Source organism: Cyclopterus lumpus, chromosome 12 (assembly GCF_009769545.1).
Source record: "Cyclopterus lumpus isolate fCycLum1 chromosome 12, fCycLum1.pri, whole genome shotgun sequence".
NCBI classification, from domain to species: domain Eukaryota; kingdom Metazoa; phylum Chordata; class Actinopteri; order Perciformes; family Cyclopteridae; genus Cyclopterus; species Cyclopterus lumpus.
Genome location: NC_046977.1, coordinates 14,669,291 through 14,741,379, shown reverse-complemented (window position 1 = coordinate 14,741,379; position 72,089 = coordinate 14,669,291). Strand labels below are relative to the sequence as shown.

Genomic DNA, 72,089 nt, shown 5'->3' with positions numbered 1-72,089 from the left:
GCACCATGAAATGTCACAGCGTGACTTTTCTTTAAATGTGTCTCCCTTTCTGTCTTTGCATGGGCATTTAGAGACAGACATGAACACACACACACACACACACACACACACACACAGACACACACAGACACACACACACACAAACATCCATACAGACGCAGACACACACATTTCACACACAGGAAGAAACGGTCTGCCGCAAGGCGGACTGTGCTGGAACACAGAGGCTGGTCCAAGGCTGCAGCTTCCACATTGACTCTGCTGAAATATACAACACACGCACATGCACACACACACACACACACACACACACACACACACACACATGCACACACACCCTGTATGTGCCACGGTTATAAAAACAGGAACAGTGGAAGGACTGCAAGACTGATGTAGTAAATAGACAAGTGGAAGACAGTGGTAGAAAGAAGAGTAAAGCCATGGGTGGGTGGGGGGGGGGGGGGGGGATGCGTCGTCAGGTGAGAGGTTTGCAAACAGAGCGAGAGGGTGAGTGAAGAAAAGAGCGACATGGAGGGAAGAGGAGAGGGAGGAGTGCACACGATGTACGGCGGGGTCTCCTCGCCAGTCATGACTGAGCAGCAGCCTCGCCATGACCGAGCTCCCCGTTCCCATGACAACCCAGCCTGTCAGATGATGGAGGGGAGAGAGAGGTGGAGGGATGCGGGCAAGGCGAGGAGAGAGAGATGGAGGCAGAGATAGATGGAAATACCCCCCCCCCCCCCCCCCCGCCCACAAAAAAAAAGGATGAGGAACGTCTGCTATACTTACGGGGCCGTTGCTGTGCCGTTCCTCTGCAAAGGTGTGTCTGACATGGCTGCAACACCCTCCGCTCTCCTTCCCTTCCCTTCTTCCTCCTCGCCTTCTCCTGTCCACCGCTGTCCTTTCTGACAGAGTTGTGTCCACCTCGTCTCTCTCTCTTCCTCCTCCTCCTCCTCCTCCTCCCCTCCTCCTTATCTTCTCCTCCTCCTTCGTTCCTTGTGCCTTTTGAGTGTGTTTGTCACGCCAGAATGTGTCAGAGCAGCTGCTGCTGCTGCTGCTGCCGCCGCCGCTGCCGCTCCTGCATCGACCTGCTCTGCCGGCAGCAGGGGATGGGTTGTGTTAGTGTGTGTGTGTGTGTGAGAGAGAGAGAGAGAGAGAGAGAGAGATGTATAAATGTCCAGGTGATGATGTCAATGAGAGAGAGGGATGAGGGATTTGTAGCTGAGGAAAATTAGGTAAGAAGATGCTGTAACTATGGGAGCAAGTGTGATGGAGACGAGAGCGAGGGAAGGAGCATGAGATGGCCGAGATGAGAGAGCGGGATAGAGATGCAGAGGACGGCAACGAAAAAAAGAGAGCCCTGGGGGAGTTACAGTATAATGAAAGGAGTGGCCAACGTGCCACGTCCCTGCTGCTACCCTGAGAACCTTTCCCCTCTGAGAGTGGAGAGGGATTCATTTAAAGAGCCAAATAGGATACTTCAAAGAAAACCTCCATTGTTAAAAGAAATGGGTGTCCTGCAACTTTAAACGGGATAGCAGAACATGGACGGAGGCATGATGATAGACTGAATGATACGGAGCAGGATTTGTCAAGACGCCTCACAGTGATTTGTGATTTCATTCTGAACAATTTGAAACGATCGTCATCATAAAAAAAAATAAACAAAGAAGCCTGGTTCGACCACGGCTACACGTCACCACGGACATACATGATCGGGTGGAGGGCTGCACTCTACGACTCAAATCCTCCAGACGGAGTTGGAGTTGTCGTGTCGATATCAAACACGCCTGATTTTCACAGCTGGATTCCTGGTCGAATCTGCGTATAATCTTCTAGACGAGAGATTTGCATTCTCAGTCGAAAGATAACACGTGCTGAATGGTAATCTGTCTTTTCACCGACGATAGCGGCACACCATCCGATAGCTCCAAAATATGTGACCGGATATGCTGTCACACTTACACGATAATCCACCTACAACAATATGTTTCCCGAGCTGCATTTTGAGCCGGCTGATGACATCATATCGTGGTGTCAAGTTGGGTGGGATTCGAGAAGGCCGCTGTTTGTACGCTAAGCGACACAATGAGAGAGCACAATCATCCAAGGGCCACCACAAAGTGCACAATGTCACGTGTGAAGACACCCACAGCCGAGGGTCAGCTGACGGTATGAGGTGTTTGGCATGCCGAACACGTCCCGAAATATAGACAAGACACAAAGCTGCAGTACAGTGAGAACAGTGTAGTGTAGTTACTTATCCAAACAAGGAGCTCAGCAGACTCTTTATTGGGTCTATAAACTGCTGGCGGAGTACTTAGCAGCAGTGGCTGCAGGGGAGAGGGGAACCAAGAGCCCTTCTTCCGGCCATCTTTCTGCCCTTCCTGTGCCTTTCTTCTGTCTTTATCTCTTCTTTCCCTCCCTCCCTCCCTTTTTTTTTTTACTTTCTCTATTTCTATTTCTCTATTCTCACTTTGCTTTCTCTTTCTATTTCTCCATCATTCTTTTTTTTAAATTTTTTTTATTTTTTTTTTTACTTCACCTCAATTCCTTTAACTCCTATCATCTGCCTTTGTTGTGAACTTTTAGTCCGACACATGTGCTCATGTTATTCTCTTCTTCGGACGGTAGATTAACCCGTACGTGTGCAGCCTGAGGATGAATCAGAGCAACCAGGTTGGGACATAACATACAGAAGGGAGAATAATAATAATACATAAAGCAGACTTTTAATTATTTTTATGTTCATTAGGCTCATCGGACATTTTTTAATGCAATTAGATTGAAAATGGATCAAAGAAAAAGAAGAAACTGAGCTGAAATTGTATTGAAAACAGCCCAATATTGCAAATAAAACCAGTTGAATTGATTGTTTTCTACGAGCAGTAGAGCAGAAAACATGCCGTTCCCAGGCTCAAAGGACAAAGTGAAGGTCACATCTCCCAAAGTGGCTCGGCATTTCACATTCCTGCCTGTAACACATTTAGATGTTTACACTTGTAGAGTCTGTTTCTTCCTGACTAATCTGCCTTCCCCCTGCTCCCTCTCCGTCTCTTCCCTGACAGCTCATGGTTATCATGTTGTTCGGTATGCCAGCTATTCAGCTGCTCTTCAGGTTGAGGTAGCGACCTTAAATGGGCATCACACATGCGTCCTCCACCCCTCCACTCACACTCACCCCGTGTCCGATACCAACCTGCCACATACACTTATGTGTGGAGATTCTATTATCATGTGTATGTTAATTAGTGCATCCTCATCCCATATGTGGGATATAAAGGATTCTTGCTCTAATAATGAAAAATAGAAAGATTGAGATGATGCCACGCTCATAACTGACTTGATCAGGATCCCCCTTAACTGAAAAAAAAAGAGTATTAAAAATATGGGTCACTTTTGACATTTTAATGTGCTCATTACAATTAAATAATGCTAACTCATTTAGTTATATATAGTGCCTCACTAGTTTGCAGGCAGAGTCTGTCATGACTTGGAAAAGTGTGTGATTTAGTATGGGGATGGTGGTCTGGCTAATGTCCCTTTTTTTTTTTAAAGTATGGGGTATACCGCCATCTTGTGGTTTTTAAACTCAATTGAAAAATATCTGGCTACTAGTATTGAAATAGACACATCAAATAGTGTCTTTGGTCTTTGGCGTGGAAGAAGCTTTATGTCCTGATTTATATTAAACTAAAAAATACTAAAAAGGTGGAAACATTGTGCGTGTAACTATTGTCACGACGGGGCTAAAAGGGGGCAACAAAAGGCCTCGTGACCCCAAAAGCAGAGAGACATGAGGGGACGGAGGGGTGATGCAAAGCTAATTTTAATAAACAACACAAATAGTCCAAGAGAAAAGTGGCAGAGAGGGGAAGTCAAAGAAAATTAGCAACGACAACAACAAAAATCAGAGGGAAACGCTGAAGGAACTTTATAAAAACCACAAAAACAGACAACAAACTAAACCAAAGCGGGACCGGGACCATTGTGAAGCGGCTGTAGCCGGCGTGGTAAACGAGAGGCTGTGCGGTATGTATTATATCGACTTACTTATTCATTATTTTGCTGGGATTCTTTGATGTTTGAAATAACGCAGGTCACATTCAACATGTTGTAACCTAAGCAGTCTGCAGCAAAATGTGATGATAAATAAGGAATTGCACAGTAACTGTACCGTCAGGGGACATCCAGTAGAGGGCACTGCTTGTCAAATTTAAAAGGGATGGTAATGTGTAAATAATACTTGTATCCTATACTAATGGTCCTGACTAAAGGTCACTCTCCACTTTTCGCCATGATCTCTTTTAAAATATTTTTGTTTTATTGATATAGGTGTTCAGTAAGGGGATCGTGAGGAGGGCGGAGTAAAGAGAGTAAGGACACAGTCCAGTACAGTTTTTTTTCTTCTTTTCTTACGGTGAATAAATTGATCTGAACTGTAAAACTAACAGTGGTTTAAACATGTTTATGAAAAAATATTGCCATGAAATGACCTGATCTCCAACTGCTGCTGTACACCTGGATAAACAGTGATGTGTCTCCATATAGTCCACGTGTCCTGTGTCTCACCTCCTTCATTAGTTTCAGACATAGCAGGCTGTGCACGTCTTTACAAGCAATACTACCAGCTCGGACTCCTAAACGTTCAGCCAGATCGGCAGGTACAGACAGACAAGCACATTCACACACTTTGGTAAATAGACAGAGTTCATGCTCCAGTGGGTTTCAGTCGTTGATCCAGAAAGTCTGTCAGCTCCGATAAACCAGCGATACCACCGGAGTCACAACTGGGATTTACTCTGACCCACTTCAAAAGGGCTCTACGTTGTTTTACCACAGCACATATCTGATATCTCCACACACGGGGGACACAATGGGCTTTAAATTAGGCAAAAAGTTTGGAACAAAATGCTGCACGGTTATTCATTTAAAAATTCATTTATTTATGTCATTCAGTTCAGAAAATCAGAATTCAATGTATTTTTTTCTTCTTTATTGCCATTAATAAAACATAGATAAATACATTAAATAAAGTGATATTTATAATTCATATAAAGGAAGAATAAGTTCACAGCCATACAGAGTTCAAATTTGTGTTATCCAAATTATACTATATCCAAGTTATTCTAAAAAAGTCTCAAAAGCACAGTTTTGAGAGCCAGAAATCTCAGCACCTTGCCCATTAACATTTGCATCACTAGTACCGATCAGCAACTCTATCGAGGTCTTTAAACATTCAGTATGGTGCATTCCTTTAATTAAAGGGATAAACTGTGCTCCAAACGGCTCAAATATCAATGAAACAGCCCAATATTGTATTTTATAGCAGAATTAATGAACACAACATTGCTTTTCTTTTTATTTCAATTAACTTGAGGAATCTCCATGTATCGTATATGGTCCTAAACATACTTATGCAAGAAGAAAGTAGTGTAATGTATAATAGATTCATGAGAAATTTATTTTAGAATTAGCATAATCAACATACCCCGAGGCTGGAGACCGCTCGATTTGACTTTCACAATAGAGGTCAGCTATAGGAAGGAGGAAAGGTAATACTCATTCTAATCATATCACTGTAATAATAGTTTCATATGTTGGTTTTACGTCGGATTTTCTCGTGAACAAAGTTATTTAGCATGACATGTACACTTTTAATACAGACGGCAAGGAGGACGGCTGTGTGACCCACTTCACTTGTGCAATTACGTGTGTTTGCAACAAACGTGGATGATAAACAATTCATTAACATCCTGGGCCGGATTTGGGTGATGATGAAGCATGATGACATCCTTGTTGTGAGTGCACCGTTATTTAAAACAAATGAAATATTAAACCAAAGAGCTTCACTCTCAGCGTGTCAGCAGGTGGTATATCTGCAAGTCTTGGTTTCAATATTAATAAACGCCTTGTTTTCAGTTCACTGCATTTCATACATGATCCAAGTCTTGAAAAGGTTTATTAATAAAGCACATGCAATTTATTTGACCCTAAAATGAACCATATCATCCTGCAGATAAAAGTCACACAAACGATGATGGAATGAAAACAGAAAAAGCAGAAGATTCTCATTCCTTCCTTCCTCTCGATAAACATATCGTATGCAAATGCCTTATGCCTGCAAAAGTCACGATGTTCACGTTGCCACGAGACGAGTGACAAGTGAGACATCAACATGAACCTGTTCGCTTCTCTCTGGCTGTCTTTGGTTTCCGCTTCCACTTTTCACTCTCTATATAACCATAACGGCTGTTTCTCATGAATGATCTGCCAAAACAAGGAATAGTCGTGTAGTCACTGCATCAGGCTTCGGTTAGGCCTTGGCGATATGGGCAACATCTAATATCACAATATCTTAGACCAAATACCTCAATATCGATATTGCGACACTGTAGGTTGGACCATTGGTGCTTTCACAAAATGTTTACATAATGAGATTTTTGATAACTGACTAGAACCAGGAAATACGACCATATTAGTCCAGTGCTCATCTTTGCACTGGCTTCCCGTTGCTCAGAGAATAGACTTTAAAACAGCTCTGCTTGTGTACAAATCTCTTCATGGTCTAGCACCAAAGTACATGTGTGACATGTTAGAGCCATATGAACCATCTCGGGCTCTGAGAAGCTCAGGGAGTGGTCTCCTGCTGGTCCAGAGTCAGGACTAAACACGGGGAGGCGGCGTTTCACTTTTATGCTAAAATATGGAACAGTCTTCCAGAAGATGAGAGACAGGCCTCAACTCTAACAATGTTTAAATCCAGGCTATTTGACAACTGAAAGTATTTTATATGCACTCTTCGCTTTTAATATAATTAATATATTATTATTTTTATGTTTTTATGGAATGATTTTATTTGCCTTTTTGTAATTTTATGTAGCTGTAAAGCACTTTGAATTGCCTTGTGTACGAATTGTGCTTTATAAATAAACTTGCCTTGATAAACAATCATGGGAACAGACAGTAAGTTCAGAAAATTACAAACTTTAATGCAGCCTTTGAAACCAACATAAGACCAAACTTATGCCAATATCGATACATTATCGATACGTTGCCCAGCCTTAGTTTAGATACAATGCCTATAGTAGTTGTACTAGTTGTTCCAGTGGTTCAGCCTCTGTCTGCTGCTCCCATTCGATCCTTCATCGTGCTTTGCAGGCTAGAGGCTTGAAGAAAAAGCTTGTGTGCTCTGCCTGGCTCTGCGGGGTGAGGTGCAGTGCTCGGTCCTCCGAGTCATCGTCAGCCGAGCTTCATTCAACATTTTTCCATTCATGAGCGTTGGAAATAAAACATCAGAGAGGAGAATGCTAATTCTTCATTCCAGTCCATTGACTGGCCAGCCAGCTTCTATAGATCCATACAAAGACCATGCTAATGGCTCAGTTCAGAGCTGTGTGTGTGTGTGTGTGTGTGTGCATGCGTGCGTTAGAGACCGAGAGAGAGATATTATAGCACTTCCTGTAATTGAACGGACGGTTGGGGAAAGCCTTTTTTGCATTTAACTGGGAAATCCCAAGCACTGGTTTGGAGGAGGGCGAGGCATGTGGGAGTGATTTTGGGGAGAACCCTGTGTTAAAAGGGTGGAGGGGCGGTGCTGAGTGTGTGTGTGCACACAGTATGTAGCAATGTGTGTGTGTGTGTGTGTGTGTGTGTGTGTGTGCATGGAGGAGTAAATGTTTGTATGGGTTTAATGTATTTCTAATAGTGATTTCTTGGGTGTGTATGTGTGTCTTGGTATGTGTGTGCACGTGTGTGTGTGTGTGTGTGTGTGTGTGCGCGCAGCTGTGGCACGCCAAAGAAGGCCAGGGCCCCTGAGACAAACGTGGCCGCTTACCCGCTTGGTTGCCATGGCGACGGGGAGATGGGAAAGGCTCTGTTGGAATTGCCATTAAAATGGAGAGCAGCACACCACTGCATGCCTGCACACATACACACAATGTATTCACATGAAGACAAAGCAAGCTTAAAATCTCACACACTCACTCACACAGTTGTAGAGTTCCTCTGCATTAGTACCGTTGTGTGTGTGTGTGTGTGTGTGTGTGTGTGTGTGTGTGTGTGTGCGTGCGTGTGTTTCTCTCCATGCGTGGCTGGCAGAACTGTAGCTGAGCTCAGTCGTTCAAGAAGACCTCGCAATTGACGTTAATTGCTAAGCCCCTCCCTCCCTGTTACTGTGTCCATGCTTTCCATACTCACACAGCACATATGCAGTTTAAAATGTTAACGCGGTTCATTTCATCAGCTAAAATGACAATTATCAGCTGTAGCAAGCTATATAATTAAGCTAGCATCATGATTTTAGTTGAAAACATTGGCTCCAGCTGATTTGTCCCCCTGGCACGTTTTAAAACAGGAACCTAAATAAAATTATCTTTAATAATATTGTGCTAGAAGACTGAAAGACCAAAAATGGTGCACCATGTTTATGATCCGTGTTCGAGGACATGGACATAAAGAATCAGGATTGTTTTGTTTCGTGATTATATCGCGATTCAGTCCAATTATTAGAAGTTTGGATTCAGTCCTGGGAACTGATGATAATACCTGCAGGTCATGTGGCACTTTGGGACTTCCATACCTATCCTATTAAAAAAATCATTAAAAAATCGGTGCAATTGCCCTGTGATGTCTTGAAATCATAAGCCAATGTTTAATCCATTCATACTGCACCGTCATGTGTATATGACAACAGTAAGATAAGCTGACGTTGCATTCACGCATTATCCTGCTGGTTTCCATTGGTGCTTTTGTGTGTCTGACAGCAGAGGAATGTTCCCGTGCTGGATTCCTCTCAGACATGAATACATTTGTTTGTGTGTTTACAGCCCCGGCAAGAGGTAATCAGTCCACACACCCACCACAGAGAAAGGTTAAACTAAATGTTATAGAAAAGCCTCCGGGCCAAACGCTTGAATCCCCGGTGACGCACATGTTAGTTTTGCTAAAAAAAAAAGGAAATGCATTCAAGCAAAGTGATTTGCAACAAAAGGTATGAGGATGACTGCAGCTTCGATGTATGCTTGTATGAGAGATTGCTCCCAATAAACATATATTTGAGTCGGTCTCTCTCGGTCTTTGTGCTCTTCAGTTGGCCGACCAAACTCTGTGTTAGACCTCATACATTCACGTCGTTGCCCAAGGACACAAGCTGCAAATACTGCTGCTTTGCTGCCTGCATAATCCTCTTTTTTTTTCTTTTTTCTTTTTCAGTCTCTGGATCACCCTGCCTTCATATCTGGTTTTTATTCATGCTCTCTCCTTTCTTCTTAGATTCTCTCTCTCTCTCTCCCTAATTTAGACCGCACCTCCCACTTCTTTTCTCTCTCTGTCATAAATCCTCAGACGAGGGAAATGTCTTTGTTGTTCTGCCTCCCTTCACTTCCAATGTCCATTTAAAATATCATGATTTATTTTCAACCTAAATATGTGGAATCCATTGTTGGTCATTTCAAAAACCGTTTCACCTGCGTTTTATTTTGTATTGGATCTCAAAAGGCTTTGATGCCACTCAGACACGCTAGTTTGCATAAGAGACAAAGACATGTAAGCTCAGATGTAATCAGATGTCTGCGTTATCAGCGTGACATCACCAGGAAACCCCTCATCTCATTTCACTTCACTAGTCATGGGCAAGAAGCACATGGAGCCGCGTGTTGCTGCCACATGATGCAGTCAGTGTGATGTCACATTATGTACTGACGATTAATTCAACCTCATGTCTCGGGCGGAAGGAAAAATCCAGGATCCAATGTTTTTAAAAGTATAACAATATTTAATGGCAAAGATGATAGTCAATTAATGTTCACGATCGTGGCGTCGGAATGAGAAGAAGGGCCACGGGTTGACTTGGCTCCGTGAGACGGGGTCTGTCTGCTTCACTCACTCCGGTAGAACTCTCTCCTCCAGTACAACGGTTACGGCTATTAGTCACATGCATATGGTTAGTTCGATTGGCGGGTTCAAATAATGCAGACAAATCTCGTTGGCTTAGCTACTCCTTCAAGACGAGGGATGCGAACTTGCTCGCTCCTTCAGAATAAAAGTCTTGTGTTACAACAACGGGCATCCATTTGAACTAAACCTCTCTCAACACTAAAATCCCATTCATTCTCATGCATTTTACATTTATAATCAACTAACAGTTATCATAATAAAACAGTGGCTTTCTCTAATGCTTTACAATACATTAGTCATAATATTCTTTGTAAATTATCATAACCTTCTAATGTATTGTGCTGTAAACATAGACTTCCTTTAAGTACATGTGCAAATCATCACAACTCTACGGTACACTGGTGGACAAAAAGTAGCCGACAAATCTATATGGTGTGTTTCCTGGAGTGTGGTTTATCATGACGTCTAAACCCCCCTGTGGTCGCTTTTGGGGAGAGTGGCACACAACAAAGTCTCGCAGGAGGCCGTAATTAACGCTGAACACCTTCCTTTCCGGTGTGCGACTCCTCTTCAAAGGATCGCGAAAACGGAGAGGTGAAAAACGGAGAGGCGATTCCAGAGAACGCTTGGCGGAACATCAGCTTGGCTCCAGGATTGCATGGTTTGTTTTCTCATTGGATAAAACGCTGTGCTATTTGGACAGATCATTATCTTATTAAGGCTTTTTCAATGCTTTAAAGTGTGTGTGTGTGTGTGTGTGTGTGTCACTAAAAATGAAGACTGACACTACAGCATGATGACTTCACGGGCACAGATGTCACGCTGGAGTCATCCCAAATTATTAATAAGACTAAGTGTGTTTTAAAGGACGCAGAGAAGGCAGTGTGATGTCACATGCAACTTGATGCATCGTGACACCGCATACACAATAAAGGTGCTTTCAGGCCGTGTCTGCTTGGGTTGGAACACAAAATAAAGTGAATCATCAGCAATATGACACAAACAATGAATCAGAAATAAATTCACTTGTTAATGTTCAGAAAAGACTTGTCACTCATCTGGTAATGTCTGTTCCTTCCCTGTGACGAGAGAATGTGGACGAAGCATTAAGTTGATACATTTTACTCATTTGTGTGCTTGCTAGCTAATTAGTGTCTCAATAATAGGCTAATAAGCAAATGGAATCCCCAAAACAGGAAAAGCAGCCTTTTTTTTTTTTCTCAAACATTTTATAATTGGTACGCTCTGATTGGTTCAAATCGTGTTTACATCAGAAATGAACCGCTCCAGAGTTCGCTAGACAGCGGTCCGTGACCTTTGACCCTTTGAGGCCAACCAATCTGCACCGGAGCTCAAGTCCGGCACACACACAAACCGAAATGACCGGCACACATGGGGGTCAACGTTCCAGGTATCGCATCAACTGGACTAAAAAAGCGTCTTTGAAGGTGCACTTAAACACTTTAAATAGTTGTTCACTGGGTCTCGAGAGACAGCGAGTCACAACATCATCCATAGTCTGCTGATCGGTCTTGTCCATATTTCTGAGTGGATGCTTCATCAACTTAAATCTTGAGAGATGTGGACTTAACAGAAGTCATTAACAGAACCGTGATGTCCAGCCATGCACATTATGTTACACCCTTCACACATACTGCTGATGTAAATACTGCGGCGTTGACATTCATAATGTCAGCAGCAGACATCAAAGTGACTGAAAACAAATACTTTACTGCTGCAATCAAGAATCCCGTTCATATCAGTTCACTGTATTTATGATGACAAAGTCAATTCAGTGAGACGTCGGTGACCTTTTGCGGGTGGGGGGTAGGGGGGGGGGGGGGGGGGGGGGTCACCATTTGGGGCTCCTGATAATCAAAGTTGACCAGATATCCCGCTCTCTTCTCTTCTATTGTGACGCATGAATGTAACGGCATGGAGGATGTGTATGTGTTACATTTGCATCACATTTTGTGCTTGTGTCTGTGTTCGCTGACCTGTGAGACCGTGTGAGGGGAGGAGAGGTGACAAAAACACAGGAGAAGAGGAAGGGAAGAAAAAGTTGTAGATGCGGTAAGAGGGAGGAAACAAAAAGATTGCTCGCTGTATTATTTATCTCCTGCAGATGTAAGTCTACATTATTCATCCTCATGGGGAACACATTTGTTCTCTGGCCGGCAATAAATGACATCCTCGGTGTGGAGGATCGTCTTTATCTCAGTCCAGATCCTCTGCGAGGGGCCGCATGCCCGTGACTTGCTCTTACAATGCGGACTTCTCCAAAAATATAAAGTATAAGTTTGATTTTTGGATATGCTCGTGTTTTAAAATTTCTCTTTTGGACACTTCAGTGCCCTGAGCAAACTCCATGACTAATGTGGTTGCGTGCGTGCGTGTGCGCGCGCGCATGTGTGTGTGTATGTGTGTGATGAGTCACAGTGAGCTATCAGCCCTCTGACTCTCTAATGGAGATGAATGCTGCCTCCTCCACCTCACAACACTGATTTAATCACACAAATAGGCAACCCAATTCACCTTTGTGTGTGTATATAGTTTGTATGCATGTGTGTAATCCCCCTGACATTCTTTAGGTCAGACCACATGGCACATATGAAATTGCAGCAAAGTGTGCGTATTCATGCACATTAGTGTACGACAAAATGTCTGTGAATATTAGAGAGAGAGAGAGAGAGAGAGAGAGAGAGAGAGAGGGGGAGAGAGAGAGAGACAGATCTGCGTTTCGAGGGCATCCTGCAGCTCCTCACGGAGTTCACGGATGAGATTAGAATTATGACTAATTTGCCCGAGGTGAGGTTAAGCATAGGATATGAGTTTGTTAAGAAGGGAAGGATACTGCAGATTTGAGATTTGAATTAAGATATGCATGATTGGGCCTTATAGATTACATTTCAGCCTGGAGTGCCGTAATGGAGTGCGACCGTTTAGGGAATGAATTCAGTCAAACAAAGATTGTTTTGTTTGCGCGTGTCGATGATGTTCATTATAACTCAAAGTGCACAGCTTAATTGGCATTGCCATGGCAACCATTTAAAGTCCTCTTCCATTGACATCACAACCCCATCCACGCTTCACAGGCTTCTCAGAGAACATCTGCTCCCAGTCAGTTCAAATTGTTCGCCTCGAGTGATGACGTCTGATCATCTTCACCGCACACAAGTACCCGAGTCAGGGAGGTTTACATCTGCGACTGGAAAAACGGGGCCGAGTGGACGACCTTCAAGGAGCTTTTTTTTGTTTGTGACGGTGGTAGAAAGTACAAAACATCCACATGAGGAGCATCAGCATTCGTTCATATCATTGGCTCTGAATGTGCGGCATCTTCATGTTGACGAGAGACGGAAACTGGGCCACTCGGTTTCGCCGAGCTTTACACTCATCGTGCAGAAATTGTATAACCAGCGAGAATGAGTGAGACTGGCCTCTCTGTTTCTTTTTCAATGTGAATTATTTATTATTCTCTCATTAAATGTGTTTAGTTTATGTGGCTTCAGCACTCAAAACTGGCATTCATGTGGCAACATGTGCGGTTTTCTTTAGTTTTGAAGGCCAGTGTGAAGTCTCAAATGTAGACCGTGAAGCTGTAATGTAGACTGCAAGATTCTTCCGGATCAAATCCATCCTATAGTTTGGGATGTAGACACTTGTTAAGTGTCAGGGTTGATAGCGATTGGCCCCCGATATAACTGTTTGAAAAGATATAGATACACTCTGGGGCATAACTCTTAGTGAGATTATATTTGTGGCATTGTGTTGCAAGAGAAGAAGATGGCTTCTCAACGGCAACACTCTGGAGGGCTTCACTTGCCCTGGGGAAATCCCCCCTCCACTGGCTTCAAATGGATAGAGGCAGAACGAGATGGAGAACCGGAAAGGGTTCAGGGGGCGAAGCGGCGAGGCATCGAACGAGCCGCAGAGACGGGAAAAAGACGCTTTTTCTACATCTCTCTTCATCCGTCGGAGGAAACAACGACAGCGAGGACATCTCCGCCGGCCACTGTGCTCATGATCAAACGGAGAAACGCAGAATAAAGCAGGGCAGAAAAAAACCCCACCACAGAATGGAATGGGTGTGATGATTTATGGCTGATGGAGATGAAAAAACTGCTGCTCCCTCCGCAGCTTTGGGCTTTTGTCTTGCCTCAATAATCCTGCCTGCACCCCCTTCTCTCTCTTCTTTAAGCCCACGTCCTCCCCAGCTCGTTTCCCCCTCATCCCTCTCTACCTCCTCACTTCTTTCTCCCATCGGATGCACCCTATTTCTGCCCTCCGCTCCCCTTTCCCCCGCCTCCCGTCTGATATTCTTTTGCCACTCATTTGAACATCTCCTTCTCCCCTATCCCCCCCCCCCCCTCCCCCTCCCCCCTTCCTCCTCTCGCACATCAATCCTGCCCTCTGCGCCCTTTCGCTTCCCAGCCACGACCCACCCCCCTCTTCTCCCTGTGATCCTGTTAAAGCCTCATGTCAGCATTAGTGTCGGTTCACACAGCGGCACGCCACATATTAAGGCAGACAGCAGTTGTGCGCTTCTGGGAATTGGAGGCAGAAAGAGTCGAGGTCAGCACCAGCATCTGTCCTGCAAGGCCGAAGGAGCCGAGGTCGCCGCGGGGGAATGGAAAGGGATAGTTTCTCTTTTTAGCCAAGCAGATGGGTTTCCAATATACATTGGAAGGAATATTCTGTTGTCCATAGATCTATAGGGACATTGAACGTGTTTTTACTTTACAACTTTTTGAAATAGATGCTTATTTCTTGCTGAGAGTTATATTATAAGAGGACTACATGGGACTAAACAAAATGCAACATGTTGAGCAGCCTTTACCACCCTATTTTTTTCACTGGTTATGCTAAGCTAACAACCCCGAGCCTCACAATGACCAGACAAATAAGAGAGGTATCAATCATCCCGTCTAAACCCATATAGAGCAAAAAAACATCAAACTGTTCCTTTAACTGGAACTAAGAGGCCCAACCAAAACCAGACGAAAAGCCCAAGACCATATAGGCCTTTTCTTTTTAGCTTTGAAGCTTTTGACCAAATTGTATGCGGTATATAAGATAATGGCCATAACATATTGTCAATCATACAGTAATAGATGAAGAAACTGTCCTCTTTTCCCTCTCTTCAACCACCAACTCCCTCCATCTTTCCTTCTCTTCTCCCTACTTATTTCCTTCTCCTCTCCACTTCTTCGTGCCCCACCCTCTCCTCTTCAGCCCTCTCCTCATACCGTCTTCTTGTTCTCATTCGTACTTGACCTTCCTCCAATCCTCTTTTTTCGCCCTGCTCCTTTCGTCACTCTCTTCATTTCTTTCTTTAATTTAAACTCTTTCTAAATGCGTTGTTCTTCTACATCCAGTCCAACCCTCTCCCCTCCACCTTGCTTCTGATTTACATCTTTCCTTTTCCTCCCATCCCTCACCTTTCTCCTGTATCCTCTCTCGTCTGACTCTCTTGTACATTGACCAGTTTATCCTTTCAGACGTCCCTCTCATGCTCGATATCCTTCCCCTCTCCTTTGTCGCCGTTTGTCCCTCCATTGAATGTGCTTTTCTCTTCAAGGAGCTCAGCGCTCTCACCCTGGCATCAGTTTGTTGGTTACTATGACAACTTCCTGAGCCAAGTTATTTATAGCAGCGGACCGGCATGCCTGCCACACAGTACATACAGGCTGCATGTAAACGTGTTTCTATTTATTTATTCGTATTGATTACATTTGTGTATAGCCTGTGTGTGAACTTTCCCTTCAGAGAAACAATTTGATTAAAATTTCAGCAGAGCAATATGCATAAAACTGCATACATATTTTGTATTGCGTTTCCTTTTCAAGTAAATACAACTGTCTTGTAGAAATATTGTTACATTTAGGAGGTATTTACCAACCGTCAATGGCTACTTATCTATGTTCATTATATTGAATCCATCAAGAACACATATGACCTGATCTTCATCATCACGGCAACAGCAAGGCGCAAAGATCCTTCTGACTTGTAATGTCATGAGAGGCATACGGACCATTATTGATTCATTGTTTGTCAATCCATTTAGTTTGCAATGGTCACAAACTGGCCATCTTGCTTGTGTGCATGCATCACTGTCGACTTCCTGTCACACGTCTCTCGCTTCAACTGAATGTCAAACTGATGACGGCGAAGCAGACGGAGTTGTCAATAACAGAAGATTGTGGCGAATCTAGCAGTCGATAAATATTCACAAACATAAAGTTGTACTTTGAACTGCTGACTGCTGATGATTAAAATGAACTCACACTCCCTCACAAAAGGATCTGAGGGCATGTATTCGCTGTCAAGAGAGCTACTGCGTTACAGTGTAGCACTTTCTGTCAAGTGCCATATTTATTATATATATATATATATATTATTCTAGCCATACTTGAATGAAATGGAGGGAGGCGACTGTAAAATGATACCCTGTTTCATAAATGTGCATTACTTCTAGTAGTGTCAAGGAAAAAGGGAATCTCAGGGTAGCACTGGAAACAGTCAGTATATAAAACCTCTCATTGTCTGGTCTTTAGTGTGTGTGTGTGTGTGTGTGAATGGCCGTTTGCAAATCTCTCCAGCAACATTGATCACAGCCAAGGCTGCTGCTTCGCGGCCAGCCTGTTAGGTTGCCACGGAAACGAGCCCACCGCTTAGGATCCGCCGAGTAACCAAACACCCTCCGATCAATAAGCTTCTTGAATAATGACCGCCGTGGACACACGCACAACACGGACACACACACACACACACACACACACACACACACACACACACACACACACACACACACACACACACACACACACACACACACACACACACACACACGCAGCAGTCTCAGTGTGACTCTGAAGCTCCATCAATAAGTAGATCGTAGCACTTATTCAGATAGAGTACAGTGAGGAGGGAAAAGTGAGGAAGACTCTTTTGCAACCCACTGAGACACTTAACCGAGTGCCAGAGAGAGGAGTCATGGCAGTTGGCAAACTGCTGAAGAGGGAGATCTGGAGTGTGACACATTTAAAGCGTATTGAAGTGTATATCCAATTGATATGAAATTCATAAATGTGTGGTTCAGAGTCAGCATGCGGACATTTTATTTAATTTTAATGTGCATATAATTGCACGCCTGTCCGTCAGAGATCTCTTCTAATTCTTTCTGCCCACCTGCCTTCATGCAACTTGAGGGGGGAATGCTCTCCGCCTTGTTGGCAAAAGACACGCCCCTTGGTAACCTGCCACGCCCCCTCTCCACCCCTAGTCGCTGAGAGTTTAGTTGAATATGTTAGTCTGACTCATTGATACTTTATCTGACTGAAGTTTGTACAAGTTAAACATATATGGCCCCCCCTCCATGGCTCTGATTTGTAATTGGGGGTGCGAGGTGAAAAAATAACACATGACAGATCGCCTCCTGCTTATGTCCTCTGCAATAGAGAGCTAGGTCATCTAAAGTTTGGATCAGCCTCATGCATATTTCACTTCAGACTCGGGCATTACTAGATTTGGGATATATCTTTATGCATCAACAGGCCGGTCATTAATAAAACACAATCTTGTTATGGTGTGCCCTTTACCAACATGCTTTATTGCACTCTCTATTGTCAGAGCGGTGAAACCCTGCACTGTATTGTTGAGTCTGTGTGAAGCTTCTTGGAGATAATAGCAGGCATAAAGTATATGAGATGACTAGCGCACACACTGTGATGTAGTGAAAGATGATATTCATCTGCGTGTGTGTGTGTGGTCTCAAGGGAAAACGTGTGTATGGCTCTATAACACAATCAATAGACTTCTACATACACTGTTCAATTTAATCTCATTTTGCATGATAGGAAAAGTAGATTCAAGGACATTTGGGGATGTAAATTGAGTTGGTGTAAACTCAGCTAATGTTTAATATGGTAGGATGAAGGTTATCTTTGTCAATTCAACAGCTTACAATAAGAAGGAACAAGAATATTTAGTTTTTTCTACCCTGTCTTTATGTTTCATACAGGCTAATTTTCAGTCTTCTATATCTTACCGCTATTTGATATTTCAGAGGATTAATAAACACCCACATTTCAGTATAAGCTTTACTTCAGTCATCTCTCTGAATGTAATTTGCAGTTGGCTATTCTGCCAGAGAAGCCAGGAACAAGTTTCTGCAGAGAGTGCCATCAAAGATGTTTGTAAATACAAACAACTTCATGAATCTTTTTTTACCCACAGAGAACCCACGTCAGCACCGTGGGAACGGCAGCTTAACAAAATGCCTCCCCGATGAGAGGCCGAGACATTAATGGAATGAACATGGTTTCCCTCACGAAATGTTTCACGACTGCTCCTTCTCTCAGGGCAACATTGTTTTTTAACTCGAGTAAAAAGAAGATGTCACGTACTATGTTCCAGTAGCCAGAGGTAGAAAAGAAGCAGGATTGCTAGAGCAGACTTGTCAGTTCGTGTCACTTAGACTGAATACTACTTTGGCAAAATGTGCACCCACAGTACTTTGGAACAAGGCAGTATATTCCAGAGGAGATCGGTTAAAACAAATATGTATATGTATTATATATATATAATTTAGTCAAATACACATGTCGGGAGCTAAAACACGGAATGAATAAACTCTTTTAACATAACAATCCCAAACATTATCCAATCGAACATATATCCCAGAGGTCATGCCACAGGACTTTCAGCCTGGGCCAAATAGCATTCAGTCTCATGGAGTCTGGTGGGTTGTAGTTGATTTGTTTTCACCTGCTCGTTTATTGGTATATGGTGCTGCTGCCTGTCAGTGGTGGAAAGTAACTGGGTACATTTTCTCTGGTACTTTACCTCAGTACAATGGACCCTTGTTCAGTCGAGCCCCTCAAACTCAGACTGGCCAATCATAGCGGAGCATTGGCACGCAATGGTCCCACAACTGCTCCATTGACTCTCACGCAATCATTTCAGAGCTTCTTCGTTTTCTGGCTGTTTTTGTGGATTTGGAGCTAAAGGTTGTGTAATAGTGATACCTGTTACCTGGAGACGTTGGAAGGGGAGAATCATTTCTAAAATAGTAGGTTTCTAGGCAATAACCTATGGTTGGTAGAATACCTAAGCACATTATCTTTGCTAAGTTAGCCACCAAAGGTTTAATACAAATACAAATGCTGCTCTTGCTTTTAAATGATTGTAACAGATAACTAAGACCTGGCTGGCTACACAGGAGCAGTGCTTTCCCTTAATTTCATTGTCTTCTGTATAGTTGATTGGGTTCAGTTTACTCTGTGATCTGTAGGCATTAACGTCTATCATCTAAAACAAATCTATTTATAGATGTCTGATCTTTCACAGCTCAGTTTCAGATGGGGTTCAAAATTCTACCTCTTATTAGAAGTCAATGCGTTGTGTCCACGTCATCCTTCTTCACATTCACTCAGTTACACACAAACATACCTCAGCACTAACTGATACATCCACGAGCTTCTGCTGTCACCAACTCCACCGATGCCCTGAGCCATTCAAGGTAAAATGCCTTGCTCAAGACTACATTGGCAGTTATTTATAGACCCTAACCCTTCAGTGCTGAGACCGATTTTCTTCCTCGAGGCTATCACTGCCCCCGTTAAAATCCAGTGAAACATCCCAAATTAAATACCACATTTGTCCAGCTCATCTTCAGAGCAATTCAGCGCTATACGGTTAAATATAACTAGTGCTGATTGTACTTACCATTTTACAGTGACATCGTTTTTGTTCTGCTCAGTTTGATTAATGTGACTGAAGGCCTCAGATGAGAACCAAGGGGAGGAGTGAAAGAAACTGGGCTGGGGGGGGGGGGGGGGGGGGGGGCTGAGCGCAGAGTGTAATGTAGCGTGCTCCCAGAATCTAGATCACTGAACACACCAGTGTTCCTTCAGTCATTTCTCGTAGTAGAGATGGCCACTTCACTTCGACGTGTCCGTCCCAGTTTCGGGCAGCAGTGCGTCCACGATGCTAATGCTACGACTAGCCGGGTCACGGAGGTGGGGATGCAGATCTAGACTTTGAGACGAGATGTGTTATGCAATGGGGTAGAGCAACAACGTAATGGTGTAACAGGGGGAAGACGGAGATTGCAGGAAATGAGCCTTGGGAATAAGCCTGAAATCCTTCATTATAAAATGATCAAAATTAATCGTATAGTCTGTGAAGCTGTTTATCTTGTGGCTTGATTTGGCACCTGAGCTTTAATGTGACCAAAGCACATGGTATATGTGTATTCTTTAAAATCCTTAAAGTCCCATTAATACATAAATAAAGTTGCTTTTAAGCACCGACATTCTTTTTGTAGAAGAACGTTACTCTTATCTGTCTTGTTGACTTATTTTAAGTTTGAAATGTTCAAATTGATATTGGAGTGTCATTCAATTGAATCAATAGCCAATTTACATGAATGGTGATATCAAAGTAATGAAAATATGCAATCTGTTAGTGAACAACTTAGGTTTGAATTACAGCAGAATAATTGCACATGACTCCTACGACAGGTCTGGCCTACTCGTTAAATATGTTGTTGCCCAAGAGAAAATAAAAAATACAAGAACATTGGTGAACGGGCCAAGTTCTCCTAAAGTACTCCTACAAACCACGAAAGACCAGATGTGTTGGAACAAGGATCTGCGTGAAGCCAACGCCTAGTGGCTATTAGAGGAACTGCACTTTGAGGCTCTTCCACATGAGTTTCTAACAATTAGCCTCGGCAGCCATGTGCCCTGTTAGTTGGACACATATATTTAAATATCAAACCAATCTTACAATCCGGCCGTAAAATCGTTATGAATATCATATGTGTGGTTTTTTTTGTGGCATGTCTCATTCGTGCACTTCCCTGTTATTGTTTTGTGAGTAAATGCTTAATTTTAAGATTGGGAGTTCAAGAGTAACCCTAGAATTTATTCTCTCATTTTGTTTTATGGCTATTTCAAAAAGTGTATCTTTGGACTCGATGTGTGTAGCCTAGGCTTCTGACAAATACACCTTCTTATTTGCCTAACATGCACAACATTTTGGCAAATAAAATAAAACCAAACTCTCATTTAAATTAAAAAAAAAACCAAATCTGAATCTCAAGTCAACAGCAAAATCATTCCGCCTGTCTAACTGGAAACGTGTGAATCTCCATGAATATGAAGCAGGATAAAGGGAAGCAGTGTTCCTATAGGACCTGGGGGTCTTTAGGGCAGGCTGGCTGGGAATACGCGGGGGCCAGACAGCCGACTTGCTTGTAACACAAGGTCCCACTCCCCACACAGAATTAAGTGTGCTCCGCTGGACCCGAGTTCGCGTCTTGTCCCCGCCTCCTCCTCCTCCTCCTCCTCCCCCTCCTCCTCCAAGGCACCACAGCATCCACACGCCGCGTGATCCCCATCACACACCGAGAGCGGCGGCTTCGCTGAGCCGATGGAGTAGTAGCACGAGTAGTAGCAGGAGTGTTCACGGGTTCCTTTCGCCCTTCTTCTCCTCCTTTTTTTCTTTTACTTCTTCTTCTTTCTTTCTCTAATGGATTCGCCTTTTCTCCGGTACACCGCTTCATCCCATCGCGGTAAGTGTGCGTGCGTGCGTGGTGGCCGCAGATGCTGTGTGTGTGCGTGTGTGTGTGTGTGTGTGTGTGTGTGTGAGAAATCCGAGGAAACGGGATTGTGCAAGCTATTGTCTGTTGCTGTGGCAAGTTCGGACCTCAATCAAGTCCCGACGCGGGGCTCCGTTCAGAGAACAAGCCCCAGCCGGAGCTCGGTAATGCACACGGATTGTGGTTTCAGTGGGCACCGTGTGGAGGATACCGTGTTTACGTGAGCGTAAAGGGTCGACATGGGTATTTAGACAGACACCTGTCTCCAGCAGCAACAGTGACCGTCCTCCGGGGCTCATGCACGCCCCGACATATATACGCCTTTTTGCGGATGTCTACGTGCGCTGCGCGTCCCTCGTTTATAAGCGGTGAAACAAACATGTGTGCACATGTTTCGCCTCCGTTGCGGAGCAAAACGTGTCATCAGTACAGCCGGGGGAACAAAAAAAAAAATTCGGCCCATCTCCCACAACCCCTCCCACCCCCCAACCACACACACACACACACACACACACACACATCACAGGGTGGCTGTTCCTCCCCGAGCGGCCCCCCAACAGACGTGCACGGCGCAGTTGATGCTTTTCAGATCACCGAGAGCCTGACATCCCATGCTTGTTAAGACGCCTTGTTGAGCGGCGTGTAGGGCAATTAATGCAGTGCAGTGTGTGTGGCATCATCATCATCATCATCATCATCATCGTCATCCTCCTCTCCTTATTGCTTCTCCCATCCTCATATTCAGAAAACGGCACAGTGCATGTGCACACTTGGCCTTATAGCTTGAAGATGAGAGCTGAGCAGAAGAGCCGGACCTCCTCTTCTGATGGTGAAGGAAAGGCAAACGCAGTGTGGATTAAAATCATATTTGTGATGCAAAGGAAAAGGGCCTCTTTTGTTATAAATGTCTGTTTTGGTCCAATATGTCCTCATCACAAAGCTGCTCTCTGGATGTGAGGTTGAATATATATATATATATATATATATATATATATATATATATATATATATATATATAAAATATATATTTCACTGTGAGTTGTGTGTATATATCTATATATATATATCTATATATATATATATCTATATATATAGATATATATATATATATATATATATATATATATATATATATATCTATATATAAGGCTGTGAATGTGATCAAACGATTATGGTGTGGATAACATCACAATGAATCAAATCCTGCAGACCAGTGACCCCACTGTCCCCAAGTCTATGTTGCCCATCTTTATTGTCCAAACAAAGTGCTGCTTATTTTGAATCTGATTATTGGATGGTTTTCCCCTGTCGGCTCACGTGCTCAGTGGTGGAGATATATTGCTAAATGCTTCCCGCCTGTCTGCGTGTTGCCATCTGTATTGAATCCTCCTCGTGTCCCCTGAGCGCTGCAAGCGAGGTAGTACCACCCGCCCAGAGAGGCACTTATTTCTACCAGCTATTTGTACCTGTGAATTTGTGCGTTTTTGCTGCGCGTATTTGTATTTGACATGTGCACACAAGCTCATCCCGGTAGTATACGGTCGCAGGCAAACGGTATTATTCAGCAGACAGATGGCGGGCGGCTGGGCATCAGGTGAGTCTTTTCCTTGGCTGTTAGCAGGGCCCTCTTGGCATGAACCCACCACGCACGCCGTTCTATATAGCGGCACAAGTGTGCGTTTATACAGTGTGTGTGTGTGTGTGTGTGTGAGATTGTTAGAGTATGCAAATGCTTCTCGCAGACAAGAGAATGCACACCACGGTGCATGTGTAACGCGTGTCCCATTCTACGTCGCTCATACGTGTGACGTCTGCGTTTGCCTTTCCTCGGAAGGTTTACGTCACTTTTGACCAATCGGGCAGCAAAACAGTCCGAGGTCACAATGACATCGTCATGCCCGGCAACGATATTACCGTCGTGACGGTCGCATGTGACATCATCGGCAGCGTGGGGCACTCTGATGTTTCTCTGAACTGATGATGCATGTTATTGGTACACCTTTTATGATTACAGATGTTGGTTTATGACATTGTGATTGTGTTGTTGTCGTATACTTTCCTGGGCTACCACAGTTTTGTTCTTTCTTCTATTTTTCTTGACCTCTCGAGAGTTAGTTTGGATTTAACTCTCCGTTTTGGTGACTTGTAAAACACTCCACGTCCCAGTTTTTGTTCTCAAAATGGACTCTTTGCAATCTGTGTGCCTTCGGTGTGATTCAGGCTCTGCTACCTTTTTGGCCCTGCAAAAACAACCCAGCTTGTAGAATAAAGCTTGCAACACATGCTCTTGTTATCATCGGAAATTCACAAGTGAAGGGCGGCGCGACGGTTGCTAACGGAGTAGAGCATCCCCGTGAGGTTTGTTCAGCTCTAGTGTACGATCACGTGTACGATCACGTGTACGATCACGTGTACGATCACGTCGTCGCATCTTTGAGCGATGAATCAAAACACGCAGGTGAAATGTAAACGTGCCTCCTGAACAGCAGCGAGCGAGCGCTCCGGGAAACTGGATACCTCATAACGCTTCTGGCTATTTACACTAAAATGCTTCACTTATTTCTTGCCGCTTTTTGGAGCACACGCACATCTGCTACAGCGCTCTAAAGGCAGGGCAAAAAAAAAACTAAATACCAAATCGAATAATCTTGACATGGTATTGTTCTGAAATGTGCTACAAATTCCAATAATCACAGGGAGACACCGACCGATGCCGTACGTAAGTTGTTAAAACACCAGGAGTGAAGCTTCAGGAGGCGCTGACCTCTGAACTCACGTCTGCTATCTAACTTCTCCTCCACTCCCACACTAGAGACTGGCTATTGATCACATGCACACAAACACACACACACACACACACAAGCATATATACACACACATACATCCTGTCCACGCTCTATTGATGGCAGGTATTTGATTACCACAAGATGTGGGGGCAGCACTAACAGAGCAGTGGGTGTGTTTCGATTGGACAATATATCTGTCACCATGACGTCTCCTGGGAATGCTTAGCCCTAAGCCTAAAGGTGAGATAAGGCCTGCCTCTGAAGACTGAGAGGCTTTCCCTTTATCTATAAGGAGGCTGATATATTCAGGCGATAGTGTCAGAGAAGAGCAGGAAAAAAAAGGGAACTCTGGCTACACTAAATGAATGTTTTTGCTTGGTTTGCCAGAAGCCAAATACAAACGCAACAACAGCTAATGTGGCTTAAGATCTATATTTAAAAGGATGCTTGATTAATTTGAGGGAAGAGCTGTATGTTTTTGGCTTGAGTACACAAATGCAGCCAGTATTCGTAGCGTGCCAGAATGTAGCACATGCTAGTGTATATAATTAGTTGGAATGGAAATGATAGCTATAGAAATACTTGAAATTACAGCCAAATGTCACTGACGCTTGGGTGTTTTTTTTTCATTTCTTCATGGTAACGAACCATATTAAGGAGGAATTTGAGATTTGATAATCCTCACATATGGGTGGAAAATGAAAAACCCATCATAAGACATCACATTTAAAAAAAAGCAAACCACCGCAATTTGGAAAAAAAGAGTAGAATTATTTGTTTAACTGTTCATCACTAGTTTCCAGTGTTTGTTTTTAATTCATATTTTACCTCCTTGGCAGATCTCGCAGCAACTTGAATTTAATCGGGAGCGACTTTTTTTTAGAATATAACAAATGTGTTACACATGCACGACATTTGAATAGTGCAAAGTCTTTGGCGATTGGACTCCATCCTGAAACAGGATAATAAAGGGGTAGTGACGCTGAGGACAGATTAGGCAGAACCCCCCCCCGGAGTCCAGACACTGGTGGTGGGGGTGAAGAAGGGAGTTGCTGTAATCCGATGATGAATGAAGTGCATGACTGATGCTGATTGGAGGTGACTGGTGGTGGAGGAGGGTCGCAACTGGTTTGATCTGAAATGACAACTAACAGCAGCAGAGAGGAGAACCTATTTTAAAGTTTGACCACAAGGATGTGATTGGCTTAAGGAAACTGTGCAGAATCTGGTTGGTTAATTCAAACGCCCACAATCAGCTGATATAGGGATCACAGGGAGAAATAGAGCCGGAGGAAATTCTGAATGAAAAGTAGTGTCGAGAGAGTCTTCCTGACTGAACTCCCGCCGAAGCGTCATTTAATGTATATGTTAATTAGTTATCGGACATCAAACCCTTTAGCTTCGCTGGACCCGCTGAGCTATTCTGGACACGTAGGCGGCGATAAGCAACAGAAGTAGTGAGAAGGAAGTCTCGCTTACAAAGTCAATGGAAAGATATTGTTTGAAGTGGACCAGAACATTCTGGCTTTTTGAATCTATAAATGTGGAGACGCGAGAGGAAAGAGCAGCGATGCTCGAGGGGAATAACAGAGAGAACCTGGTGAGTGCTAAGATCGGTCAAGTGTCTTTAAAGGTCAGTAAGTAAGTGTTCCTTAAGTAAAAAGTACCAGGACAACGATGGGCAAAGAGAAGTAATTTGTTCAAAATCCTACTTATGTAAAAGAAGCTAATTGTACTTAAGGTCTCGAAATAATTACACTGTACTGTAGCCAAGTTGTTTTCAATCTAAGGGTTTGACCCTTCTGTCATCTTATTTTTTTTTTGGGTGAAATAATAATAAGGATAATGAGGGAAATGTCTCTTGGTGTAACTGCTTATCATCTGTGAAGTGAAAAGGGACTACACTGCTCTTTTGGAAGTAGTCTTTAGCAATAAAGGTCGGGAGCCAGCGGTTTAATCCTTTAGCAATGCATTGGGTCTGATCGGCGTATCCTACGTTTTACTACAGTAATAACTTCATCTGTCTCGTACTTGTGGTAAAAAGTACAATATTTCCTTCTGAAATGTAGTGAGGTAGAAGTATAAAATAGCGTCACGGACAAATACTCACGTAAAGTACTTACCAAACTGCACATATTTGTTGGTCAAACTTGTAAATGTTGCAGCTGAACTGTAACTTTGCCTCAGGCCCACAAAGCAAAAGCAAAAGCACAAGCGTCATCGCTGTGTTGAGGATTCAGTGGTTTGTGAAATTGTTGGCAGTTTGTTTGGTGGTGGACATATTTGCACAAGTAACCTTTCCATGTACGTTTAAAAGCTGTTCTGCACTTAAAAGTGAACTTTTCTGCCATCAAGAGACATGAAGTCACACAAAGCCTTTTTTATCTCTTCACACAACAAATACAGATGTGCTTGTGAATATTGTGATATTGTAAGAATACAGAGAAATCTCAGAGGGGAGAGACTTCTTTATCTCCGGCTGGATAACGGGTGTTTGATTGTTGTCATTTAGATGTTTAGTAGTCTGATAAAGCCACTTGTTAGGCGATTTTTAACACGCACAAAAGCTTCAAAATTCAAACTTTATATTGTCGAATAAAAGATTGAAATCTCTGAAGCCAGCATCCAACAAAAAGTCCAATAAAATAAACAAAAAAACATTGACTGAAAAATGCCAACTAATTTCTAGGTTTTAGGAGTCGTTGCTGCACTAATCTATTAGGCTGAAAAATAACGCAGAATCCAGAGATCAAGAGCTCGTTTGATCTAAGTATAGACGGAAATCTGGAGACGTTACAAGGCAGCATGACCAAAGAATCACAGCATCACTCAGCATTCAACACACAGAGTAAAAAACACACACTCACGCACACACACACGCACACACACGCACACACACGCACACACACACACACGTGCAATGCATTTTCCCAATGTACCGTATGTCCATACATATGCAGATGTACCTGAAGCACTTGTTTAATGGCATTTGTTGTAATGCAAAGCAACAACCACCATTCCTGCGGCATTAAGTCACCGCTGTGGCTCAACCAGAAATGCCTATTTTCATATGGAAATGTATAGAATTACATTGAGAAGAGATACAAAAGCCTTGTTATGGTGTCCCCACACTACATAATCAATAGCGGAATATTCATACGTGATAATGAAGTAGATGGTAATACAATTAGACAGGTTTTTTTTCGTACGGTTGAGAAAAGAGCAGATGGAGGTATGACATTTAGACAAACATGATCATGGCTGTGGCCCTGAGCTGAATTGAGCTTCAGAGAATCTGAGAAAATACATGAGTGTGAAACTCAGCTGAGGCAAACCCTTAATATGTGGGAATACAGAGATGTGTTTGAAGACTTTTGAGACTGCATCTGAAAAAAAAACTAAAGAAACAAGCTCAATATCTCCTCCTGTTGCATCTTTACGTTTGGCTTTTTTTTTTATGTTTGGCTTCTCTCTCTCACGTATCGTAAAGTCGGGGACATGATTTTCTTTTTTCTTCTTAGTTTTAGAAGTTTAGATTAGATTATTAGATTAGAAAACTTTATTAATCCCCAGTGGGGAAACTCATTTGCCACTAAAAATTCATACAGACACATAGACAATAGACACACAGTCCACAGAGCACAACAGACAAAAAACACACTACAAGAAACAAACAAAAGCAGAAGATGCCCCATAAAACATGACCATCAGAAAGTTGCTAAATCTAAATCTAAAAACACTTAAAGGTGTTTATTAACAAAATCGAACTGCTGCCGGAACAACAGACCTTCTGAGTGGTTCAGTAGAACACTGAGGCATCCTGAGTCTCACTGAATGAACTTCACCGTTCTGAAAAGGTTGTTCCCGATCTTTACTTTGCCAAGGAAAAATTTAAAAAGACGGATGATATTTTCAGTTCTGTTGCTCCAATTTGGATTTTCTTTCCTTATCTTTCTAGCTACGTGGACATTATTCCTCCCTGGCTTCCCACACCCAAACACTGGCAAATAAATGTATCTGTTGGAATGCGTGACCAATTCGAAGGCTTGAACCCGCGGTCTCTGTGGGGATGAATGAGTTCTTTGCTTCGCCACCATCTGTGTGTTAACGCAGCGAGTTAATGAGATTTGTTTGCTAATGCAAACAAAGTTGTTGAGTATCTTCAGTAACGTAAAAGCTCAGTATCACTCTGGAAGTGAATTGAAGTCCAAATCTTATTTTCTGCATTTTCTTTTTCATCGTCGACAGAAAGTCTAATGGCACTTTTAGCCATGCATTTGTAAGTGTAATTGCAATGGTAATTGTTTTTTTATTTAGTTTGTAAAGTATTTGACACAATTAGATACACGCTACTGCGTGAGCATCTTCAGTTTGAGTCTTTAGAATTCATACGCATGATGAACCCTGAATATAACTTATGCATATACAGTATATGTGATACTTGGAGGCGCCAAGAACTGTAAGAAGAGGAACCATCAAACCGTTATTTGTAATTTCTCCTGAAAATGACGAGCAGCAGGTCCCAGGAGAGGGAGTTCATCTCCCCCAAAGGAACCACCTTCTTAAACTAGATTTTTGACTAATTTTGTCTTTTTTTATATCCCTCCTCTGTTTGTCTTTCTCATGTCTTTTCTGACTCTCCCATTATTCCCATTATTTCCGCTCTAACTGCTGTGAGTCACTGATGTTTAGCTCTGAGGGGAGATAGGAGAAGAACGACGACAATGTTATGTTAACACACATTATCGTGTGCACGATAGAGCGAGCTCATCACTGCTTGACAACGTTCAGAGTGATTTTTCTTCAAGAAAGTAGCGCAAATGTACTCGATGTGCATTTTCAGAAGTTGTCCTGCTTGGTCAACTAATGCGTTTTGAGAATACCCGTTATTATTCATTCCCCACTTTTGAGAAAGCCCTAAGGGATGTATGAAAACTGACGAGAGCAACAAAGATGCTCCATTGACAGTGGGTGCGTGTGTGTGTGTGTGTGTGTGTGTGTGTGTTACAAATGAGATGTATACATCATGGCCACACACATTTTCCTTGGTTATGATTTCAGGCCGAATTCTAAAAAGGTGATTTATGGTCTTTGAGGGTTGTAGAATACATCTGAAAAATAACCCTTCGGTGACAGTAGGAGCATGTTCAATGGCCCCAAACTCTCTCTGTTCAAAGTAAAAGGCATAACAGTGGAGGGATGGTTTGGACACAGACAAACATGTTCATTGGCTTTCATGCCAAAAAAAAGCCTAAAGCTCAAAAATATCCTCAATTCAGGTGCTGTTTTTATGGGGATAAGTAGTCATGATAACCAGCATAATACACTTTACAATGTATAGCACACTGAAACGGCCTCCGCTCAAAGAGCCAGCCAGGGCCGGACTGGGGGAAAAAAAGTGGCCCGGGAGTTCCTGTCAAACCGGCCCACTCGATGCATCGCACGTATCCACCAGTCAGTGGCCTACTTGGAATAATACCCATACACTTAACGTTATTTTGGCACGCGCTCAAAAAACAACGCAAAGTGTTGAGTAGCCTAGAAGGACATTTAATAACACCTAAATCAGAGTTAGACTGACGGAGGAGATTAGATGAGTAAAGAAGATGGAAACCATGAGTGTGAATATAGATCGCGAGGAGTAGTATAAATGTCAGTCAGTGATTGTTGACTTTAGGTATTAGAGTAAGTTTAACGTGTTCTGTGAAGCATGGAATATAGTCGGGGCCGGTTGGTGATGGAGGTGGGCCGGTATTGGACCAGCCCAACCCCGTCAACCTACCCCCCCCTTGACCAGCCCACCCCTGGCTGCAGCTCATCTTTAAATGTCTACATTCCTCATTACCCAAAACACTTTGTGGTACCATAATGCATCATTGAAGGTAGTCTACACAATACTTCAGATTGAAAAATGAAACATACAATCATGTCACATGTAAAAAAAAACATTGTTTATGTTTCAGATGATGCTATGCTCTACAATGTGCTGTATATTTGATATTTCTCTCTATTATATTTTTGCTCGGCCAACATTTGTTCACCGCCTCTCTGGGGCCATACATTGTCTGTTTGTTCTTGTCTTTCCCATTACTTTAACGTCTTTGTTTTGTTTCTTGTTATTGATTTTTGTATGTTTTGTATGATAGGACCACCAAAAAAAATGAGAAAAGCTTTATCCTACTTGTCCACATAACCATGACACTAATCAAAAATGTAATCGGCGACTGAATAAATCAAGAAGACAATTAATAAACGATTCAATTCTGTCAGCAGCTTCCTCTCATATCAAGCGTCTTCCAGCTTGGTCCAAAGTCCAATATGATGGATCTGGAAGTAGCCATTGCAGCTTCAGAATTCTGGAACTTGCAAAACGTCTGATAGCTGATGCTCCCGTGTTGAAGTATGAAGGGCAGAAGGGCTCCACCACCAACGAGCTGGCGGTGACGACCGGAGGTAATATTTCCCCGGCTCCGTCGCCAACTCTGTCATAGTGACAGTTTGAGTCTCGGTCGGGCAGAGCGACTCGGCTGGTCAATCAGATGGTATTCGTGGGCTCAATATTTCACAGTTTGGCTCCTGCCGTCTCAGAGAGGACGGCGTTCACGTCTAGACAAAGTCATCACGGGCTGGCTGAGTGGAGAGGAGAGCCTGATGGATCATGACAAGGCCTGTGGGCTGCTCGTCGGATGAGCTCGCCTCTGGGAAGACGATCTGATCACCTTTCATCCGACTGTAATTAACCGGCTCTCGGAATCGGAAGACAAATACTCCGTGGATGTGATCTGTGGTACATCTTTTTTGAAAAGGCGAGAGGACAAAGAGAACTCTGGTTACGGCTTTTACTGTGACTGGGTCCAATTGTTCAGCACTGTGACTCATCGGAGCTGTGCCGCTGTGCCCGGTTGTGTGAGGAATAAGTGAATGTCGTGTAAACTCTTTGACATTGAGTGTGGCCCACTTAAATGTTCTGATTCCAATCATCTGTCACAGAGCCCCCAAGTCCAATCATCAAGCTCACAGTCCCACTGTCAAATTGCCAGTTTTTTTTTATGTGTGTGTGTCTCTTCCCTCTGCTGCCACAGAACAAGGCAAAAATAAAAGCTTAGACTGCACAGTTTTTTTTCTTCTTTTTTCGAAATTGGAGCACGTCTCAAAAGATTTAGTTTTTTTTTTTTTTTTTTGCATCAAAAAGACAATACTTGCCAATCATTAAAGGCAGCCACTCGTTAAAAAAATAAGAGCACATCTTGTGCATTCATACATTGCTTGATGTCATTACACTATAATAGACTTGGTAGTGCATTCACATTTCAATTAGTTTTTTCACATCGACCTGTAGTTTGGTTCAGTTGGTCCGATCATATAAATTACAGTGTGGCCTTCTTTCTGACCTGTTTTGAGTTCAATATTATTACAAATGAAAATAAACCGACGGGGGACTCGTTTGTTCTGAATGTTATCCTCTGCCACATGACCCGGTCAAGAGAAATCCAAAATTTGACGACTGACAATAAGTCAACCGACGCTTCACTGTGATTTCATATGTTTACTTATCTTCACAACGGGCTCACAATAAAAAATGATTGATTGCGAGCGCTGTCAGACGAGACATATGTCAATGGTTCGTATTTGAATAATGAGACGATGAAGAGGCAACTTGTGACCTATCTGTGTGGCTGCTTGTTTCCCCGACTTTACCATGAAGAACTGACAAAGTAAAGAAAACAACAACAACAACAACAAAAACAAGCAGAAGCACATCACTCTTCTGTGTAACTGTCTGAAGGCCCAGTGGTTAAGATGCATACCGTACACTATGACCACAACATCCCCGGTTAGACCTCTCGCTTCTACTTCAACACGATCCTGTGGTCACTCCGATTGGCTTTTTGCCCCCCCCCCCCCCAAATGCACCGCATCAGCGTTTTGGAAATGGATCAAAATCCACCTTTTTATGACTGCAACGATAGTTGATTGAAAGCTTTCAGATGAATAAACTGAACCCGATGGGCAAATGCAGCAGAGTTTGTTTGAAACGTACCATGTAGGTCAGGTGGGAAAGTAATTAACTGTTTCATATCCATGACATATCCAGTGAGCAACCCACGCTCTGCCGTTGCTCATTACCGCTGCACAGGGAACAATGCTTATGGGAAAATAAAACCCTCAAACAAATCAAGTTTTCCATTGAGATAAAAATCATAAATGGGGGCGTGAACTTATTCCATTTGACTGGCTTCATAATAGCATGGATCAGTGGAGCAAGCTGCAGAAATGCTGAATAATTTAACCCCGGTTGGTGGTAGTAGAGAAACTTAGAAAAAAACTGCCCCATATCATGAAGGATCGGACAGTATAACGGTGTAAATGTGATTTTAAAAAATTTTTTTAAACCACATTACAAACATGACTACTCAATTTCCTCCCTGTAGTTGATGCCTCCCCAACTGACATCATCTGGAAAGTCACTGAGTCACTGGAGGCCGATTACACCGTTAATGGACACTGAGACGGATCGCAAGGATGTCTAGCAGAGTATTGTTTTTTATGGATTTACTGAACGCAATTAAATCGAAGTGGCATATCAGACTTCTAATAAGGGTGTTTGCAGTTTTAGTGAAGTGTGAGAACATCTATCAACTGGAAAACCCTCAGTTTAGCCTCACCTGACAGCGATCCACCCTGCTGGAGTGTCCTTGAACACAAGAGTGAGCCTCTGCCAGCTCCTGATTTGATATCTGCACTAATCTTTTTGCTGGTAAAATACGATTAAGTGCTAAATCTGCAGCTTTTGTCACCTTAAGGCAAACACACGGCGGTTTTTAAAGTTTTAAGTGCCCGGGGATGGCTGTTGCCGATTTGTGTTTCACATAAAGATACCAAACAGATTATTTTCCCTGAAAGAGCTGAGAGACCGAGGGTCGGATTGTTTCCATTTAATGTCGGGTTGATTATAAGATTGAGTGTTACATCACTCAGGGACTGATTAGGCCTTTCAGCACCACTGTCGGCCTGCGTCGAGTGACTCAGTGTGATTGAAGTGTTTGCTCTCAAACCAGGATGAGAGCTTCACTTCTGGTTGAACATACGGGAGGGGGCAACGTTGTTTCTTGATTCACTAGACAGTCGTTTATTAAATGTTTCTATATTTGTAGATGAACATAAAGATACTCTCGGTCCCAGTACGGCCCGAAAAAGAGTTTGAGCAAATGATTCAGTGTTTTAAACGTGAGGTGATGGAGTTGGACCCTCTCGATCAAATAGCCACATCCTACAGAAGGAAAGATACAACAGACCAGAGCACAGGGCAGCCACAAGAAAATTAGAAGCTTTTTAAATTGTATTTATTAGTCTATTGCTTGTCCTTCATTCAGTTCATTTTGGAGGAGTTCGAGGACATGATTGACCACTATCATATAGCTGGATAGCTTAGCATAACGACTTGGAAAGGAATAAAGGCTTCGCCAGTCATTTCAACATTGAGGTTCTTTTATGAATGAACTATAAAACGTGCTACTTAGCGACCTTTAATGATGCAGGTAGGTCTAGTTTGTTGCCTTCAGACTGTAAGGGTAGCTGTTTCCTCCTGTTTCAGGTTCTGGCACAAAGCTAAGCTAACCCGCTCCTTGAACATACAGTTTAATGGACAGATATGAGCGCGATATCAATCTTTTTATTAACAGTTTCTCAGAACGAGAAAGAGAATCAGCGTATTTCCCAAAACGCAAACTATTGCTTTATCTCCAAGTGTTGGAGATAAAGCTGTTAGATAGAAATTAGATAGACTGTTAGATAGAAATTGAAGTAGTAATTGAGGAGTAGAAGTGTGTTACAATAATTGCAGCAACAGTCTTAATTAGCAGTTACCGTCACGCAACAGACCACTTATACAATAGGCCAGGATTTCTAGCCAAAATACAATAAATACACCCTATAATTACCATTATTCAGAAAACAATTAACACAAATGTACAGTTTCAGTATATACTTATGTATAAGCAACGATGCATATGACACGCATATGAAAATAACACTCCTACATCATTTTCCTTGTTAAACTGATATCGACTTCAAGCTCTGTGGGAGTCTGACTGCTGCTGCGATCATTCTTCCTTTGATTCTTTAAGACTAGTTTTGTTGAATTTAGTGCTGCTTTACATTTTATCTCCAAACTAAAACATCTTTTTAGGTTGTTTAGTTATATCCGTTTACATTTATTTGCAATACTGACTACAACAAATGTATATTATTTTAAATGTATATTTGATTCATATTTGATTTATGTTTATATTTTATCCCTATAGTCTAACTTGCACAATTTTTCATCAGAGATTCCACATTGTACTTTTACTTTTGTGATTTTGTTCTATTTTATGCATAATTAATAAGAATTGTTGGAGGGAGCCTTTGTTTTTGGCAACGGTGGTTTCTCTCTAATTCTTGTGCATATAGAATTTGAGATTTCTGCTATTTATTGCCACGTAGTTACGTATGAAATGCAACAAAGGCGAGTGCTGTCAACATTGGAGCAGAAATGTGGTAAATCTGTTGAAATCCAACAGAACCTGGCTTCATGGTCTCTTTAGTGGTTAAAATAAGAAGCCGGTGTTCAGGTGCAATTCATTCTCTAGAGCAAAAGAAAGGAAATCATTTGGTAAAAAAAAGAAAAGATAAATAAATGTCGAATTAGAAATGCTCCACTGCTCCTTTTCTCTGTAACTTGGCTCCACAACAATCCTTCTCTCCACACTCGCTGCATTTCATCAGTCAGAATTTCACAGTAGGAAGACGGAGAGGGAGCTCAAATCAGCCGCAACATTTCTCTTTAATGGGGAATTAAGCTTGATTAAAGCCCCACAACACATTTATGAACATTAAATACCTGCGGGGGGTCATAGCTTTGTTGTTTGAAAAATAATACATCAACAATTACTACAGCAGATACTGGCATTTTCTTGCTTTCCATAAACACTTTTGAAACCCAGCTAATCTACACCCACTGACACTGCGTGGTCCCCAGCAATGGAAAGCAATGCTGTGAGTGAGCAGCAAGCCATTTCAGTCTAGATCCAGGACAGCAGTTTTCTTTTCTTTTTTCTTCAATATTGTCCTCATCTTCTCTCATTATTTATATTTGATTTCCACTCTCACTAACACGCTCTCTCGCTATCTCTATGGGGGAATGCCGTGGTTTTGTTCGTGACGATTAGAAGCTATTATGAATCTGTCTCTGCTGGTTCTTTACAAACAGAGAGAAGTTAGTTGTTTGTACATTTTAATAATGTAGTGATTGTGTTTTGTCTGCACCAGGCAACTTGCCAGTCTTTGCCATCAAGGGTGCACTTTCCACCTGATCCCTACCTTTTGTCTCACAGGTGGTGAACCCACTGGGCCCTGGTTGCTCTGTTAGGTGTGTGTAGTGAGATTAGTCATTTAATAACTAACCCATTCAATTCATTAAATAAAAAAAAAAATACCAAACATCGTCTGGTTCTAGTTTATTGGATATGATGATTTGCTGCAAACCAATCAAGCAATTTGAAAACATCACGTTGGGCTCTGGGAAATTATGTTTTTTGTAAATAGTTTCGAGATTAAATGATTAATAAAAAAAACAACAACAAATCATTTGATATTGACAGTGATTGGTAATTGCAGCCCTGGAACGTCTGCAGCACGCGCTCCCGGGCCATTTCCCTTTTGGAATTGTTTTTGTACAAGTCTGACTGGAAAGAGACTCGAGGGCAAAGCTAAGACACAACTCAGGGGTCGAATCTCGTTCTGGATCCACTCACAAGGGATTTGCAAAGGAAAAAAGGTCATTTAAGCTGTTCTACTCGCCCTTCTCTGCAAACTGGGACCCTGGATCAGCTCTGGATTGATGCACTGCAAGGCCGCAAAAATATTGAAACCTCACCTCGTCCATCGTTTCTCAGACTTCATTAAGCGACGTGGACTGGGCTTTAGAAAATTCAAATTAAAACAAAGTTTAATCAACTTAAACAATCAGAATGAAACACTTTCAAGACGTAGGTGACCGGTCTCTTGAGAGGGGCTCTCATCAATACTCCATTTCACATAACATGGATCTAGTGCAATGTGGCATTCCTCTCATTATCAGATAATGAGCGCTGACCCTCGATGTTTCCTTCCTTTGCAGAGTGAGCTGCCGTGAATCCCGACAGGAGACAAGATGGCGTCCAACAACACCCTGCGCAGCTACTCCATCATCCCATGTTTCATCTTTGTGGAGGTGAGAGGCTGTGTGTGAATTCCAAACCCTGGTTGGTGGGGGGAAATGTACACGATGAGTTTGTGTGTGTTTTGTGTGTGAGTGACAGTTTAACCATTAGCAAATGACCTCCTCGGGTAAATTATACACAGACAACCAGAGCGTAAAGTGTTGGAATGAGTGGAAATCTTGAGTGTGTGTGTGTGTGTGTGTAAGAACTGTTCTGCTCCTCCATTTTTAATTACCATGTCAGCTGAAAGTCCTTAATCAGAGAGATGTCTCAGGACGCCTTCCATTACTCTCTCTTCTCGCTATTTGATACTCGCACACGCGCTTCTCTGAGGAAATATCCTGAATAACAGTCTCAGATGAGTTCACGCCTCCTCTTTTATCTCACGCTTTCTTCACAGCTGACCTTTGTGTCACATTTTCTGACAGCCTCCCACCATAAGACTCTTTCACACTCTAAATGAAGAGAATTGTCCTCCCGAGATAAGTGAAATGTGACTTTATGTCCCCTTTGATTCACGATGTTCTTTCTACCTTGCTGCTTTTCGAGCAGCAGCATGGGCTACTGCCTCAGTACTTACCTAAAGAATTACACTTCTTTTCACACGTCTCGAGGCGTTATCTATAACCCCCAGTTATCGATTAGTCAGATATCATTGATTTAAATGGAACGGCTTTGTGTCGCTGAACAAGGAGAGATGGCAACAATGTGCCGACACTTTTGAGATCATTTCCACGCTCAACACGCACTTCAGCTCGACACCTTAAAATGTAACTTTGCACTTGAGCTCTGCGACACTTCACCGCGTCGGGAATTACAGACAGATGAGCCGGTAAAAATCTGTTTTCTTTTTGACAGATTGACTATTCTCAGAATGACTAAGGAGCACCTAACCCTCCTGTCTGCACTCTGGTAACCATGTTGCTTGGTCTATTCTTATTCGTTATTATAATATGCTATGAATTCTATATTAGAAATCCCTCTCGTGTCAATTGAATTGTCACTTTTTACTCCCACGCAGCCAGACTTTAAGCTGGAGCATGTGGGAAATTGCCCTGTACAGCACCTGTTAGAAAACCAACAACACAGTGGATACAGACACATGTCAAGCATCATCCTCCTGTAATCTTCTTTTCATTTTTTTGGTTGAAATTGTGACTCACTATTCATCACCAAATGTTTCATCTTCTTTAGTCCTGCTGTTGGACAGCCGTGTCATCATTGTTCAGCGGCCTTCTCATTTCCAGCTTTAAAGTGTCTGGAGCTCAGCGTGAAATGCTCAGTTGGACATCGCTAATCACGGCTCTGCAATTTGTTTAATTAGGATGTGTAACTCGAGGGGGTTAATGGGTAACTGATTATTATGTTGGTGACAACATCCCCAGTTTAACAACGAGCTGGTAAACGACATACTGTGGATGTTTATGCCGTAGTCCTGGAAACAGCGGACCTCAGTTGGTGATGATACTTACAATGGGCTCTGAGAATGATGGCTTTTTGTTCTGGAAAAACAACGTGCTTTCACGAGTAGTTGAGTTTGGTTTAAAATATACACAAGAGACTCTCCAGTTTCCTAACTATTCTTTTAATTTGGACTTTGCACATCGCATTTGATAACAAAGTAACATTAAGTCCTCCTGAGCTGACGAAATGACCCCCATTGTTTATAAAGAAACCTCCAGCTAATCAGATTTTGATAATCAGGTTTTGGTTTTTAAAAAGTCCGTTTTGGAGACTTCCCGGTGACCATAGCAACGTGTGCATCACAGTTGTTCATTGCTGGTAGACAGACCAGCATTAAGCCAATCAACAAGCGGCTGTTATTGATGAATCTCCAACAGGGTTTGGCTATCTGATGAGAAAATTACAATCCCAGTAATGACTGTTATGTTAATCACATCGGGGAGTAATCACTGCAGAAGATGAGGAAACGGAGAATGTTGACAGTGTCATTCACAATACTTAATAGGATTACCCCCCCTCTTTATTACATTATGAGTACAGTTGTACCCATTACATTTTTACCCCTTATTTGTCTCATTCATTTGAATCCGTTATTAAATCTGAGGAAAACGGTTGTATAATGTCTCGCGTGTCTCTGTCATGACCAATCGAAAGTCTGAAAAAATAAGCCGGATGATCTCATCATCTTTGGCTTGGAGACGGCCCGTTGTTAGGAGAAGGCCATCCTCCATAAACAGATGTTGCCAACTCTTAAAAGACAAAGTTATAACAGTTCCCGTTTCCACCGGAGTGAGGAAAGTTTTTCCCGAAGCTTGCAGCTATATCTTAACGCCTAAAATGAAGGGCGCTTCATTCAGCTGTTTGCCAGGGAGGGTGAAATATAATGAAAGATGCATTGTGGGAAATGTAGGATCTAGCGCTCAGCTGGTATAACCAATACTTGAGATTAAATGTCCGGATATCATGTCCTACTGCTTCAACTCTTTTTCAATCTATACCTTTATTGAAATGCAACACTGAATTGCAGGAGTACATCTTCAATCTGGTTTGAATTAATATTTAAAGTATATCTATATGTCTGTAAAGTACATTTGTTTATAGATACAATTATGTATTATTACATTTATTACATGTAATTTAGCTGACGCTTTTATCCAAAGCGACTTACAATCATGTTACATCAATACACTGTAGAACAGCTACAGGGAACAATTCAGGGTTAAGTGTCTTGCTCAAGGACACATCGACTAGGGCGGGGATTGAACCACCAATCCCCTGATTGAAAGACAGACCTGCTAACCACTGACCCACAGTCGCACCCATGTATGTAATGATGGAAGTTTTCCACTATGCTTTACATCAGACACAAATGGGAAGAATAACTACTTCAAATATTCATTTAAATTATTTATAAGTGATTGCAATGGTTAATGTGTACATCAATTGTGTAAAATTGTTAGCACAGTAGGACACCACTGAAGTTCATAAATCATAATATAGCACTGTCTCTCAGTGAGGTTTCAAAATAAAAAAATTCTTTGCACAATTTCTTTGACTTTCAGGATGCAAAGACGGAGCAATTGTCTCGCTATCACAATCTCCCCATGCACATGAATGTGTATTGCCTCCATGTTGCAGCAGAGCATGGGCGGAGTGCTCCACTGTGGGAGCACATTCAGTAACGAGCTTTCTCTAATTTTCACGACAAGCTCTCAAAGGCGTCACATCCACCTCCGTGTCTCACTCTGCCCTTGCCCGTTTTCTCTGTCTCTCCCTCTTTGATGTCTCTGTCACATCCCTACAGCCCCCTCCTCCCATCTATTTCTATTTCTCGCGGTGTCACAGGAGCTCTTCCTTCCCCTCACCTTCTTCATCCTCCTCGGTATCGCTCCATCTCGGTGCCCCTCACTCTTTCCGTGCTCCTTTTGTTTCCTCCTTCCCTCTTTTATTGTTGCCCTCTTTCTCTTACTCACCCTGCGTGTCACGAACAGAGCGAGGCAGAGGGACCGTGCCCGTCACGTGGCCGGAAACGGAGCGCCCCGATTGGAGCAGCTCCAGTGCCGGGAGGCATTGTGACAGGGAGGATGCTTATTTATGGTGATTTGTTTATCTAGTCATGCATCATGTTGTTTTTCCGTTACTTAACCTTGAGTTGAGAATTGTGTCATTGCCGTTGCTGCGGACTATTGGATGAAAGGGAATGAAAAGGAGTGATGGAGTGCAACAGGAGAAAGACGAGATGGGGAGGAGGAAAACAGTATAATGGAGGGAAGGAAGAATTAAGGTTGCAAAATGTGTGAGACATTAATTAAAGGAAGAACAGGAGGTGAGCCGTGAAGAATGAGGAGTGAACATATATCTCCTGTGCCTCCCCCTGGATGAGCAATACGCAGAGCCCGGGGCGTTCCTTCAGCTCACTATCCTCCACTTAGACTTCTCAGGTTTTGTGTACAAAACCTTATTGAGGGCCGTGTGACATCTTTTCAAAACACCTGCCCGCACCAGGCTGTAAGGTAGTGAACTAATGTCTTGACTATCATTTGTGAAAATCCCCACTGTCAATCTAAGAGATGATTTCTTTCTTTTATCTTGCTTAATCTCATTTTGCAGTATGATGTAATAATGTTCTGGACTGTCATGATTAAAGAATAAAAGAATCACTGCAGGGAGTGATGGTCTTTGATGTCGCTGCGTCTCTCTCCTGGCTGCACTGACGCAATATGATTTTTTAACTTGGGGGATTCTAAAAAAAGGGTCTTTTATCTGAGGAATCGCATGTTAAATTTAGTTTTGGAACATCACACAGTCTAAGTGAACCTGCTAGCTTTGATTAAGTTGGGGCAGGAAACTGAAATGCCTGCAGTTGGAGATTTTACTTTACAGGAGGCTGAAGAGAGGACAGGTAGATGTGCAGTGGTGATTCGGTCTTTTGAAATTAGGGGGATTGCTATTCTGTGACCCCCCACTCGTAAAAGCAATACAGGTCTTTTTTTTAATCATTAAATCTACGTTTCAATTATTTTGTTCCACTGCTCACATCAATACTATCAGACACTGGAGAGAAAACTGAGTCTAGCTTTAATGGCAAAATGTCACGCAAACAATTAAGATAGGGGTAAGTAGTGCAGGGTACACAGGTTCAATTCAATTCAGTTTATTTTGTACAGCCCAATATCACAAATTACAAATTTGCCTCAGAGGGCTTTACAATCTGTACACATACGACATCCCTGTCCCAGGACCTCACATTGGATCAGGAGGGCCAAGGCAGGAGGCCGGCTCACCAGGCATCAGACACCGCCAGGTCCAATGGACCCTATGAGACGTGAAGTCACAACGACTCCGGGGAGGAAGCAGAGTTAATAAGGTGCAATGGAGAGATGTAAATTCATCCATAAGGAGAGAGAGAAGAGGAGATAGGAGCTCAGTGTATCCTAAAACATCCCCCAGCAGCCTATAAGCCTATAGCAGCATATCAAGGGGCTGGACCAGGGCAAACCTGATTCAGCCCTAACTATAAACACTATCAAACAGGAAAGTCTTAAGTCTATTCTTGAATGAGGTGACTGTGTCTGCCTCCCGGACTGAAAGTAGAAGCTGGTTCCATAAAAGAGGAGCTTGATAACTGAAGGCTCTGGCTCCCATCCTACTTTTGAAGACTCTAGGAACCAGGTAAGGGCGAGGCAAGCAGTCAATAACGGGTCACAGAAACAAGGCTTGACAACATGGTTTAAGTGCTTGGCATGAGCACAAGACCATCTGCCAATGGCGAGAGCCAGACTGAGGCTGAATCCTGACTGGCTTCATCGGGCAGCTGTTTGTTTGCAGGTGATCAGGGAGTAGCTCCTGGAAGACACGCCCACACACAAGCGAGAGCACGAGTACCAACATCCAACTGATAGGAATATGTTTGTGGCCTTATGTCCCACAGGGGGAACAAGACGAAAAGCTGTGTGCCTGGAAATATCATTAAACCCACTTTAGAACAGCATATGTACTGTTATTTCTAATTTAACATTTAAAATAATGTAAGGGTCCTATTGACGTAATCTGCAAATGTGCACTACAGTTTTAATACAAAATGTGATAACTGCAAAAACAGGCAAATGAGCCTTAGAAATCTGACCCTCCAATAGATGCCCCACATGTCACAAGATGCTCTACTTAACATATTGACAGCCCTGGATCAAGAGGTGAACATGTTTCTTACTGCAGAAATTTGTATCTAAAGCTATAAAATACAGTTATTTTCTTTTTAATAGCTGGCTATTCATCATGATGTCCTAGCTTTTTGAATACATTGGATACAAAACAAAACAGAAACAAGTAGCTGTCTTTTGTGTCACCTCAAGACAAGTCTGACAACAGAAGTGTAGCATCACAGTCTAAATCCGGACAAGCCAGACTAAGATGCCCATTTCCATCAGTCAGTGTTTTTCTCCCAGTGTACTAACGCAACATGACAGTGAAATGAAAACCGAGGACTTGGTGGATTTATATCACATTTTCCTGGTTGTTTTCAGGGTCTGAGGGAGGAGATGGGCTGTGGGACAAATATTTTGGATTGAAGGAGACGAAGAAGGGGAAACATTGGGAATGCTGGAGAAGGAGAAGGATTTAATTAGGAATTATGAAGAAATTGTTGCTGTACAAAGTAATTACTAACATATAACAACGTAATACTACAAACTGGTTCTTAAGCATGGTTGCTGAGAGCAGAGAATGTGAACCAAAACAGGAAAGTTGTGAGCAAACAATATGCTATTTAAGGGTAAATGCAGCATTAGGTGATCATTCTCTGTGGGTACCTCTAATAATATATTAGATTAGTCAGTTTTAGAATGAAAAATATTGATTAGAAAGTCTAGCGATTTTACTTATAAGTAATTCATTGATAAATGGTGGTCTGCTCCTCTGAAGTGATATGCAGTACTTACCCTGATAAATGTAGCATGTCCCAACTCAACAGAGGTAGATGGCTGCACCACAGCGCCCTGCCAGAATCCTGGGTAAAAGAGGTGAACTGTGCCCTCCACGGGAGCAGCACAATGGCATGCCGCAGTAACTTCGTATAAACGGCAGCCAGTCGTGTGAGTCTGCCCTTCGGACCGCTATCAATATAAGGAAGCCACACGTTTTACTTTACAGACAATGGGTGTACAACTGTCACATAAAAGCCCTTAAAAAAAGTCACAGGAATAGCAACCGGACTTCAGGGCCGCCACTGAAGTCAAAATATATTTAAAGTATCAAAAGTAAAACTCTTACATATTATGCAGAATGGCCCATTTAGAATAATGTATGTTATATTACTGGATTATGAATATGTATGTATTCATGGTATCAGCTAGTTAATGTAGGGGAAATGTCAACTACTTAAACTGTTGATTATGTTGTATTAATAATCATAAACTACAAAGTAGGTCGTAAGTGATGCTGTCTAAATACATACTTTTCTTCCAAAATGTGGTGGAATAGATGTATAAACTAGCACAAAATGGAAATATACTCAAGTAATAGTACCCTGACTCTGAACCGAGTCCGGTCTGCTTCAAAATGCAGATGAGAGAAGAGTGGAGTAAGATCAGACTCAACGAGAAGAAATTGTTCATTTCTCGTGGCCTGTTTTGGTAATTTGCCACAGCCCGATGACTCTCACGATGTCTAATAGCTCGCTGCATGTTTACGGCCTCCTATAATTTATAGCGAGGGGAAGTAGCAGGAGGCGAGGTGAGTGATGGAGGAAATATGAGTTTTATAGAGATCCTGAAGTGAGAATGTGATTGGGATGAATGTAGGAGGAAATAAATGGTTCAAGGACATCTTGATCTTCTCAAGCAGCCCCATGCCTCGTACCAGCAACCTCACCAGGCTGGTGAATGAATGCAAATGTGGTTGTTGTTGCGTGTTGAACTTGAGGCGAGCTTTGGTCTCTTTTTTTTTCAAATGCAAAGTAAATATATACTCTAGTGTGTACACCCCTTTTATTAATCTGTCCAAGCCCTTTTCAGGTATTTCCCTGTAAACCTGACATCCGTAGGTATGTGATCCCACAAGGTATTACATGGCATTTCTGCAAGCGCAGGAATTAGCATATTTCCAGAGACCTGTGAATTATTTGTTAGCCGATTACCCTGCTGCAACGTGTTTGTGGAACAACATTAAATCAGGAAATTATCCCTCTCTGGATGCTGTGTGTGCCGACAAGCGGCTTTAATGAAACTGTTGCACTGACATGCAATTTTTCAGAATTAATCTGAAGATTACCAATGAAACAATCGGTGAAGAATGTTGTATTTATTTTCAGGAAACGTCCTGGGGCATTATAGAAATAACAAAAGTAAACTGGACAGTAAAGAATGTAGCATAGAAACGTATAGCAGACCTATGGAAACCATGCAATGTGCTGAGTTTATTTGATTCACGGCATGTCATGTCACTGCATATCCCGTCACCGCATATCTTGTCACTACATATCCCTTGACGTCACTACATATCCTGCCACTACACATCCCATCACTACACATCCCATCACTACATATCCTGTCACGTCGCTACATATCCCTTTACATCACTACATATCCCTTTACATCACTACATATCCCTTTACATCCCTTTACATCACTACATATCCCTTTACATCACTACATATCCCTTTACATCACTACATATCCCTTGACGTCACTACATATCCCTTTACATCACTACATATCCCTTTAGGTCACTACATATCCCTTTACGTCACTTCATATCTCTTTACATCACTACATATCCCTGTACATCACTACATATCCCTTTAGGTCACTACATATCCCTTTAGGTCACTACATATCCCTGTACATTACTACATATCCCTTTACGTCGCTTCATATCCCTTTACATCACTACATATCCCTTTAGGTCACTACATATCCCTGTACATCACTACATATCCCTGTACATCACTACATATCCCTTTACGTCACTACATATCCCTGTACATCACTACATATCCCTTTAGGTCACTACATATCCCTGTACATCACTACATATCCCTTTACATCACTACATATCCCTTTACATCACTACATATCCCTGTACATCACTACATATCCCTTTACGTCACTACATATCCCTGTACATTACTACATATCCCTTTACGTCACTACATATCCCTGTACATTACTACATATCCCTTTAGGTCACTACATATCCCTGTACATTACTACATATCCCTTTACGTCACTTCATATCCCTTTACATCACTACATATCCCTGTACATCACTACATATCCCTGTACATTACTAGATATCCCTTTTCGTCACTACATATCCCTGTACATTACTACATATCCCTTTAGGTCACTACATATCCCTGTACATTACTACATATCCCTTTACGTCACTTCATATCCCTTTACATCACTACATATCCCTTTACATCACTACATATCCCTGTACATTACTACATATCCCTTTACGTCACTACATATCCCTGTACATTACTACATATCCCTTTAGGTCACTACATATCCCTGTACATTACTACATATCCCTTTACGTCACTTCATATCCCTTTACATCACTACATATCCCTTTACGTCACTACATATCCCTGTACATCACTACATATCCCTTTACGTCACTACATATCCCTGTACATCACTACATATCCCTTTACGTCACTACATATCCCTGTACATCACTACATATCCCTTTACGTCACTACATATCCCTGTACATCACTACATATCCCTTTACGTCACTACATATCCCTGTACATCACTACATATCCCTTTACGTCACTTCATATCCCTTTACATCACTACATATCCCTTTACGTCACTACATATCCCTGTACATCACTACATATCCCTTTACGTCACTACATATCCCTGTACATTACTACATATCCCTTTACGTCACTTCATATCCCTTTACATCACTACATATCCCTTTACGTCACTACATATCCCTGTACATCACTACATATCCCTTTACGTCACTACATATCCCTGTACATCACTACATATCCCTTTACGTCACTACATATCCCTGTACATCACTACATATCCCTTTACGTCACTACATATCCCTGTACATCACTACTTATCCCTTTACGTCACTACATATCCCTGTACATTACTACATATCCCTTTACGTCACTTCATATCCCTTTACATCACTACATATCCCTGTACATCACTACATATCCCTTTACGTCACTTCATATCCCTTTACGTCACTACATATCCCTGTACGTCACTTCATATCCCTTTACATCACTACATATCCCTGTACATTACTACATATCCCTTTACGTCACTTCATATCCCTTTACGTCACTACATATCCCTGTACATCACTACATATCCCTTTACGTCACTACATATCCCTGTACATCACTACATATCCCTTTACGTCACTACATATCCCTGTACATTACTACATATCCCTTTAGGTCACTACATATCCCTGTACATCACTACATATCCCTTTACGTCACTACATATCCCTTTACGTCACTACATATCCCTTTACGTCACTACATATCCCTGTACATCACTACATATCCCTTTACATCACTACATATCCCTTTACGTCACTACATATCCCTTTACATCACTACATATCCCTTTACATCACTACATATCCCTTTACGTCACTACATATCCCTTTACGTCACTACATATCCCTTTACATCACTACATATCCCTTTACATCACTACATATCCCTTTACGTCACTACATATCCCTTTACATCACTACATATCCCTTTACGTCACTACATATCCCTTTACATCACTACATATCCCTTTACATCACTGCATATCCCTTTACATCACTGAATATCCCGTCACTGCATATGGTCTGTAAACCTTAGATGGTTGTGCGTGAAAATTCCAGTAGATCAGCAGTTTATGAAATACCGACAACCATGCCACGTTCAAAGTCACTTAATTCGCCTTTCTTCCCCAGTCTGATGCTCGGTTTGAACTTCAGCAAGTCGTCTTCCCCACATCTAGATGCCCACACGTATTAAGTTACTGCCATGTGAATGGCTGATTAGCTATTTGTCTGAACAAGCACTTGACCAGGTGTGCCTAATAAAGTGTCCGGCGAGTGTACATATAAACCCCTGTGACATGGTAACTGCATCCTTTAATCTTCTGCCATAGAGCAATTTCCCTAAGGGGACATAACAGGGGGCGACTATGGGTCAGTGGTTAGCATGCCCGTCTTTCAATCAAGGGGTTGGCAGTTCAATCCCCACCCTAGTTGATGTGTCCTTGAGCAAGACACTTAACCCTGCATTGCTCCCCGTAGCTGTGTCTACGGTGTATAATGTAAAGTGTCTTTGAGTATCTTGAAAAGCACTATATAAATTAAATGGATTATTATTATTATAATAACACGTTGGAGGTTTCCGCTATCTTCCCAGACCTTGACCGGAGTCACAAGCTCACAGCCGAGGACATGGTTTACATCAGAAGATGGTTATTCAGATACAATTATGTCAAATAAAACAAGATTAAACGTCACGGCACATCACGTCACGTCACGTCACAGCACATCACATCACATCAAAGCTGCTCCGTGTTCTTAAGATAACATTTGGTAAGAAGTTTAAATGAAATAAATTACTAAATAAAAACTGCAAACTGTTTGTTATAGAGCGCTTCCCGGGTGCTCCAGCTGACCGGCTGTCCAGCACTTCTCCTGCATACCCTGCTGCCACCCTGCTTGTTTCTCTCCTGTATAATGACCCGCAAGTTAATCATTCACATCTGCTCCGGGCCGGTTAATATTAGCCCGGTGTATGTCCGAGGAACTTGAGTGGGACACGTTGTACAAGGAAAGGTGGAGGTCTCGGCTCTGAGAGGGGATCGTGCCGTCTGCAGTTTCAAACAGGATGATCTTGTTCTGATCATCAAGCAGCACAAAAGCCCAGCATTGGACTCCGGACCGTGTAGATACCTGGCAAGGGGGATGAGCTTGATGATGAGGAAGAGGAAGAGGAGGAGGTAGATGGTGAGAAGCAGATCTGAGCTAAAGGATGAGCCAGCACAATAACCAAAGGAGGAGAGTGAGGAGGCAGGGGAGTAGTTCAGAGAGGAGCTTGCTGACTGCTTGTGAGAAGAGGAAGAACTAGAGAATGATGAGGAGAAGGTAGGAAATAAGCACGAGTAGCTAAAGTGGAAATAACAGAAGGAGCAAGAGGGAGAGCCTGATGGTGTGTCATGGGAGAACCTGTTGGCTGGGGCTGGTCCCCTTCTGATATCAACCTCCGGACACTGACTTGGGTCGGTAGGAGGACTGAAGTCCAAATGTAGTTCTCGCGAGTCTGAAGACAGAAACATAGGCGACCTGGACACTTTTGGCTGCATTTCAAAAGAACATCCCATCAATACTTTTCAGTAATGACTTTCTGGAAGATATAATAACATCCTTAAATATAAACGATGTCACCACGTTCCGATAACACTCACCAATATTAATACAAGTCCCCAATTAAACCACAATCGTATTTGCAATTTCAGTATGAAAAGTTGTGTAAGGCACCATTTTAGCCTGCAGTGACAGCTCTTTATGGATATATGCAGCTTTTATGGAACACTTGCTCTATTTCTTTTATAAGAATTTATATCAGCCGTTCAAAGGTGTTTAAAAATAAATAAATCTCTCCAGAATGAAGAGTTGGTCTCATTTGCATTAATACCACCGTCTCAGTACCACCAAACTTTGCTCCTCCAACCATAACTGTCTTGAGAGAAATATCTGTTAACTTTGGGAAACTGGGTTTATTGTTTGCTGAGGATTCTGGCAGGAGTTGCAGTAACAAAGAGACGCCACAAGATGGTGCTGTCATCTTTAGGCTTTGTGATCTGCTCTCTCATATGCATATTCATATTCATTCGCATTTTGCGAAATGAACCAACGCACCCAGAGGTGTTCCTCTTATTTTGTAACTGTTGTACATGTTTGAACGGGTATTTTGAAATGTTTCTGATGAAGCCAAATTAAAAGCATACCCTGGGTTTGAACATGAAAGTAAATAAATTAATAAGATTAATCATCAATCATTTATTGATATTGAAAAGCAGGAGGACTGTTTTTGTAGATTTGAAACACTGAAAACTTCTGTTCATTTGAGTATCTGTGATGTATCAAAGGTGTAATGAAGCCCAGTATAACGGTTCCTTGTGCGAGTTGTCGTTGATGTGTGTGGATTGTGTAAAAATGCTCTCTGCAACATTTACTTACTAATAAGAGGAGCAAGCAAAAAAAAAAAAAAACTAATTAGCTGAGTGTTATTTAGAAAGTTGGCAGAAAGCGCACACAGGCCCACACACACCTGGACATCTCGCCACGGCCATCTGTCGCAAGACCTGATCTGCCAACACTTCTCTCCTGAACACAGTCGCAGTCTTGCCCCCACTGTGCGAACCCCACTGGCCATATTGTCCAGTCTGGCTCACACACGCTCCATATTTCACTGTGGATATAATAAGTTCATAATAATTGCACAATATCTGTTGTTGAGATTCAATAAAAAAACAAAAACAGCTCGAGCTTGTTTTACTTTTATTGTCTGACTCAGCAGAGTAATGTGAGGGGTTTAAATGTTGCTGCATAATATGTACTTGTACTGTAGCGGAGGACTTGTGGAGCATAAATACAAAGCCAACAACCACCCACTCTCTGTTTGCACAGTGTCCCTTTCTTAGCACAGCAACAAACGACTAAACAAAAACACTTTAACTGAGATAAACAGATATTTTGACCTAATAATACTACTGCATAATAGGATGTGTGTGGTCTCTGATACCAAGGATCACTGGTGTAGGATCACACTGTATTCTGTAGTTCGACATGTCAAAAATGTCTAATAAAAAGTCTTTCTTCAAACGCTAGATTTGATTTGCATTGTACATTGGCACGGAGGAATGGCTTGAACAAGAGGGTGAGCTCTGCACATTTAGGCAATAATGAAACGGGGAAAAAAATAAATCATAAAGGACTCTGGGCGCTGATTTATTCCCTGATGTGTAAAATGACTGAATATCAACGGTTGCTGACATTAAGTGAGTGAAAGTACACGTCACATTGCACCCACTACTGGGATAAAAACATGTGAACATGTTATGGATCCACAGCTGGAAAAAAACAAACAAATCAGGAATGTTTATTGAAGATGGCTGGAGATGTTTTAATAGTTGAAATGATCCCAGCACAGTTCTTGTTCTTGTGTGTGTACAACATTGCAACCGACAATGTGTGTCGAAGCAACGCTCATCCTACGGCGGCAGCATTGTGCCACCTAGTGTTGAGGAGAAGTATTACAAATGGCTGGATTTACTAAAAGATTGCAGTTTTTCCAGCAGACGACGAATGACACAGGATAGTCAGACATGGTCGCTTGTGATGTCTCATCTATTTGTCACAATCTAATACTTTATTGATTCATATGGGATCAATAACGCATTTTATTATTCCTTTTTTTCCTCCACATTTTCCCTGTAATCATAGGGAGTTGAATATAGCTCTTACCACTTTAATGTTACCTTTACATGATGTCTACATTTACTGTCAGTACCTTCCTTGACTAAGATACTCTTCACAGTTCCGTGATGTTTTGGGGCTTTCCTTCTATCGACCGTTAAAATATGGGCACGCGCGTCATCACTCCTTTCATATAAAAACCCGAGCGCATTGTGCCAGCAGGTTGGCGGCAGTATCAAAACATAATTGGCTGAATGACACAAATGCAGCTGATTTTCAGAAAACCACATTAAAAGCCTGTGCAATGTCTTACATTTCATATTCCACTGTTGGTTCCTTATCAGTGATTAAGGATACCATATATATATATATATATATATAAATATATATATATATATATATATATATATATATATATATATAATTAATTGTTTTATATATATATATATATATATATATATATATGTATATATATATATATATATATATATATATATATATAAAAATATTGCCCGCAGCTGATTCTGGAAAGAGAGAGAGAAAAGAGGCCAGAGACAAAAGATGATGTTAGAGGGATAAAAGGATGAGGGGGTGAGGGAGGAGAGGAGGTGGTAAGTGGGGGGGCTTGTACATAAGGAGTTAGCATGAGAGAGAGAGAGAGGAAAGGAGATGTTTCTTTTAGAGGATTTATGCGGTTTGTTTTTTTTGCATTTAAACACGTCACTGCTGAGAGTGGAGCGCCTCTTCAGGGATCAGCCACAACACAACTCATTGAACCACTGAAAAGTGAATCAGGGAAGGGTGGCCTTCAGTGCGCTGGATATACAACTAACAAGACCCCCTTTCCCCCTTCTCGTTCTTCTCCTCCTTCTCCTCTTCTTCAACTTTCTCTACTCTCTCGCCCTCTCCCGCTCCGACATGTTTTTCTTCCAGCTCGTCATCATGTCCGGCACGGTGTTGTTGGCCTACTACATGGAGTGCACGGACCTGTTCAGCGTGCACGTGCAGGGCTTCTTCTGCAACGACGCCGAGCTGATGAAGCCGTACCCCGGCACAGAGGAGACCGGCTTCATCCCCCCCCTCATCCTCTACTGCGTGGTGGCTGCCGCTCCCACCACCGTGGTGAGTAAAACCCATTTGTCTCTCTGTGTCGCTGCGGTGTTTAAAACATCTGGTTTAAACGTCTCTCTGAAAAGAGCAACCGTTTGTTCACTGATTACAGCTTTTCTCATTTGAAACCTATTATTTCTTCTTCTTTTTTTTTTTTATAACCTTCAACCACCAAAAATGTAACTACTCCTCCACACAGTGTGTTGCCAGACTTCAAACATATACTGCTAACCTACATACGGTATGGCCTAATTACCTCCTTTTGTGACTGTTAGCGAGGCCACATAAGTTACTTCAGTGTTGAATTATATATTAAATAAGTTGGACATCTGTGCAGAATAGATATTCAGCAATGCATCTTATTTGAACCCACTACAGGTGTCCCTCTATCCTCGGTATATTCCACTTTCTCTCTATATAGAAATAGAGAAAATGTCATAGTGACCTGTCTGACTGAAGACGGTTTTCAAATCTTTTCATGGGTCAGCTGAGAAGTTCGGTGACAATTTCAGAGACTGAACTTTTGGCCCTCTGTTCTCCTGAACTCTGAACCGTATCTCTTAAACTTGTTACTTGCTTGTTCGGCTGAATGCACCGGTGAACTGTTCAAGTCGAGACGTGACCAACACATATTTTCCCTGGACTGTGATGCGATTTCTTAAACAGTGTTTTCCATGGAGAGTGTTCCAAGGCGAGTGGATTTCCTGTGATGTTTCAACCATTCATTCACGTGCACCGGGGAAAACTTTTCAACAGTTGACTCGGTGCCTATAAGTGTAATGAAGCTCAGCTGTTGCTTAATAGAAACGCTTTGATTCTCACCACGTTTTAAATGTCGTGTGTTTATATTAGAAAAAGGGACAGACGATTCTCCACCCCCACCCCCAACCAGACAGTGTGCATACTAGATTATGGTTGATTCGTGAGTGTGACGTTTGATGAACACTATTCCCCCACAATGCACTGCACGAAGGAAATGGAGGAGCCGGGATAATTAAAATAGATTGTGGGAGGTGAAACCGCTTCGGAACAAAAGGTGTATATAAAGACCGCTTTGTGAAATTTAACGGTCAAAAAGAAATCCTATTAACTGCTTAAATGGTATATGCTGATCGGTGTAGTGGCACACGGTGGGCAGTGCTGCAGTATGGATTTTGGGGATGCACTCATTTTTAACACGACATTGAAGGCGTCGCTAAATGCATCAATGGGGCTTTTTCACAGCAGGTATTTGTCCTCTTCATAGCAGGAGAGGCACAGGTGTAATTAATACCCTTAACGATGGCTCTGACAGTCAGCGAGCATGAGCCCTCATTAGTGTTATTAATTACACCTGTGTACCTGCAATGATGAATACCTTGTGCGAAGAAGTTGTTTGCTGGAAATCTTTTTTTTTTCCCGATCACCGAATGACTGAAAAAATATCTGCTAGGCTGTTCATTTGTGGATGAATGTAGGGCACGGGCTGCATGTGCGACATGTGGCCACTAGGTGTCAGTTTAGCTCCATGCTTGTTGACTCCAACACAGAACACCAGACCAGGCACCATATGTCTCTGGGCCCCTGGCTCACTTCATTATTAAACCAGTGTCAAAGATGTTCTGAGCACCTTCTGACGACTGTTTGCATGCGTCTGTTTTTAATGGTGGAATTCATTTTCCTCGGGTGCCACTTTCGAAAGGAAAAGACGAGTCAATCCCAGAACCGAGAAGGAGCCGGTGCTTCATGGTCAGAGGCGGGCCCTCGGTGGGTTTTAGGATGACGCAGTGCTAACATGTTGGAGGACTGATACAATGTGTTAAAAGAATAATCATCAGCTTTGGCCTTGACTTTAGTGCACGTCAGTTGGGAGTCAGGTGTCAAAAAGAAAATATAAAATATTTTAAAGCTGTAAGTGTGCAGCAATTGTATAAATATTTATAGTAATTAGCATTTTGAGCTGGTGAATGCCCCTCATTTACCTGGTGCAACTGTTCACAAACATTTAAAGCATATAGTGGCCAACCCTCTTTTAGCATTTTCACTTTTCTTTTGTGAACTGTGTGAGCCAACCATCCTTTTCTTTTTTGTTTCCTTATTGTGCATGCAGCGTATTGTTATAATCCAGTGAATGTTAAATGCATTATTACATTTTCTACATATTTGCAAAATGTAATTAATTAATTGATAGCTTTTTCCTGAGGATATGTGTTACCATAGCTGACTTATTCTGTACCCACAACACCACTGGATACTTAATACCTTGATGGTGTGTGAAACATGCTGGTCCATTTCTCGAGCACCACGTGTTCTGTTGAATGCTCTGCTGCAAATCTAAAATCCAGTTTAAGGGCTTTTAGCAGTGTCCTGTATGTCTCCCATTTATATATCCCAGGTTTCTTTCCAAACAGACATCTTCCTTTTCTATTACGATTTCAAGAGGCACTCAATCTGGGATGTGACTGTAAAGGATGTCTGGTTCCTGGACACCCGCCACCCATTTATTTGTAATGAGATATTACCGTTCTGCTGCCTCCTTTTTGTGTGTTTATTATCTGGGACACTTTGTTCTTCACTCTCAGTTCTCTAAAGATTGACTATGGTTACCGCTCTGAAGTCAAACGTGAATTACCGTCACTTATATTACACACATCCTCCAGCTTCTCTTCTTGTAGCTAATTGTTGTGCAGATGCATCAGCATCCTACAGTGTTACACACCCGTGTGTACACACACACTCAGCGACCCAACACTCTTTGTGAGGAGACTCATTGACGTAATGCAACCCAAGTCTGAACCACTCAAACAAGCCTTTGAAGAGGTGAGGACCGCCCACAATGTCCTCACTGTCTGAAACTCATTGGTCCTCGAAGATATATGTACAAGCGCACACACCGACACACACCGACTCTCTCTCTCTCTCTCTCTCTCTCTCTCTCTCTCTCTCTCTCGCTCGCTCTGATTTCCAAAAGAGGGCAGCTTTGACAGACTCTTCTGCACTGATTACTTCAGAGAAAAAGAAAATAAAGAAAACATAATTACAGGCTGATATATAACATCAGTGTACAAGTTGGTTCCCAGTGCTCTTTGTTCGTTACATATCAATGTTGTCATGTTATTTAGCCTCCTGCGGTTCCGCAATTTATTTTTTTGTTAAACTCATTAAAACCTAATAAGATAAATACTTTATTCTTGTATCCGGCTGGTCCCTGATCACACACATTCCCTCCTCAGTGCTGTGTCAGCTGTTCAACTTTTGTTTTACAGTGCTGGTCATTTCTCATATTTCCATCTTTTTGCTCTCTCTTTCTCATTGGCCCATAGCTAATGGCCTTAGTCTCTTTATCCGTCTGCACGCTATCCCAAACTACTTCTTAATTGTGCCCTTTGAGAGTGCTGTGTCAGGCGCTAAAAAGTTGTGCGTCATACTGTGTATCGCTCCGTTGCCAAATACGGCACAAACCAGCCAATCAGAGTAAACGATGACAGGGATGTGAGCCAATTAGCAAAGAGGAGGTAATTCATTCAGACTGTTCCACACGGCCGGACCAATGGGAGGCTGTAGAGGTTAGAGGGGTCGTTTTGATGCGTCGCGCTATAAACCTGCTCATCCACGGACAGGCTTCATAAAAGCTGACCCTTCACCCTCAACACGATGAAAGCACGCTGTTGCTGTCGTCCGCCAAGTGTGGATCCAACAGAAACAAGTGGCTGACTGATGAAAGGTACCGAGCGGTAACCACCATGAGGTTTCTCTAGTTAAACTCTAAAGGTGTAGAGATACCAGAACGACTGTGTTGAAGTTGAGGATGTGTAATGGCTAATTCCACTTTCTTTTATGTGTGTCTTGGTGGCAATGCTGAAAATAATGAGCACATTAAGAAGACATTAAAGGAGCATTAATTAATTTTATTCTCCACTTCAGGGAAGCATAACAAGCTTTAAACGCAGCAGATTTACATATTATCGCCCTATAAAGTGAACGCGTTAATGTGAATGTGAGCAAACGGTTACTTATTTACACTTGAGACATGATGCAATATTAGCATTCATTCGGTGTCATGTTTCTGGCTTCCCAGTGAGTGTCCAATATTTGAATATTAATATTAAACATTTCCAAAAATAACTTTACTGAAATTTAAGAACTTCAATTTGAAGAGATATATAATTAACAGCTTACTGTAACAATCAAGGAAAGTTATTTGCTGCTTTAGGCTACGCGCTTGATTATCTAATAAAAGGATTGACCGCAGCATCAATGATTTATGGTTGCCCACAGGGGACAGTTGTCACATTTAATATGTGAGCGATTAAAAATGTGAATAGGGTGAAACAAAAAAATGACTGTGGCCAGTCACTGTAATGTCACAGGTACTGCATTTTATGGACTTTCAAGGGTATTGCTGACCTGGGCTCCCATAAATCTGTGACACTAGTTAGTAATAAATTAATAAATTAGGAAAGCAAATTAACCAGAAATCTGTTCTTTCTGTTTAATTTCATAGAAATTACTCCAGAGAATTAGATTAGTTTGAACCTTTTCAGTTTCGGCTCAGACGTCACACAGTTTCAGTTGAATGACGAGTTCTTCCTCTGTTTTCTGACATTGTTTTCAGTCACTTCCGTTCAGTTGTCATGGCATTTGTTTGAAGAAGAAGAGCGGGGAGTTACAAATGAGTTGAAATGAGACGATCGATACTTCAAGGCAACGACTAGTTCTTTAAACATTTTTTATCATTTAGTATCAGAAAAACATAATTGTCACGCACTGGTCAATTTGGGCTATTTTGCTGCTTCTTTCAGACTAGTGGAGAGCAAACATCCAATATACATTATTTAGATGTTTATACTCTGTCTATTTGTGTCTAAAGATTTCAAAGCAGCATATATTAGACAATAGATATCATTTTCAGAAAACTTGTAAAACAAAAAAGAAGTGCGTTGACGTAAGTAATCAAGTGAATGTTTCATTGTGATATCAAGGAGATACATTTGTTACCCTAACAAGCTGACGGGTCTCGCTTTAAAACGACTACACAACAAGGTTCATCTTCTGAAGAGAACAAGGTTTATTTGCCTCGTCACAACCACTGCTCAGCCAGAATGAAACCACATGACACTAGTTCCCTGCCCCTTGCAGTCACAGTCTGTTTGAAGATAAAGGCATGTTTAATTGGCTATTTTGCCCATGAAGACAGATGTTTCTGGGTCAATATGGATCTGAAGATGGATTTTTTTCTTTCATCATGGATTTTTGAGATTTCTTTTGGGGTATTTGCATGCTTTATGTCAGTCATCATTTAATGGAAAAAAAAGTGTTTGAAAACTTTAATTCAGCCTCCTTTGTGGTGACAAATCCAGACCGGTCTGAAACCAGTGCAGAGCTTTAAATCATGCATACCCGTTTTCATGTGTCTGCTGTCAGTCCCTCTTTCTTCTTTCTTCTTTTTTTTTTTTTTCTTCTTTTAGTTTCCCCGACATCACAAAATCAACCGCTCGTGTTGCTTGTAGCCAGAAATAAATAGATTAGAGTTGCATTCACAAGAACATGTGGACGCCTTCAGAAGGGACAGAAAAACACATGATTACTTTTTTTTTTTGACCTGTCCTGGGGCTCAAAACAAACTCTTTTATGAACACAAACACACACACACACACACACACACACACACATCTGGTTGTGTACTCATAAACACACACATATTTTTGTTGCAGCCCGCATCACTGGAGACAGCTGGCAATGAGTTTAATTTTGTGTGTCCGGCAGCAGTTTTTCCATTAGACCTGATGTAATGTCCACAGTATAATGGGCCTGAAGAAAGGCTGCATTAAGACACAGTGGTTTATGTACACAGTCTAGACAGGGCCAACATGTCCCCCTACCCCACAAAGGGATGCTTAACACAATGTTTTCTTTTCTTCCTTGTCTGTGTGTGTGTGTGTGTGTGTGTGTGTGTGTGTGTGTAGATTTTCATCGGAGAGGTGTCCATGTATGTGATGAAGTCGACGAGGGAAGCTCTCCTGGCCCAGGAGAAAACCATCGTGACGGGAGACTGTTGTTACCTCAACCCCCTCATCCGCCGCATCATACGCTTCGTCGGTAAGGAAGTTTCAAACTGCTCTTCATGTGGATGGTACCAGGCAATGGCTGACGACTCAGAGACGCACCACATCACCGTGTCATACATGTCCCCTCACATGTACACGGAGGGCGCCCAATCCGAACTTTTACTTTCAATTTGGAATTTAGTCACTTTTCTGTTGTTTATCACTTGTTACCAAACTATGTAAGTACAGTTCATAAGGTAAACAGCTCAGTAAACCACACATCTGAATCATCAGGAATGTTTCTGTGGCTTTTAGTGTGTCAGTAAGCCTCACACTGTATATCATGGCTAAGCTGACAGGTGAATGTGCTGTCAGTCACCTGAGAGGGGAGCTCCAATGCAAAAAGCAAAACATTTGAGGGCTTAAGGATTTCGGTGTTTAAAGAGAGGCACAAAAGGCTCATTCTAGCTTCATACTTTTTGGTTTCTACTAAAACATGTTTACATGCTTTAATGTTAAAAAAAAAATATATAATTTGTTTTATACTGTCTGTCTGAATATACCTGTATTCTCAACCTCGGCATGAAACGCTCCATTTTAGCACCTGTTCTGTAAGCCCCTCCCACACACAACAAAATAACCAGTCTGCTCTGAAAAACCCAGCATAGCTTTTCAAAGGTAGTTCTCCCAAGCTGTGGTCAGCCAATTTTCTGTTGTCACAGACTGGTCAATGCACAGTTAAGGGTATACATGAGAAAGTTTATAAGATGAGTTTAACAAGGTCGGCCAGAGAGAGGACGGCTGCAGCTTCCACCAACCCAACGTGTAAACAGGAGATTGTCTGCAGATACTGGAACGTTTGTAGATCAGCAGATTGTGAACGTCCAACACACACGCCGGAAGCACATGCTAGCAGTGGCGCTAATATGATACATTTGCCCCTTTTTTTCGGAGGCAGTGATGCTGGGAAGTGGTGTAAGCTTAAGTGATGTGTCAAGATGAAGCCGGGGTGTGTGTGTGTGTGCCCTGAAGTGGATTCGGTAGTCAATAGTCTTAAATTATCCAAGGGCTACAGCTAGCAACGTGTAATAGGCTTTTGGGTCGGTTGCAAACACACATCAACCTTTGTTCAAGTCTGAATTAAATGACATGTCATGTTACATTATAGGGAACAACACTAAATAAGCATGCACATGAAAAGCAGATTGGCCTGTTCTGTATTCCTCTCCAGTTCACACTTTGATACCCATCCATCCATCCATTATATAACATCACTTATACTCATCGGGAACCAGCCGCAGCTGACCTTGAGCATGAGGCGGGTTACAGCCTGGACAGGTCACCAGATTATCACTAGCATGACACATCCTTAATTAATATAACCTGTATGTCTTGGAGTGTGTGAGGGGGGCAGGCCACCTGGATGCAAAAACCCACCCTGACACGGGGTGAACATGGGAGGCTTAATTAGAAGTGGTGGTGTCATGTTATGCATCTGGTTTCACCGTGGTCGGAACCATCTACTTTGATTTAATCTTCAGAGATATAAACTTGCTGGTCGTGGATTTTCAATTCAATAACAGCTAACTGGCCAAACTGAATGAAATTCAGTAGTTGAAAATAATCAATTTGGATTCCAGCTGTAATGCATTTACTCTAAAACTACATCAGCCACTGAAACAAAATCTAATCTAAACGTGTTGGATTGTTTGCTGAAAGAAATCCCCACACTGCCCCCACACTGCCGTGGCACCCCAAAGAGTTTAATACGCACCCAACTGCAACCTCTGAATGTAACTTTTCACAGCCACTTTTCCACAAAGCTTGAGGGGTGCTGGGAAAGAACTGACAGGCTTCCTTGCTCTCCGTTCCAGTAAATGAGGTCATCTGCTGGACTTAAGTGGCGTAATCACAACTGCATTGTTCATTTTTTAAATAATATCCCCTTTCAAATAATAAAAAAAACTCATCAGAGATTCATTCGCGTGATTTATATTTCCGTCTGCTCCCGAGCAATTTTCTCAAATTTGTAGGATCACTGGGGCTGTTAGTGTCCCGCTCTCCTGCCCCCTCCCATCTCCTCTCCTCTCACCCTAATTCCCCTTCTCCATTTCACTCAATGATGCCCTTCACACAATCGTGTCCCTGAACCCCTCACTGGCAACCAAACTCAACCCTCCCCCTCAGCCCTCTTCAGCCCCCGCCCCCCCCCCGGATGAGAATACAAAGCAGAGTAATTTCATGGCTAAGCAGGCCAGATAATAAGCAGTCATATTTCACAGCAAAAGGAATGCAGACGCAGACATTGGTCAGGGTTGGTGGGCTGAAAGTGTCACCGCAATCATTCATAAGAGATGCTTTTGTTCTGTTTATATTTCGTTCCTCGCCTGTTGTCCACGCTTGTTTCCTTCTGTAAATAACTTCATTAGATTCCAGCATCGTTCAGGGAATAATATTAACCTCAGATATTTGTTATCAATTGCTTTATGTGCGCCTGATACTCACACGTCAATTTAACTCTGGTTACAAGTTATACAAGTTAACTGCACCATGCTTTAAGGGGGAATCCGTGTGATGCTTTTAAAGCGTTGTGTTTATGCGTCTATTTGACTTTTCCGTGTGGTTTTATGTGCCATGACGTCTCAACTGTGCGTCCGTGCGCCTGTGTGCCCCAGGTGTGTTTGCGTTCGGTCTGTTTGCCACAGACATCTTCGTCAACGCGGGCCAGGTGGTGACCGGAGGCCTCTCGCCCTACTTCCTGTCCGTCTGCAAGCCCAACTACACCGGCACCGAGTGCCGCTTTAATCACCAGTTCATCGTCAACGGCAACCTCTGCACCGGGAACCCCGTTGTCGTGGAGAACGCTCGCCGGTCGTTCCCATCCAAGGACGCTTCGCTGAGTGTGTACTCTGCTGTTTACCTGACGGTGAGCCGAATGTACACGACTGCACTACGATGACGTTTATTGTGGGCTCAGTTTAATTGTGGAGATCGGAGCTGCAGAACTGAATTATAAGATACACTTTAATGATAAAGTTTGTCATCCAAATTGTGTTTGAGTTGTAACTGGTAAATAAATCAAATCAAATTAAGGCTATAATGGTTTATACTGTATGCTAACTGTATTCTCAAATATACAAACAAACAATTTTGTCGTTCTTCTTCTGATTATTTAAATCAATCCTACACTATTAGAAAATAATGTTTTTTTTAAATTCTCCACCGATATTTTTGTATTTCCCACCAAACAGGAGCTTATTTAATTAAAAAATCGTTGTTTTCAAGTATACTAGAGGCTCTAGAGTGACTCATTTGGGACTGAATGCAATTCATTTACACATTTATATCAAAGTAATCAGATATGAATAGATCATTTTAATTGATTTAAGTTATACACTTGATTTGTAATTTACAAAGGCTTTGAATAAGAGGCGCTAATTGATGTAATACGGCGCTACATAGCACATCCATCCTTGATGGAGGAATTGGCAAGGAAGGACTTCATATTTCTGGAACCTGTGTCGACATTTTTTTCATAGGGTGAGTTCAGGCACTTTTCGAAAAATTGTCTGGAAGGACACACGAAGAATGGCTTTTTGAAGAGCGGCAGTTTGATACCAGAGTGACGCCGGGGCTCAGCTGCTGAAAAGTGACAGAGAGAGAGAAGAGGTGCAGATTTTAAATCAGCCGGAACGAGAGGAATACAAGGACAGGTTATTGATGAAAAGAGGATTTGATACGCACCGCTCTGTGCACTGTCCGGCGTGGGAGGAGGTCAAAGTTCAATGTAGGAAGACAGTGTGTTTTTAAATGCTGACGGGCTCCTCGCAGCTGTCACTCACACTTAGAGGTTCCTATATGAGGTTCATCTTGTAATCTTTTATTCTCTGTGAAAAAAAAAACTTTGTTTTTGGAGAGGTATTTCACTCATATGATGTAAGTTTTTGACATCTTTCTTTAACAGCAACGGAGGCTTTGTGCTCTCACAAAATGGGAGAATATTTGATTCCATGTCTGTGGGAACACCTCCAGTCGCTTTTTATGCGATTGCCTCTGTTCTTGTCGACCCAAAGAAAGAGAAAAACGCAGTAAAGAAAATATATCATTTTGTATTTATTTCCACAGTCCATGGTCTGATTTATTCTGCCTTCTGTCCTCCTGTCCAGATGTACATCACCAGCACCATCAAGACCAAGTCCAGCCGCCTGGCCAAGCCTGTGCTCTGTCTGGGCACGCTCTGCTCGGCCTTCCTCACCGGCCTCAACCGAGTCTCAGAGTACCGAAACCACTGTTCGGACGTAGTGGCCGGATTTATACTGGGATCGGCCATTGCTCTGTTTCTGGTGAGGACGATGGAAGAGTGGCATGTTTGGGAGCGGGGGATTAGAGGAGAAGAGGGAAGATGATTCTACCGAGGTGGATTCTGGTCATGACTTATTTTTCACATTTTCAGCCTCATTTGGGAACTGACCCAAACCAGTAATTAAATGATTATTCTCAAAGCCTGTAACATGGTTTTGGTGCCATTTTTATATTAAGTTATATGCAAATGTATGTCCTAAAATTCTCACATGCAACATATTTATTTGTAGTATTTATATTGATTGTGTAGTGGCATTTATTAACTTTTTGTAAAGGCAACATAGTATGTACCAGTTTTTTGCTGTGTGTCGATGCCGCCACGTGCTAAACACTAATTTGGTAAAGGAGCTTAAAAGATCAGTTTGTGAAGAGGTGATAGAGGGATGAAGGATGGTTTAGACTGAGCTTGAAGGAGGTTCACACGCAGGTGAGTTGGAGAGAGAGAAAAGAGGAAGGATGAACTGGTTGATTGGGAGAAAGAGGAGAAGAGCAGAAAGGAGAGTAAATACTGGATTTCTACTGAGATAGATCATTCTGGCTTTGAAGGAGTCCAGTGAGGAAGGGTAGTGGAAGTCACAAGTGAAATAGTGGTCATGTTTAATTCAGAGGTGATGGAGGGAACCTCAACTTGAGTGCCCCTGTCCCGCTCTCTTCAATATTAAATCGAGTTGTAAAACAGCCTCGACGGAACAGTAAAATCACTTTGTCAGCATCCGGTTTTATGTTTAAATGCAGGGTTGTGGTTACCGCTGAAGCCCTCAGGTTGTTTGTAGGATTGAAGCGGAAAGCCCGTGGAGGTGAAAGGAAGGTGAAGGGAAACCTCTACAAATAGAAAATAAAAAAAGGATTTAAAAGTGTCCGGGGCTTCACTACAGCTGGAATTAGTGTGAAAGACGGGCGTCCTGATGTCCTGAGGCTGATGGGAATGTCATACACCTAAATATTGTGGAAGGAGAATGTTGAGCTGGTGATGTGATAGGAAAAGAGAAAGTAAAGAGATCCCCAATATTAGTGAACATGAATTATACGGCAGTTCTGTTAACTATTTTAAAGACATTTCACTCCAAACTACTACAGGTCAGCCTCATGATGACGCCACAAAACAAACCAGGGGCTCATTGTCTGAGAACCATGAATGTCTTTAAAACATTTTACTACAAAGCGTTCAACAAGGACCGATATGGTGAGGTGTCATTCATGGAGCCACAGCTACGATGTATTCTGAGAGCGTATACAGCATATTATTGTTTTGCTTTGTGACATTAAATATGAATGTTTCCATTGTGTTGCACCTAGATGCTCTTGACAATGATGTGCAAAAATATATGGAAAAACCTTCCTTGACATCTCTGTAACCTATATATATATATAATATATATTATAATATATATATATATATATATAATATATATATAATAATATATATAATATATATATATTATATATATATATATATATATATATATATATATCAGTATACTGTATGTATATAATATATATATATATAACTTGGCATGGTTAAATGTTATGGATGATCTTAACATGGATGTTAAGAACGTTTGAATGCAGATCCAGAGATGATATTTTAAGGGCATGAATAGCTTACTGATACAGCTGGTAGGTACAGGCAAAGACAGCAGTGAGTTTTACAGACAGCCCAACAGGATGGCGAGGATGGGTTCAAATACTGTGGGGTTTTCCAAGGGTGAGCATTTGTGAGGCAAACTAGTGCCACCGACAATGTTCAGATGATGGAAGATTTTAGCCTGAATCGATGGTTTCAAAATCATACCTTGCTCTCGTCTTAGTTTGTCCTTGGACCATGAGGAGGATGAGCCACAGCAACCCACTTGTTAATAAAGGATATTAGCTTTCAATGAGTGATCCATACACATCGAGTCAGTGGTCTCCAGGGAGAGACGGACACAATAAATCATCACATCAGCATTTTTGAACCCGCTCATTTCCAGCTTATCAGCAAACTTGAGGACGGCAGCCTCTCCCTCTACACATCGACCTAATGGTCCTGATGAAGATCATCAAGATCTTGCCATCTGAAAACTGAGTCTGTGATGGACTGCTATCTTGAGGGAAATTAATTGGTACAAGGAGAGTAGAAAGCAGGTATAACTCCCCCCCCCCCCCCCCCCCCCCCCCCCCCCCCCCCCTCAGTGCTGACAGCGAGGAGATCTGAATGGACTCATCAAACTGCTGCCTTTGGTGTAACAAGAGATTTGTCCTCTGCCAGCAGATTGAGGGATCAGTGCTAAGCACTTGGTCGTTGAGCTCCAGGAGGATGTTGGAGACTGGAGGTGTTCACTTGATCCAAGACGAAGCAGAGGCACATCCCGACTGCCTGCCAGGTCCGATAGAGCAGTGTTTGCCAAACCCGGGCCGGTCTGTATCAAGGCCGACGAGAACATGCAAAGAAAAGCAGTCTTTCCCGGTCTACTCGGATGCGCTCCAGTTGAGAGAAAACAAGACAGTGGGAACCCTACTGAATTGTATTTGAAACGAGCAGGAAGTCATTTAAGAACAGTCGCGTGAAAGCAACGGGAAGAGACGTGTCAGTGTATCAACATTGGATTCACTGTGACGGACATTTGTTGTATTCATATGATTTTGTTATGAAACGTTGATGCTGGAGTGTCGCCGCTAGATTCTCGACCCAGCAGCTGTGATTTGTTTGCTTAGTTTAGGAGCACTAGAGAAAGCACTGTCCATGAACTGCCACACACAAAGGAACCGTGAGCATCTTCCAGCAGCGAATCGCCCTGCTTCCTTGTCTCCTTTGCCACGGCCTGAGGGCATGGTCGGCACCGGGGGGGCAGATTCCCCCCTCGGGCTGCCTTCTTTGATTAACCAGTCCATGGCGGACCATCGAAATATAGCAACCTTTTGTGGTTGTTATACTGTTAAAATATTCAGGAAAAAAAAAAGAACACAAAAAAAAGCAACAGAATTTAAAAGTGACTGTAGATTGTACACATTTGACATAAAACAAAGCGTCAGTTCACGCAACAAAGATGAACACCCGTCTCCTTTTGACCGCATTTACATGACAGTTGCATTTTTTGGAGACTCATACAATGTTTGACGGAGCTTTCACACCCGAATACACTTCGTATTACAGCGATAACTGTTCCGAAGCTAAGATCACATCTCTCCAAAAAAAAACTCATCGGTGCTGTTAATTCCTTTTAATTGGGCCCTGAAATCGCAGTGGCACTGGGGTTGGCAGAAGGTCATATATAATGTACAACTAATGTAATTTTAATATGGACATTAGGTGTGACTCTCTTGCTCCATTGAGTTGGGTCTGCAGATACCAGCGTTGAAGGTGTTAAATAACACTACTCTGTCTGATAATAGGAAGTTATATTTTGTCTTGAGGGACCAGACTATAGACGGGTAATATTCTTGGACAGCATGCAGTGCGACTGTTCACATTATTTGGTGCAAGAAGTCTGCAACAGGGCATATGTTTTAGCCCTGCTAGCGGCATGGCTCCAGGTAATGGCAACGTCAGTGTGTCGGTCCACCACATTCGTATGGACTGAAATATGTCAGCAACTATTTGATGGATTGGCAAGAATTTTTGTACATGCTTCCCAGGCGATCCCCTGACTTTTCTTCCGGCGCCACCAGCAAATTGACTTTTGTGGGTTTGAGTGTCAACAACTGTTGGATGCATTTGGTAAACACATTAATTTCCCCTCAGGCTGAATTGTGATCTGTGGCCTTTAAACTTCTTTCTTTTTTTGCCCAAGTCTTTGAATGATGACTAAATGCCTGCAAGACAAATTACATTACCAGCAACCTCAGCTGTACTGCTTTTTAGTAAATGATAGCATGCTAAAACACACTTTACAGTGAACATATATATACAAACACATATACTGTATATATGTATGTATATATGTATGTGTATGTACATATATATGTATGTATGTATGTACAGTATGTATGTGTATATATATATATGTGTGTGTATATATACATACTGTATGTATATATATATATATGTAAATATACATATGTATGTATGTATGTATGTATATATGTATGTATGTATGTATATATATATATGTAAATATACACACATATATATATATATATATATATATATATATATATATATATATATATATATATATATATATATATATATATACATATATGTGTTAGACCTACAGTGGCGTTGTCATTGTTGGCATGTCCACATTGTCATTTAGCTCAAGCTGTGTCTAAGCACATTCTCACATAGCTGTTACCATGGCTGAAGACTCTTAGTCTTGTTGTAAAACATCCCAATGATTTGTCAAAGAAATATGTATTCGGACAGTTTTTGGGGATTAAGGGCAGAAAAAAATGTATTTGGCTAAATTTAAATGAAAACTTTGTCATGGATTAATTAAACTTTATCTCAAATAACCCAGCCTGGTTTGGTGAAAGCCATAATAACAGACACATCGTCAGAATGAACTCTCCCGTTCTTTTGACATTTCATTTCCACATCAGCCTGTGTCCTTATTACCCTGCCTTGCCGTTAATGTTGAACTGTCCTCATACCTTACAGGGTATATGTGTTGTGAACAACTTCAAAGGCGTCCACAGTGCGGCAGCGAAACAGAAAACTGAAGACTACCGTGGTCTGCCTCTGATGACTTTCCCCCGTGTAGAGAGCCCTCTGGAGACCCTCAGCGCACAGGTACCTGAAAACACTTAACCTGGATTCCCAAAAACTTAATCTCTATGGTGCACATTATGCTTCCCAATTAATTGGCACAGCTCCCTCGAGACTGTGAGCTTGCAACAATCTCCCCTTCAGAATTTACTGTAACTTTTTTGTAATTTCCCAATATTCTCATAGAGAAAGGGTCGGTCACATATTTGGTTGACCATGTGTTTGTTTGTTCTTTCTTTCTTTCTTTCTTTCTTTCTTTCTTTCTTTCTTTCTTTCTTTCTTTCTTCCTTCCTTCCTTTCTTTCTCTCTTTCAACACAAAGCAATGACACATGTTCAGAAGAACATACAGGCATGACGTTTTGCACTACACCCCTGTCCTCCTTCCCAAACGCACACAACCTCACACAGAGCACTCCTGACACTGTTTGACAGTTATTTCTTCTACTTTTCCATTTCCACGCCTTTCCCCCTCTCCTGTCGACTTTCTTTTCTTATCTCCATCCTCCCCTCCTCCCCTCCACCCCTCCTCCCGCCACGTCCATTTTCAGAACCACTCGGCATCGATGACGGAGGTCACATGACTAAGGGGGCAGCACCGGGTCACGTTTGCGTCTCCACAGCACTTCCAGACACAATGACGAGGACGCATGCCACGTGGCTCTGAATGCTTAACAAAAAACATTGCTGATATATCTGTTTAATCCACCCGAGGGACAAAATACACTATGTTTCTAACGGTTCTCATCTAGTTGGGCGATGCTCGATTCGACCTGCCAAGGCACATCTATTGCATCAGTGACAAACAAGAAAAATCACAAGGCAAACTTAAGCACAGATTGTTTTTCCAGATATTTGGAACCATTTGAAACATGGGATATTATTTTTCCCTCCACGGTGCGCTGTTTGTAGTTAGAGGACGGTGTTTTGTACATTTTGTATGAGCGAGTGCTGTAGCCTATCCCGATGGTGTTAAACCGGCGCACTTCCTGTCAGCTGACTCCCGCTGTTTTACATCACATCCTGTCAGGTGACTTGTCGATCGCCACATCTATTCCCTTCAGTCTGAAAAATGTGCTATGGATAAAATATTGATGTTGTCGTTTCTGTGATGTTTGTCATTTGTACAGAAAAAAAAGACAGAATCCTTCTTTTTATTATCTCTCGCTGTACATTAATTGACCGTGTCAGGTCACATTTTGTAAAGATTTTTGTCAATCTGTATGACTATTATGATCCATTTGGACCTGTTGCCTGCTGTGTAAACCTGGATATGTTTTGGTATCAGTTTAGGTGTTTTGGGGGAATGAACCCTCTTCCCTTTGGAGGAAACGACAAGGAAGAGTCAGTGACATCCTCCAAGTCAGAAAATGGGGTTTGGCACTTATAGTGCCATGCTATGAGCCACAATGAATATGAAATAAGTTGAAACTCACACTATGAGAGTGTTTCACCTCAATTTCCTGATTCCCTGTGATGTCAACAGGATGTTTTTCTACAGAGAGGTCCAGCGGGGCTAGCCTGTGCCAGATGCACCTGAAGATTTCACTGGTATGCTGTACAAATACGTTTAACCTGAAATCGCAGTTGAAGACATCCTGGTAAAGTACATTGAATAAAAGAGAAAAGAAGACTGAAATGCTCTTTGGAGTGACACTGAGTGACTTACTTGAGGCCTGGCTAGCCCTTCTATTGGAAACCAGAATGACTCCTGCTTCACTTTTCCTCCTTGAGGCACTCCCCCCCCCGACCCACCAGTGGATTGTGATGCAATGTTGTGACTCCATTTCCCATCGGAAGATACGCCTAGCATGAAGAGAGAAGTCAAGATGTTTTAGAGATATTCCTGATTTCAATTATCCTCATTATCATTGTGATTCTAAACGTTTTTTTACTTTAAGAACAAAAAAAAAGTGTTTCATTTGAAATGCTACATATATATTTTTTTCTTCGTTTGACCACAAATTAAATAGTCAGTAGCAACAATGTGTTCTCGTGTCTTTTTCATTATGTGTATGAGTACTGAAATGAAAGTGGTGTCATGAACAAATTGTGGCCTAAATTCAAATTTCAAAGTGACATACAAAACCTTTGAGGCAGAGAGAGCAGGACTCCATCAGTCTTACCAAGTTACCACAGCGGAATAAGTGGAAACATGTCTGCCCTTTTATTTGTTTAAATATTTAGACATTTGTTTTTCCATACTTCCATTTGGCCTCGCAGACAGACAGGCAGTACATCTTCTGTTTATTACAAATCTAACCTAAAGCACGGCTCATTTACAGCCTAAAATATATGGCCACATTAACATCATTTACAAGCACTGTGCATCAGTGTTTCTGTTGGCTGAATGGCATATTCTCAGGATGGAAGTGTGTGACCCAACCTCTGTATATGTGAAGGGTACATGGACAGTACAGTGTGCTGTGGGCAGTACAAAGTAGAGAGGTGGATGCTTCCCTGGAGGCTCAGTTCAGGAGGGGGGGGGGGGCGACACATTCATACTTGCTCTTCAGGTATGTAATCAAGCATGTGATGAGTTTATAAAAAATTGTTCATGAAGAACACCTTTGGGGTTCTTGAAGAACACCTTTGGGGTTCTTCATGAACAAAAAAAACACAGCTGACATTTATTTTGTGCACTAGTGTGTGTGCGATTTCAAAGGCAACGCTCGATGCCTCATATTATTGCCTCGGAGAACAAGTAAGGACAATTATGGGATTAAGTTTCTAGAAACCAATGTGAAGACAGGCCCCTAAAAAAGTCAATCCAGTTGTTTCTCTTCACACCACAACCCCACATGCTACTCAGACAAGTATTGGAGTGAGCTTAGATATACTGAAACCTTATTTAGGGTTTCTGTTGATTCATCCTGTTACGACTGCGGCGACGCCAGTGATGTTTATGTCACCGCTAAGCAAGGCAGACACACAGAGAGACACAAAGGGAGCTGACGGCTCAGCCGGTGCACTGGCTCTTTTGCTCTGTCAGGTATTCATTTCAGCTGTGACAGCCTGCGCTTACCCTGCAGACACACTGGTTAAATAGATAGCAGCTGTGTGTGTGTGTGTGTGTGTGTGTGTGTGTGTCAGTATTTGACCATGCTGAGTGTTTTTAAAATGTCATCCTTGGCTATTCCGAGTATGCCTTCGTGCCCAAATTGCTGTCCCCTAGCAATATGTGTGAAGAATAGTGCAACAACCAAATATCGTTACAAGGAAAAAGAAAGCAAAAGGTTGCTTATGTATATAGCCGCAGGGTGTTTTTTAAACCATAACGAAAACAATATAGATGCGAGGAAATAAGCGCCTGCAGGTGAATCGCTATGGCCGACTTGGAAACGTACATATACATATATAGCAAATAAATTCTCACTGGACAGATGGATTGGTTTGTCCTGGATGGCAGCCATTGTTCTGTACAGTATGTACTTGTATGTGAAAGCACAACCCTAAAGTCCTTGAAGAAAATGGTCTAATAGTTCATTGAAACAGTTTCTAGATTATGGACGCGTATTTAATCAAATGTAAATATGAGTACAAAATACCTTTTATCGTACATTCTACGTTCTATATGTATTGGAAATATTTTAATGATGTGTAAGGTAGATTGACAAAAAATGTTTCAATTAAATTAATTGCAAAGAGGAGAGGTACGTTTTTAATAAACAGAACACATCCAAACGCAAACAGAAGATGCAAGAAAATATGTCTTGTCACAGAGGGACTATTTCAGTGTGGTCGGTTGTGACTCATCATCATATTTAATAGAAAATGTCAGAGTTTGACAAGTGGTCTATGTTCATGTTCACATTTACTATTCAACCATGGCCTTGTACGAAGAACTGAATGGTAGTTCTGTGTTGTGTCAAGAGGATGCAAATAGAGCGGTATGACCTCAAGAGGTGTGTAAAAAAGTCTTGTTTTGGGTCCCTGACTGATAAAGGCTGAAGAATCTTGTATTTATTACCATTGTATGTTTTCCTGTGAATCTATTATGCAGACGAAAAACACTCAGACCACAAGTCAAACTATGACAAGTTAACCGATGACTCGTAGGTGCAGCTTTCTTTAAGGAAATAGAAGTGCATCAGTGAAGTGCAGGGCAACATTATACAGTGATCCCTAAAATAAGATCTTGTCCTATGATTCCAACCAGAATTTCTTGAAGAATATAGAGGTGTTTTTGCTATAGCTTTATATCTTTTTTTTCTGTTACACTTAACAACTGCGCCACCAACCCTTAAAAAGACACACAAGAAAAAACACGACCTTAGCCACATCAAATGCATCGTCAAGGGCCAGAAACCTTGGTCCATCCATGGTAACATCAACCAATCACAAGCAGGTGTATTTCTTTTCTTTCCCCTCAAAAGATACAAGGTTTCAGCACAAGGCCTTAACGACTCAACTTAAAGATTTAAGGATGGGTTCAACTTCCGGTCATTTACACTCTCAACGAGTCTCAACATACGACTCATTAGGCTTAAGTACCAGTCTTCATGTCTATGCTCAAGCTTATCATCATGGCAAGCGAAACGGTTGCATCGAGGAGACGAGACATAGAGAGAAAGGGAAGTGAGGGACAAGAGGAAGGGGAGGAGGAATGGACATTAATGGAAAAAAAAGAATGAAGGGATTAGTGAGGTGAAGAACATGGGGGCAGGGAGGTTATGAAGAGGAAGGTTTGCATACCGCCTCAGTGACAGCAACAGGTGAGTGAGAACCGATTTGGTTCAGGGTCCGTGGTCCACCTTTGTCCAATGCCTCTCGTCTCAGGGAATCTCACGTTCCCAGAAGTCAGGAAATGTTCTACTGGAGTTATAGAGCCGGATGGGTTCAGGGGACGTTCAGGGGAACTCCTGAGCCTAACGGAGGATTCAACTCCAACAAATCTTTGAAGATTCCAGCTCCAAAACTCATTCTTTTCCTTAACCGAGACAGGAGGTCGTGGGAACAAGTCCCATGTCTAACCAGGTTTCTCTGGGCAGAAAAAAAGAGAAAAGCTTCATAACTCCGGGAGTGTGTTTGTGTGTTGGTTAGTCTGCTGGTGGGACTGGGTATACTGAACAAACTGGTTAGACTGGTGCGTCGTGGGCTGACTGGATTCAGTCTGGTTTGCTTGCTGGTTTTCTGATTGGTACTGTTCTAGCTCTCGCTTCCTCCTCATAGCCGTCTGCAACTGCTGCTTGATTACGAGGATTTTACCTTCCAGTTCTGACAGCTCCTGAACCAGTGGGTTCCGGCCCACACCAAGGCCGGGGCCGCAGTCGCCCGCCCCTAAGCGCGTTAGGCCCTGCCCGGAGCCCCCCTGCCCTGGCCCCAGGACTTGGCCCAACCCCCGCCCTAACTGGTCAGAGCGACCGTTAGAGTTGGTTACTATGGGTGGGTGTTTCTCCATTAGGGGAAGAGAGTGGGGATGAGGC

General features: G+C 42.2%; 2 protein-coding genes across 2 annotated transcripts in view; one reads left to right on the top strand and one right to left on the bottom strand.

Moving 5' to 3' along the window:
- Positions 1-36,484: 36,484 nt before the first annotated feature.
- On the top strand, positions 36,485-67,247 carry plppr1 (phospholipid phosphatase related 1). Its single transcript, XM_034547152.1, has 7 exons — positions 36,485-36,544; positions 51,414-51,602; positions 57,536-57,668; positions 60,292-60,542; positions 61,783-61,959; positions 66,558-66,689; positions 67,215-67,247. The coding sequence occupies exons 1-7, from the start codon at positions 36,485-36,487 to the stop codon at positions 67,245-67,247; spliced, it is 975 nt and encodes a 324-aa protein (XP_034403043.1).
- Positions 67,248-71,671: 4,424 nt separating this feature from the next.
- Positions 71,672-72,089, bottom strand: part of grin3a (glutamate receptor, ionotropic, N-methyl-D-aspartate 3A) — a 40,792-nt gene continuing 40,374 nt past the window's right edge. Inside the window, exon 10 of the mRNA XM_034547270.1 lies at positions 71,672-72,089. This exon is cut by the window's right edge and continues 150 nt beyond it. Coding sequence (XP_034403161.1) covers positions 71,672-72,089 — 418 coding nt within the window.

Coding starts and splice junctions, on each gene's coding strand:
- plppr1 (XM_034547152.1), top strand. CDS start 36,485: ATGGCGTCCAACAACACCCTGCGCAGCTACTCCATCATCCCATGTTTC. Junction 61,960..66,557: donor CGGCCATTGCTCTGTTTCTG/GTGAGGACGATG, acceptor CATACCTTACAG/GGTATATGTGTTGTGAACAA. Junction 66,690..67,214: donor TGGAGACCCTCAGCGCACAG/GTACCTGAAAAC, acceptor GTCCATTTTCAG/AACCACTCGGCATCGATGAC.